Source organism: Prunus persica, chromosome G6 (assembly GCF_000346465.2).
Source record: "Prunus persica cultivar Lovell chromosome G6, Prunus_persica_NCBIv2, whole genome shotgun sequence".
In the NCBI taxonomy this organism is placed as follows: Eukaryota; Viridiplantae; Streptophyta; class Magnoliopsida; order Rosales; family Rosaceae; genus Prunus; species Prunus persica.
This window is the reverse complement of record NC_034014.1, coordinates 22,030,414-22,091,361: the sequence shown is the minus strand read 5'-3', so window position 1 is coordinate 22,091,361 and position 60,948 is coordinate 22,030,414. Positions and strand designations below refer to the sequence as shown.

At 36.4% G+C, this 60,948-nt stretch overlaps 6 protein-coding genes and 1 long non-coding RNA gene across 8 annotated transcripts; 2 read left to right on the top strand and 5 right to left on the bottom strand.

The window, feature by feature from the left end:
• Nucleotides 1,643-6,191, bottom strand: LOC18772407 (LRR receptor-like serine/threonine-protein kinase HSL2). Its single transcript, XM_020566004.1, has 2 exons — nucleotides 3,042-6,191; nucleotides 1,643-2,242 (listed from the first exon to the last, which is right to left on the bottom strand). Exons 1-2 carry the CDS (start codon nucleotides 5,617-5,619, stop codon nucleotides 1,845-1,847), a joined length of 2,976 nt encoding a protein of 991 aa, XP_020421593.1. The 5' UTR covers nucleotides 5,620-6,191; the 3' UTR covers nucleotides 1,643-1,844.
• On the bottom strand, nucleotides 12,240-13,298 carry LOC109949834. Its single transcript, XR_002272144.1, has 2 exons — nucleotides 12,726-13,298; nucleotides 12,240-12,617 (listed from the first exon to the last, which is right to left on the bottom strand). It is a non-coding gene; the product is annotated as an uncharacterized LOC109949834 (long non-coding RNA).
• On the top strand, nucleotides 16,057-19,166 carry LOC18773149 (malate dehydrogenase, glyoxysomal). The gene is made up of 8 exons (XM_007205365.2): nucleotides 16,057-16,657; nucleotides 16,755-17,069; nucleotides 17,158-17,247; nucleotides 17,336-17,419; nucleotides 18,196-18,231; nucleotides 18,355-18,444; nucleotides 18,553-18,647; nucleotides 18,747-19,166. Exons 1-8 carry the CDS (start codon nucleotides 16,364-16,366, stop codon nucleotides 18,817-18,819), a joined length of 1,077 nt encoding a protein of 358 aa, XP_007205427.1. The 5' UTR covers nucleotides 16,057-16,363; the 3' UTR covers nucleotides 18,820-19,166.
• LOC18775300 (cytochrome P450 CYP82D47) lies at nucleotides 19,269-23,539 on the top strand. Its single transcript, XM_007207846.2, has 2 exons — nucleotides 19,269-21,868; nucleotides 22,816-23,539. The coding sequence occupies exons 1-2, from the start codon at nucleotides 20,885-20,887 to the stop codon at nucleotides 23,452-23,454; spliced, it is 1,623 nt and encodes a 540-aa protein (XP_007207908.2). The 5' UTR covers nucleotides 19,269-20,884; the 3' UTR covers nucleotides 23,455-23,539.
• On the bottom strand, nucleotides 36,436-40,453 carry LOC18775636 (leucine-rich repeat receptor-like serine/threonine-protein kinase BAM1). Its single transcript, XM_007208359.2, has 2 exons — nucleotides 37,655-40,453; nucleotides 36,436-37,157 (listed from the first exon to the last, which is right to left on the bottom strand). Exons 1-2 carry the CDS (start codon nucleotides 40,233-40,235, stop codon nucleotides 36,685-36,687), a joined length of 3,054 nt encoding a protein of 1,017 aa, XP_007208421.1. The 5' UTR covers nucleotides 40,236-40,453; the 3' UTR covers nucleotides 36,436-36,684.
• On the bottom strand, nucleotides 47,608-50,478 carry LOC18773266 (probable hexokinase-like 2 protein). Its single transcript, XM_020565261.1, has 9 exons — nucleotides 50,201-50,478; nucleotides 49,936-50,086; nucleotides 49,388-49,564; nucleotides 49,161-49,235; nucleotides 48,904-49,062; nucleotides 48,730-48,828; nucleotides 48,523-48,653; nucleotides 48,188-48,269; nucleotides 47,608-48,072 (listed from the first exon to the last, which is right to left on the bottom strand). The coding sequence occupies exons 1-9, from the start codon at nucleotides 50,476-50,478 to the stop codon at nucleotides 47,665-47,667; spliced, it is 1,560 nt and encodes a 519-aa protein (XP_020420850.1). The 3' UTR covers nucleotides 47,608-47,664.
• LOC18772387 (transcription factor bHLH18) lies at nucleotides 55,075-57,717 on the bottom strand. Of its 2 annotated transcripts, XM_020565259.1 has the most exons (5): nucleotides 57,645-57,717; nucleotides 57,281-57,378; nucleotides 56,501-57,100; nucleotides 55,910-56,281; nucleotides 55,075-55,786 (listed from the first exon to the last, which is right to left on the bottom strand). In XM_020565259.1, the coding sequence occupies exons 2-5, from the start codon at nucleotides 57,317-57,319 to the stop codon at nucleotides 55,712-55,714; spliced, it is 1,086 nt and encodes a 361-aa protein (XP_020420848.1). In that variant the 5' UTR covers nucleotides 57,320-57,378; nucleotides 57,645-57,717; the 3' UTR covers nucleotides 55,075-55,711. The 2 variants fall into 2 exon arrangements, with proteins under 2 accessions (XP_020420848.1, XP_020420849.1); XM_020565260.1 differs by lacking the exon at nucleotides 57,645-57,717 and having other exon boundaries at nucleotides 57,281-57,587.

The window sequence follows — 60,948 nt, the reverse complement described above, 5'->3', positions numbered from 1 at the left end:
AGTAGTCTAGCTTATCTATTAGATAATTTGTCCCCTGTTTTGTAATAAATAGATGCAAGACCAAATTTCTGAATTTTTCATGCATCTCATTGTGCCAAATTTTATCTCATGGTCCTAATTTAATTTAATTTAATTTTTCCAACAATTGGATGTTTGAAGAATATATGCATTATTTTTGTCATCTCTAATGAAAAGAAAAACATATTATATTATTCGTTTAAGTGTAGAGTTCTATTTTATGAGACTTGAGATGTTTATGTGTACCTGCAGTCTCGAGAGATTTTCCCTTGTTTGGAGGTCAAAACAACTTGGGTTGGCAGCCATGCATAATTTCAGAGTTTAAGTTGATGGTGTAATCATAGTTGGTTAGCTTAGCTGCTTGCTTCAGTGTAAATGCCTTTTTTTTGTTGGATGCTGGAAGTGCCTCTTATAATTGGCTAAGTAGCAAGATGTGGTGTCATCAAATGCTCTGCAAAGAGGTTCGTCACATTACATTAGTCATATATGTGATATGAATCATACACTTTGTGCTTTTGAACATTCAAATTGAGATAGATTTTTCTGTATGTCTGCAATTGACGTTGACTTTTAAGCCTTACATGAGTTTGTTGATTTTGATTGTTTGATCTCTTACAATCCGGATTCAGGTATTTTTAGATGGAGTGGAAATCCAAACAAAATGCAGACCTCTCTGAAGATCAAAGCAATAAGAAGTAAAGTTTGATCTTGTTATGTTCAGTATTGAAGATCAGGTTGCTGAGAAACTTATGGCAATATGCCCAGTTAAAGTATTTGATATTGAAGATATTGGCAAAGGTAAAGGATTTTTCTTTAATGGCATTTGTTCTCCAACTGCTTTAGATACTAGACTGACAACAAAGAATTAGTCTAAAAATGATGCAATGCTGTAGGTTTGTCCCAATATCTGGGTTTCAAAAACTGTTGTTATATTTGCACTTGCACGATTTGTTTCCCTTGTTTGTCATTTTCTGGAGTGGCTTGATTGATGATTTCACTGGTTAGCAGGTAAAAAGAGGGCTACTATCGCTTGCACAATCTGTAGGGAATGCACAGAAGGGAAGGGATGGGAGAATGCAATATCATTGCAGAGTAAGAAGGATCATTTCATTTGCAAGTAATTTCCTCTGTAATCAAAGTTGGAATTATAAATTTCTCGTAGTTTCTCATTATTGTGAGTGTCCCAGAAATGTAGCGCAAGTAATCACTAATGTATGAAATTTGTGTTTCAATTCTTTTATTTGTAAAAATCGCTTGCTCAGGAGTGAAAAAAGGTGTCAATTTTTATTTTTTTTTCCTACTATAGAAGTCAATAGGCACTGGTCTTCAGTGCCTAGGGAATGCATTAGGCACGGCTGTATTTCATTAACAGAATACTTTAACATGTATTGCGTATTACAAAAATGTGTGACTCATTGCAAAAATTAGGCACGGAGATTTATAATCAGTGACATAATATCAATAAAAAACCCCTTTAAAAGACATTGATATACATCAGTCCTTAATACTACAATAGGCACTGTTTTCAGTCCCTAAAAAAGGCAAAATAGACTGATAACCCTCGAGTCTCTTTTGAGCCCTTTTTTAGTAGTGTATGTTGGATAAGGAAAGGTGAACCAATATGTAAGCTGTAAGCACGCTTTATACTTTATAGCTCTTACGAAAACAGTAGAAAAAAATATGACACAAAGCTTGATAAATACGTAACCTTTCTTTCTTTTAGACCTTATATTATTACTGCAAAAGGAACAAGAGTCTAAACCAAGGTAGCAACACCAATCTGTCTTTACAAAATCCCATAGACCAAGCCATGCAACAAAATTGTATTAAATTTGGGCCATCATTTTGAATGATCGAGATTGGTTCCGATCGTTGAGCATTTCGACCACCTTTCGCATGGAGGGCCTGTTAATTGGGAACGCTGAGGTACATAGAAGAGCCACCATCAAAACCTTCTCAATCTCATCGTAATCGCATGTCGACAGGTTCATCCTTGGATCAACAATCTGGCTGAGATCCGCGTTGAAACAACCATTGCCGTCACCTCCGTTTTCTTCTCCTCGTTCAGGAGAACCTACGGCGGCCTCGCTAACCCACTTCACCAAGTCCTGGTTCTCACCAAAGGACAAGTCATTTGGCCTCTTGCCTGTAATCAGTTCTAGCAGCACCACGCCAAAGCTGTACACATCACTCTTCTCCGTAACCTTGAGTGTGTATGCGTACTCTGCCAGCATGATAAACAGCACAAGTGAATAAGTTAAAACACCCCTTTAATGAACCTCAATAATAAAAAGTAAAGGTAATGTTATAGTTGTCACACGCGTACGTACGTGGGTGACCGACAATGATTAATGTAAGACATACATATCAACAGTTTACACAAGCAGATTGTCGATAAGATTTGTTTTGAATAATGCATATTATTTAACAGGGTACCACCTAGTGATGTAGAATAAAATAGCGATGCATATTATTTTATGGGTTGAATATTGATGTTTTTCTTGATTAGTTCTTGAGGTTTTTATTTTTATTTTTTGTCAAGTAGGTTTAATTTTGGTTAGTTACTGTTAGTTTGAATAAACTAAGGGTTTTTAATATAAAAAAATATAAAAATCTATTTTGTATAAAAAAATTTTAACCTTTTAGACATTGACCTCTGAAAGAAAAATTTCTGAATCCATCCTTGAACCCATGTTGGCAGAGAGCGTTTGTTGCTCTCCAAGGAGCTTAGCCACTTGTGCCAACAGTTGGCAGACAACAACATTTGACAATAATAAATATCAACAAATAAGACCAGACACTAAGCAAAACCAAGGCCATAAGAAGTTGATTGCATGATATTTAAATTCAGCCAATCTAATCTGTGCACCATATGGTTTCTAATTTCAATTTAACCTAAAATGAAAACAACAGTGGGTCCCAAAGTTGCCATCACATGAGCCAGAGAATCTAATTACAAACCTAAAAAAGCAAAAGTTAGCAACCAACCAGAAAACCCCAACAAAAGAATAAAAACGACTCACCAGGAGCAATGTAGCCGTAGGACCCAGCAATCCTTGACATGGCACCACAGCCAGCCGCCACGTCCTTTTGCAAAGTCTTGGCCAGTCCAAAATCAGCCAACCGTGGGGTCCAGTCCTCATCCAAAAGTATGTTGTTGCTCTTCACATCCCGGTGCACGATAGCAGGAACACAATCGTGGTGCAGATATGCCAGCCCATGGGCCGACCCGACCGCAATTTCGAATCTCTTGGCCCAATCCTCCAACGCCCCGACCTTCTCTCCGTGCAGGCAATCGCCCAAGCTCCCATTCTCCATGTACTCGTAACCCAAGATTCTACTATCCTCACCGCTACAACAAAACATCAATTTTACGATATTGCCATGGCGAATCCGACCCAACGTCTCCACTTCGGATCGGAAAACGCCCTCAGTTTCGGGTTCCCTTGACCCGCCCCACAGCTTCTTAACCGCCACAGTTTGGCCCGTTTTCAGCTTCACCCTATAAACATGACCCGATCCGCCCGTCGCAATTTGATTCTCTTTCGTTAAAGACGACATCACCTCCTCTTCGTTAAACCCGACCCGCTGGAATGTGGTGACCCGGTAAAGCCTCTTGGTTTTACCGCCAAATGCTTTGGATCTGAGTTTCAAATACCAAGCGAGAGACCCGACTAGCAATAAAACGCAGACGGATAAAATGACTATCAGAAATGGGGCAGCGGATTTGGGTTTGGAGCAGGTTGGCATGGGCTTGAGATCCGGACTGCATAGATTCGGGTTGCCCATTAGACCCGAGACATAGAGTTCGTAATTGAACCCGGAAGGAATCTTTCCGTACAGTTTGTTGTTTGAAACGTTGAACTGGTTGAGCTTGAGCTTAGTTAACTCCACCGGAATCTCGCCCGTGAGAAAATTTTCAGAGAGATCCAAGTAATTCAGCACCGGCAAGTCCCCGAGCTCGGGTGGGATCCAACCCGAGAGCTGGTTACTGGCTAGGTTCAACTCGATCAATTCGGTCCACGAACTCACTTGACTCGGAATCTGTCCAGAGAACATGTTTTCTTGCATCTTAAGCTTCTGCAACTTCTTCAACTCCGTTATGCAAAGCGGCAAGTCGCCGGAGAACTGGTTTTTACTGAGGTCGAGCTTCGCGAGATCAGAAAGCTTGCACATCTCCGGCGGAATACCGCCGGAAAACTGGTTGCCGGAAATTAGAAGCGTCGTGAGACCATTGGCAGCGGAAATCGAAGGCGAAAAGGTGCCGTTGAACCTGTTGTTGTTGATTTGAAGAAAAGTAAGCAGAGGCAGACCCCAAAACTTGTCAGAAACGACGCCGCTGAATTCGTTGTGTTCGATTCGAACGTAGCCGAGAGAATCGCACTCGCTTAATGTATCAGGCAAGTTACCAGAGAACTGGTTACTGAATGCGACGAGTCTCGTGAGTTTTTTCTTGTAGCAGAGGTACTTGGGCAACTCGCCGGTAAATTTATTAGTGGAGACATCCAAATCGTCCAAATCTGAATATCGGCCGAGATTTTCCGGTAGCGAACCGGAAAAGCTGTTGTTGAAGAGCTTGAGCTGCCGAAGTATCGGGTTGGAGCCTAAGATTTGAGGAACTTCGCCTTGGAGAAAATTGTCGTTGAGATTCAAAGAAACTAAACGCATCCCTGCAATTTTCTCAGACAATTTGCCAGTGAAAGCGTTCAGCGACAAATCCAAGTATCGTAGAGAACTCAAGTTTGCGATGCTCTCAGGCAATTCGCCGAACAGGTGATTTGTAAACAGCTCGATCTCAAACGCGCTTCTCAGCCTTCCAATGCTCTCAGGCAACACGCCAGTTAGAGAATTTTGAGACAGGTCGAGGCTCTTGAGAGAGACTAAGTTCCCGATCGAGTCTGGTATTTGGCCCTTGACGTTGGATTGGGGGATGAAGAGGGTCTCGAGCTTTGTTAAGTTTCCGATCTCTGAAGGTAACACAGCGTGCTTGAAGGGATTGTAAGCCAGTGCCAAGCGAGTCAACTCGGTCAGATTGCACAAGAAACTCGGAATTGAACCGTTGAGCAAGTTCTGGGAGAGGAGTAGAACCTTGAGCGAGGGAAGCCGGCCGAAACTCGCCGGAATATCGCCGGAGAAGTTGTTGCTTTGGAGGTCCAGGACCTGTAAATCGGTGAAGTCCGGCGAGAACTCCGGCAACTCTCCGACGATGTAGTTAGATTCCAGTTCCAGAACTTGAAGGTGCGAGCAGAGGGAGAGGGTCTGGGTTTGGAGAGAGCCGTTGATGGAGTTAAAAGACACAGAGAGGTTTCGGAGGGTCCGAATATGACAAAACCCGTATGGAAACCCGCCGGCAATACCCAGCCCGGAAATGTTCACAGCAAGCACAGTGTGGGTGTTTGGTTCACACGTAATCCCCGTCCAATTGCAGGGATTGTGGTCGCTGTTGGGAACCCAATCGTCGAGTTTTCCATCCGGGTCGGAAAGTTTAGCCTTGACCCGAATCAAGGTCTGGGTATCTCCGGCCAAAGAGGCCATCACCGATGATACGCATAGGTGTACGGCAAACAGCACTAAAAGAGATTTTAGAGGTAAATGTCTCATCTTTAGTTAAAAGAAACAAAAAAAATGGAGAACCAAATTAAGGTTTGATCAGAGACAGCGAAGAAGGAAGCATATGTTTATAGGTTGAAGCATAACGGTTGGGTTTGGGTTTTAGAGGTGGGGGGTTACTGTGTTTGTGCATGGAGGAAGATGGTGACATGTTGTAGGAGGAGGCAATGAGAGAGACCGAGATAGGGATTTAAATGGAGGGAGGGAGGGATAATTTAGAAGGGCTTCAATTTTCAAAGGGCTCACATGGAAGGTGCTTTATTGTTTCATCTTTTTGGATTTTGTGAGAGAAGAAGAGGGACTGAAATTGTGAAAAGGGCAGAAGAAGAGATTATGGAGGGAAGATATTATTACTATGTGAGCAAATGAAACGTGATTCGGTTTTGGCTTTTTAGTAGAAAGCGGCAATATAATTAGTAGTAAGTTGGAACTTAGCACAAAAGCAAAACAACAATTTCTGGGTCAAATTTTCTTTTGTTATTGATTATTGTTGCCAACTAGGGCCATTGTATTTTTTCTAGAAGGTGGGAAAGGGTGAAGATTCATTTACTACTATGGTTTTTTGGTGTCTTTTTTTTTTTTTTTTTTTTTTTGGGACATTGGAATAAGGACATGTTCTATTGGAGGTTGGGAATTGATGTTTATCTTGCAAATTGATGCAAACAATGTGATGTTTGGAAAGGATGGGAATTTGGGATGGTGTTGCTAATTGATGCCAGCTTGAGGAGCAAGGATTGGAAAAAGTTTGGTTGGGGTCAATTTAAGAATCAACAGGGGTTAGTTTAGTGATAAAGGACATTGACGTGCAGATAAGATGTCTCATATTCGAATTCTCATGGCATATTAATTTTGTTTGTGTATGAGAAATCTCATTTTCATATATAATTTAGACTATCACTAGTACTTAAAAAAAACTCAACACTAGTTTTTTTTTTCTTTTCTTTTTATACATGATGATTAGATGACCATATAATCTGGTGAATTGAATTGCTTGTAAATTTTTAGATACACATGCATGGATGAGAAAAAGAATTAGAACCCAATGAGACATTTGTGTGGGATTGAGATAGAGGAGGATCTTCTTAGAAGAATAACCTTTTGTTGGATTGCAGTTGTGAATTTATTTTATTCAATTCCTAAAACAGGTGGCGTGGAGCTTAATGGTATAGAATATAGATTGCAAAAATAATATTGTATACTATATATATTGTGGAAAACGACAACAAATAGTAATTGGTATGATTTTATAGTAAAGATATAACAACTGTGTGATTACGTTTATTTTACTTACGATTTATGATCAAAATGATAACTACTGGACATTAATGATATGGGTCTGGATTTACTTAACAAGGGACGTTAAGTAATTAATAATTCGATATTGGAATGTTTCATAACAAGGGACGTTAAAATTGTGTTGTCGGGCTATCAATAAATAAGATTATGTATTTAAATATGAGTGATTATTGGTTAAGCTCTACGATGAGTGATCTTGATCCATGCCAAATTATTTAGTGAGAAATTAGGCAGCATTGGTTCCAACTACACTGTCATGGATCTAATAAACACATTATGGTTCCAACCATTTACTTTTCAGGGAGCATACCCCCATAGCTGATGAGGCAACATTGGATATCCCCCGTCTAGGAAGTTGAACAAAGCAGCCATGCATGATGCAGGTAAAAAACAAGCTCTGAAACGTCGCCGTGAAGACTCAGTTGTTTGGGGTTCGAAGCTGTCGAAACTCTCATGTTTCCCAAGTTGACTTATTAAAAAATGAAACCCTAGAATGTGCCTACACTTGTGCAAATGTGTCCTTTAGGTTAAACCTGAGTGAGCATGAAGCCATCTGCTACAGCATGCCTCAAATGCACATAAGCATACCCATATGCTTAAAGGTAGATGCTCTTGACTTGACCCACCAACATGGACCCAATTGGATTTTGAAACTTAGCTTTTACTTTAACCCAATGGCTTAATAGTACTTAAGTAATCATGATAATAAATTCGTTCCCTTACACTCAAATTTGAATTTCACTTCACTTTAAAAAAACAAAAGAGTGGCGTTTACCAGAATGGAATTGAATGTAAAATACATTGAACATTATGTGTGTTGTTTAACATAGTTGGACTACCTTTTGTTGGTTGATCTGTATAATTTTATCCGAGCGTTTATAATGTGCGATCACTTTCTAGTGGGTCCTGGATTGTTGGTGATAAAGCCAAGGTAGGTGAGCTAACGCACCCATTTGGGTCTCTATCCATTTCATTGTTTCAGAGGTCAAGTTTTCAAACCCACTACCCCATCACAGCACAGTAGCTTCTTCACCCAATTATTTTTAATTGAAATGACATGTTTTATTACAAATGGTAATTAGGGTACTGCTGCTTCGAGCTACTAACAAAGAGTTGGACTCTCCAGTCAACCAGTCCAAATTGAAGTGTCGGGCGACTAATTGACTTGTGGACACACTACTTTCGGCAAATCATGTTTTATTTTATTTATGTCATGATAAAAACTTAAAAAGCATATTTGACTGGTGATTTGGGCAGATATGAGGTGTGCATGGTTACAGATGAGATAAGATCATTTTTCATATTTTGTAATTTGTTCTTGTCCTCGTGTGCAGTTTTTTGACACTTCCATAGTGATAATTTTTATGCTAATTAAGGTATCAATCCTTAAGTAATATAGTTTCGGGGTTCGAGTAATTTACAAATTGTTCTTTTTACCAACTAGCTAATTTGGCGATAATTTTCTTATTAATGTTGAAAGAATTCTCATGTTCAAATTTGTTAACAGAAATAGCGAGTTTAAATCCAAACATATAAGATATTAGTTCAATTGACTCATTCAACTTTAAGTTAATATCTGCATAAGAGGGAAATTTAATAAATGCATTTCAAATTCAAAAAATGCATTGCATCTAGTGCTTTTATAATTCTGTCTTAACTAATCTAGAGTCATTTGAGGTTCAGTGTTTGAATTCCTCCTCTTTTAATATCGTTTGTATGAAAAAAATAGTTACATTCAGAAATTCAAAATTAAGTATTAATTAAAGGTGACAGTCTAATGGAAAAGGACTTTAACTTGCAAACTAGTTGTCTCATGTTCGAATCTCATAGTATCACAGTAGTGTATGTGTAAAAAACCTACTCTTTCTCTAGTTTAGACTATCGCTTATATTTAAATAATTTTTTTTTAAAAAAAAAAGTGGCAGTCCCTATCTCATATTTAATGAGCACAGAAACTATTAACCAAGGATTGTCAAAAAGTTTCGACCAAAAAAAAATAGGACTAGTCAAAAAGTTGGCCTCTGAGATACAAAGGGCGCCACCGGGAACCTAATAAAACACAAACAAAAGTCTCAATTTGGGCCCTCCCTAACACACAAAGTCTTCAACTAATCTTAGCCTCAAGACTTTGATGGACTCAAAAGCATCACAAGTCTTCTTCGAAGTCTCCCTTAGAGAAGAATCTTCAGAAACTGCAAACACCAATCAAATGAATGGAAGAATAATGTTACTTTTATCACATTTATTTATCACATCTTTATACCATCTTATGTGGCAGTTGAGGTGGACAGTCACATTAATTAAAATAATTTTATATATATATTTTTTTTTTATGATTTATTCTAGTGTTTGTTTTTCTAATTGTTTTAATTAAAATACACTTCATTGATTTAATTGATACTAGTCTTTCTGCACGCGCTTCCGTGCATGCGAGAGGTTTTTTTTTAAAAAAAAATTAAATTTATTTTAGAATTAAAAAAGATAATGGATATTTGTGTTCCATAAAAATAGAACCCATTATCTGAATTTTCTTTTAATTTTAATTTTTTTAATACGAAAAATTGTGAATTTACCATATTATCCTCATTTAATTAATAATTTCAATTCTTAATGTTTGCATTAACCAAGGGCATTTTTTGGTATTTTGAATGTTTCACCATTCTCTGCCTTTTACTTTATATATATAGATGACATATAACATGAACATGCCACATCATGTAATATAGAAATGTAGAATAGAATTGCAGTATAGTGGGTGGCTATGTGAAGGAATTGTTGAATATTGAGAACCAGACATTTTCAATTAAAATTCCACTTTAAAGCCCATTCTAGCATAAGATGAGGGCTGGCTCATGGGCCCAACAGTAATTGAACGGTGATTGTGCAAAACCACTCAAATCATTTGAATTGGTTTAGCTTACGAAAATTGGGACGTTCATGACACGTTTGGTGGGGCTCGTTATAACCATTTACCATAGCATAATTGAGACAAGCCCCTTTCACGTGCGTGTGTGCCAATTGGATTTTTTTTTTTTTTTTTTTGGTTCTTATTTTAATTTTCTATCTTTTATAATTTTAATATATATCTGAAATGCTTGATTGTCTCCTAATGTTATGGGCAGCTGCAGATGATGTTGTTTTACATTCTTTTACTTTTTATTTAATTTAATTCAAACCGATTATAATTTGTAATGATTGTAATGTACTAATTTATTCTTATTTAATAAAACGTTTTTGTGTTTTAACATTTTCATTAATCAAGGTTAATACGGAAATTTTGAACGTTTAACTTTTAAGGCATTCTGGCTTGAGCACACCCTCAATCCTCATCAAACTGATTTACATATTTATCGAAACAAGAAATTTTATGTGCACATATGCTACTCTTGTCATATTTGTAAACTACATTCTCATACCATTTTATGTGGCAGATGAAGTGGATAGTCACATCTGTTCAACTTATGTGTCACATAAGATGGTATGAGAATATGGTATACAAATATGGTAAGAGTAGCATGACTTTTAAAAAGCTTATTAAATGAATGAGTTTTGCATACTTTTAAGGCTAATTGTTAATAGTAAAAGTCTTGCCAATTTACTATTGACTTTTATTAATTTTATGAAAGTATTTAAGAATTAATCAACTCTATGAAAATCACTCATTTTAAAAAAGTCCTTATAAGTATGACTTGGATACACCCCCTAAATTTATATAATCCATGATAATGAAACTAGAAACAAGAGAAAATTTTAGGTGTAATTAAATGTATATAAATTTGTGTTTATTTCTTATAACGTGATTTGTCAAAGAATGAAAATATAGGTCTTAAATGTAATACAAATCTTTTATCTTTTCCCAAGTAATTTGTGAAAATAAAATAAAATATTAATAATCAATTACTAGTAGATGCTTCACAACAAAAGGATGCTCTACTCCAAATTACGTAATCAATTAATAACATATAATTGCACAATCTTTCTTTCTTTTTGGCTTTTTAAATCAAGAGGGTTGTAGGATGAATTTAAACTCTAATTCTAGTGGAAGGATAAATGTCCTTATTATACCAGTAAGTATATATGACTTTGTTTGGTGGCTCGATATGCATTGAACTATTTCAATTAAATTTGACAGTGTCATGATCGTTGTTTGGTGAACATATTGTGTCTTATAAGTTCCATTGAGATAAACAAGAGTCATAAGAACTTGCTTGAAATCAATTCGAACTTAGCGCTGATTGAGCCACCAAACAAGTCCATAGAACTATAATTAAGCTCCCACATTGCATATGCATGTTGAGCATCCTATGCAAAATGGTTCCTAATATCAACTGTAAATTAAAATTAGAAACTGCCGTAATTCTTGACCCCGCGGAATAGTAAACACCTAACATGAAAGAAAGATGCCAGACAGGAAAACATATACGCACTGCCCTAGAACCACACGGATTCAACAGAGCAAGCAAGCAACTACCAACACCCATCAATAATATTATAGTCCAGTACTCATCAAGGAAAATAATTATGCTAATGTTACACTAATTGTCTTCATTATCTACACGTGCGCAGTGAGCCAATTTCAAATGTCAAAAGGGTCAAATAAACAACAAAGTTCATGATCGGAAGTCGGAACGAAACTTTTTTAAAGGAGAACCAAGAAACCTTGAAACCCATGAAGGAAAAGCATGTACTGCAGAAATATTTGAACGAATGAAGAAGCTGGAAACTGCAGGGAAGCAACAATATTGTTGCTAACAGAAGCATTTACATATTTTACGCTTCATGGTTTATAAATTTACCTACTTTATTACAAAACAAAAACAAAAACAAACAAAAAAACTTGAATTCTGGAAATGCACACTTCTCCTTTGAGAGTAGCAATCCCAAAAAGTGTCGGTAGCTAGCAACAATGTTTGTTCTTTAAAAAGTAAAACTGCTCGTCCTATAAACAATGCAGACGAAAGTGCTAATGTAAAGTCTAAATGTGAATTTATACCTTATGTTTGTAGGAATCAATCTACAGTACTTAGTACATTCTCGATATTAAAAAGATTATCGGCCGAATATCTAGAATTTAATTTATCAGGTATTGTAATACCAAAACAATCTTTTCCCTAATTATCAATTCAGTTCTGAATTTTCTCGCCGGTAGAGGGCGAGAGAGGGGTTCAAGCGAACTTCCTGGGGAAAATCATAGACTGTAAAGTTGATCCTCAGGAGAAATCCATCTGATTATACATACTAAAACCTAACACGATGCCATATCTAAACGAAATCACACTGATCATCATACAATCATCTAGACAAATGCATTAACAAACACAATAAAATCATGTGATATATAATTGGATAGATGTAGCCATAAGTGCCTCAAATTCATTACATTCCAGCTATCATTACAAACAAATGAGTGAAATGAGATGGAGAAGCCAGAACAGATCGGTATAGAAGATCTAATTACGTATCTAAACAAATGAATCCCAAAGGAGAGCAGTAGAGAGAAAAAAAAATGCAGCAAATTAAAGCAGAAGCAGCTAGCATCTCATTACAAAGTGAAAAATTCAAGATCCCATTTAAATACATGAACCAAATTCTTCAGATCACTTCCATGTATATATACTTTCCCATGAACTTTTCACCCATGAAGACGATGACCCTCCACCACTTCAACCATCTTATTCCTTCTCCATGACCTCCTTTAGATTCATAAAAGTTAGAAGAGCCACAAACAAAAAAAGGGTAGTTGGTATATGAAAATCTTAGATTCTAGGAGTAAGAAAATATAGAATTACTGTGGAATTTACCAAAAAGAAGGTACATGAGAAAACTATAACTAGAATTGCCTGGCTCCATCCTGTCTGCCTCTAAAACGTTCTATCAAGGAATGGTGTTGAGTTGGTTTCTCTCTACACAAACCAAGAAGAGATGAGTTACATTAATTGATCTGCTACCACTCTTCATTCTTCTTGGGATTGTTTGACAGTGACCTCTGATTCCCCAATGGAATGTCTTCAACTGTAGGGTACCTCTTCATTTGTAGGGGCAGTTTGGCCAGTGCACTTGACATATTGGAAAATGGCAATGGAAATGAGTGGTTGAGAAACAAGTGCTTCTTGTCTTCAATGTCTTGAGCCATTTCTGATGACTTTGCTTGCCCAGCAGCTGGACCCCACCACTTATTCCTTCTCTTCCTTCCTTTCTTTTTCTCTTTTTCAGAGAGAGAGAGAGAGAGAGAGAGGAGGCTGTGAATGAATGAAAGAAGACGGAGAGAGAGAGATGGGGTTATATAGACTGGGCCCAGATAGAAGATGAAGCATTTGTCTTTGGCCAAGCGGCTAAATTTGGCAAGCCATTTGGATTTATGGACGTTTGGGTGGCCGGTGAAACGCCCTTTTCAACTTACCCTTTGGTCCGTTTTCTGGTAAGATAGGAAGTGTTCCCTTTCTTGGTATTTAATTATTCCCAAAGTCACACTATGCTGCCCCAACGATTCATGCATTTTCCATGCAACTTTAATTAAACTCATCAAGTTGCCAAAAAAGTAAGTCTTGAGGAGGGGAGATAATAATTGAACTTTTCACTTTAAAGGAGATGGATGTGAACATTCATTGAGTCATGTTTCACAATATTTGTTAGTATTATCTACAACTATTTTTTCACATGAAAAAACTTATCATCTTGAGATACATTGCTAATCATTTTTAACAATGGTGTAACCACTAATAACATGTGTATTGCATTTATCATGAAATGTTAACTATATGGTCTAAAATCAATACGCGTAACATGTTGAGAAGAAAGATAATGTTACACTATGGTCAAAAGTGATGAGTGAAGTTACTATCTTTACACATGTTTACCACAATTAGGGATTCCTAAGATTGTAGCTTCTAGATGTTCTTTGTGTTGAAACATTCATAGAGTTTTTCTTTTTACAATTCAAGAAAGTGAAATGACAGGAATCCAACTCTTACTTAACGTGTTATGATAAATATTCAACGAGTTAAATTTAAAGTCTAACAAGTCTAGAAAGAGCGAAAAACATCTTATAATGCATTTAGATGGCATAATTAATAAGTGAGACATTCTGAATTCACATTGGTGAAATAGTTAAGGAGAGACACATCCATTATATCAGCTTGATGATCATGATTCATGATTCATGACAATGAAAGGGTGGTGGTGTTGTGCCTTAAACGTCAATGATTCTCTACCAACATTTTCAAACAAACATCACAGCGTTCTCCACAATATAAGACACCTAAAGCGACGTCCTGCTGTTTTCTAGAAGCTCATTATTTTTTTAGTGCTTCTTAGTGCCTCCGACTCCTCCCCATTAAAACAAAAGGACCGACAAAATAGTTCACAGCCTTGTGCTCCCATTTAGTCCTTTACCATCGTAACTTTTTTTATTTATTATAGTATAAGTAATGGTTTAAACTATATAGGAGAGGAATTTTATACACACACATAAAATCATGATGTCGTGGAGATTCAAATATGAGACCTCTGGTCTTTTACCATTCATCTTAATTACATCTTAGGCTAGTCATTTTTATTTACTTGGGTACTTAAAAATTAAGGTAAAAAAGGATGGGCCATTGTCCTCTTTCTGATTCCTATCAAGGAGCACAGGAAGACAAATGCAAAAGATATATGCATATATAAGTATCTTTCAACTTCTTTCCTCTTTTTTATTTCTTTTCCGGGTCTTCCATTCATTTTGTTTTTCCGAGAAGCTAAACATTTGTCACCTGGCCAAAGGGGCCCAAGAAGAATAGTAAACTATTAACCTAATTGGCCTAAACTTATTAAAAGCCACCATAGGCTGGACTGGTCTGGTATGTCCACAACATTTCAAGAGTGAGTTTCATCCTTGGGTTGGTTGGCAATAAGGGCAGGCTTACTAAGGATAGGCCCCAACCTAAATGTGAGGCGTCTTCAGGGGTGTCTTATTTGTTGGGTTTAAGAAACTGGTAGATTCGCCTCTATCTGTGTCATATCTGTGATTAACCTCTATCTGTGATTTGGTGGCAAACGAAGTGACCAAGCGTGCTGTGCGATTCTCTTCAGCCTTTTGTGTTGTTTTTGCTTTCAACCCGTTTATGGTGTTGATCAATATCTCTTCTAGTTTTTACATGTAAGAGCCTCTAGTGCTTGATATACATTTTCTCCTCCTACCACTAGCGGCTATTTTTCGGCACCTTCCCTTCACCACCATCTTCAGCGCCTTGACCACACGAGGGTCTCCTCTCCTTGGTGACTTTTATGTAGTTGAGGTTGCTTTTAAAGTGCTAATGTCACTTATTGCTTGGATTATGGTAGTGCTTTTTGTAGCTTTGGTGGCTTGTCCACCACCATTTTCTGTCTCGAGCATTGGTTACTGGTTCCTCTCCGGTGGATGTGGGCTTGTGTTGATTATGCTGCTGTTTGGTTATGGGTGGTGTGGCATTTCCCTGTTCTATTTTCACTGCTTTTTGTGTGCACTTTGCTTTTCTGGGCTTTATGTCATCTTCAAGTTTTATGATGTAGTAGGTTTTATGCCTTCTTGTGCTACAATTCGTCGAATTTCTTTGTGGAGCTCACTTTGTTGTAACCGGCTTTTGTCTTCTATCTAATAAAATTTGATTCCGACCGAAAAAAAAATTGGTAGATTTGATTTTTCCATCTCTAATTTGATTCAATGGTTAAGAAATAGGGCATTTAAAGACCTTTTATAGAATGAATCCTCCAATATGACAATATGACATTGACAATATCGCTTTTAAAAAAAACAAATTGGACTACATTATAATAAAAAGCATTTTCTTTAACCTCAACAACGTTTGTTTCGCAATCTTATATCTTAAAGAAAGTAAAATAATTTGAAAGTTACCATTTTCAAAAGAGTATATTACACACTTAGATGCAACCCTTGAATTTAAAGAGGTACGTTTTCTTGGCCAAAGTCTAATCATCACCTCAAATTTGAACAAATGACAGATGAACACATAATTCGGTGTTTTTAACCTTACTCTTAATTAAACCTTGTACTTTCGAAGTTGGTACAAGTTCATTGGAATTTTGACAGTTTATTCTTAATTAAATGAGTCAAGTTAAATCGACACAAACTGCCACCATGAAATTCCTGTTTTCTGTGGCATATGATATGTGCAAAAAGAAAAGAGGAAATTGCCGCTTGTGCAAAAGAATTGTATATATTGCCTTCGTTCGTCCCTTGTGGAAACTTAGCATCAGAAAGTCAGAAAGTTCGGATCATCAAACATATTATTGGGTTTTGGGAACTTGGGATAAGATTAGTTTCCATTTTCCACACTTCCCAATTTCTCTGCGAAGCTTTTAACGTCATCATCATCAACCTCCCCATCTCTCTCTCTCTCTCTCTCTCTCTCCCTCTTTTCATTTATTTATCGCCGATCAGATCAAATTCTAAAAATACACGATGCAGCCTAGCTCGGGAGAAAACGTGAATCAACGGATTGCTAGAATCTCCGCTCATCTCGACCCTCCAAATCTCCACATGGAGAACACTGCCAGTGTCAGCCGCTTGAATTGCCGCGCCAAGGGCGCCGCCGCTGGTTTCAGAGTAGCCGTACTCGGAGCAGCAGGCGGCATAGGACAGCCTCTCGCCATGCTGATGAAGATGAACCCGTTGGTCTCCGTTCTCCATCTGTACGACGTCGTGAACACCCCTGGCGTCACCTCCGATATCAGCCACATGGACACCGGCGCCGTTGTAAGTTCCCAAATTTCAATTTCGTTGGTTCATTCATTACAATTCCCAAATTTCTGAATTTGTAAAAATTTCAAAGATTGTGTGATTGGATTTGTAGGTGCGTGGATTTTTGGGGCAGCAGCAGCTGGAGGAAGCGCTGACCGGAGTGGATTTGGTGATCATTCCCGCCGGCGTGCCCCGAAAACCAGGCATGACAAGGGACGATTTGTTCAACATCAATGCCGGAATCGTCAGGACGCTTAGTGAAGCAATCGCTAAGTGCTGTCCAAACGCCATTGTCAACGTGATTAGCAACCCTGTGAACTCCACTGTTCCCATTGCAGCTGAAGTTTTCAAAAAAGCTGGCACCTTTGATCCTAAGAAGCTATTGGGTGTCACCATGCTTGATGTTGTTAGAGCCAATACTTTTGTGGTATGCATTTGGTAAAATTTTCTCAGGTTTCATTACTACCCAATTGGTCATCTTGGTTATAATTCATGAGTTTGTGATTTTGTTGCAGGCAGAGGTTCTGGGGCTTGATCCTAGGGACGTTAATGTGCCTGTTGTTGGGGGTCATGCAGGGGTTACAATTTTGCCTCTTTTGTCTCAGGTTGAGGACAGCTTGTTTTTAGATTCTCAATCATGTGTGCGTTGGTATAGAGTTGAGTTAAATTCATTGTTGTTATTGTTTTATGCAGGTTAAGCCTCCATGCTCTTTCACCCCAAAAGAAGTTGATTACCTAACAGATCGCATTCAGAATGGTGGAACTGAGGTTGTTGAGGTGAGTAACCAGTGCTTGTTTTGTTGAGTTGTTGCTGCATATTGCACTCTTATTTGTTTATTAAATTGTTGTCTTTCTAAGAATTTCAAAGAATGGTTTGAAAGAAAATAATGTGAGAAATTAGTTATGATCTTGCACCAGACAGTGTGGAAAAAAATTTAAAGTTCTGTGCAGTACGCTGAAGGCTGATACAGCAAAAAAGTAGCTATATGAAAAAACCTTCCATTATTTATGTAGTTACCTTCCTGTTTGTTCAGATGCTATACAATTAATCAAATGAGCATTAGGTGCTGACTCTTTCTATGTCGAGTACCTTCTTGGTTTTATAATTATAGAAATGTGCAAATCAGGGTATGGAAGATAGATTATACAAATGACAGTGTAAGATAGGGGTGCTTGGTGTCACAGGCTTGCTCTTGTGAAGAGATTACTTCAAAATTAAAATTTTTGTAATGGTTGCAGGATATTGATTACTTTTGCTATTTCTTCAGAGTTTGTAGGCGTAGATTCCTGAAGTAGTCATTTGATATTAGGCAAGGAACGGGTTGTATAGTTTTTAGGCTTTTGGCAATCTCTTGGGCTTGATAGTAGCGCGGCACCCTGCTTTTTTGGCTTTAGGCTACCATCTCTGCTCAACACTGTAACCTTCTTTAACACTATGCTTAAGTTTGATGTGTCTTCTGTATCACGATTGAATCTTAGAAAGTTAGTTCAAAGAATAGTGCCTAGCTTCAAAACTCTTTGCCATCTTATGCTCCATCTTGACATTGTTTCAGGCCAAAGCTGGAGCTGGTTCTGCAACATTATCAATGGTTAGTCATAAAAGTTAGTTTTCATAAGTTCTATGTTTTTCCCATTATTTCTTCATAAATCCTTGTTTTCTAGCTGTTTTGACTTTCGACCTGCTTAAATCTTACAGTAAGTGAAAATTGCAGGCATATGCTGCTGTTAAATTTGCAGATGCATGCCTCCGTGGCTTGCGAGGAGATGCCAGCGTTGTCGAATGTGCATTCGTGGCTTCTCAGGCATGTTACTATCATCATTTCATTTGGCGTTGTCTGAACAAGTTTATCTAAAATCATAAACTGGTTTCTATTGTATTTGACCTAACAAGGCACACATGCGTGTTGTAGGTGACTGAACTTCCCTTCTTTGCATCCAAGGTACGGCTTGGCCGGACTGGAGTTGAGGAAATATACCCTCTTGGCCCCCTGAATGAGTACGAGAGGTCTGTAATTTTACCTGTTTTGAACCCTCCCTTGCAAATTGCCTTATCTTATTTCTCTACACGAGACAAGTTTGACATTTTTCCAAGTATACAAAACAGGGCTGGCTTGGAGAGGGCAAAGAAAGAATTAGAATCAAGCATTCAGAAGGGGGTTTCTTTCGTCAGAAAATGAAGAGGTGCTGGTGACAACTTTATGTTGGAGATAAAGCCATGTTAGATGGTCCATTAATTTCTCAGGATCACAGAGATTAAAAAAAATAAACGGTGGGTAACCAGATGCAAGCTGGGGCTCTTTACAACTCCTTGATGTAGGGCATGACACAAGGTTCTTGAGTTGTGTGGCATAGCTTGTATGGTTCTGGAATTTATTTTATTTTCATTTTAATTTACGTTTTATTTTTATTTTATGGCTGATCACTGATCATGTTTGGACGTTAGGCTGAGATTAATTACACATGGACTCTGTAAATAAGCTTGGGCATAGCTGAAGGTTCTATAACAATCAAAATTCTGGAATAAGATGGACAGTAAAAACGGAGGCCCAAATGAGATCAAAATCTCTATGTAAAAGAAGATGGATTAAAAATTGGAGGATCATTCCAATATCTCATTTGACTCTGCCATCAACAAAATGCCATCCACGGAGTTCTCCTTCATATCTCGCATCTTCTCCATCTATAATCTTCGCCTTTCTACTATTTTTCTTCTCCCTCCTATGCATATCTAAATATTACCACAATTACACCGCCAAGAAGCGAGGGCCGCCGGAAGCACCCGGTGCATGGGCCGCCGGAAGCACCCGGTGCATGGCCCCTAATCGGACACCTTCCTTATTTAGGAGGGCCGCGACCTCCCCGCAAAAGCTTGGGTAACATGGCTGAGAAGTACAGGCCAATCTTCACAGTCAAGCTGGGCATGCACGGAGCTCCAACGTTCATGCAATTGCATATAGTTATTTGATTATGTAAATTTCCATTTGTGTGTAAAATCTTTCGTTGTTTAGTTGAATTCTAGTCATTGGACTTTAGTTAAGAAAAAATAAGTTCAAAGGGGGAAAGCCAAATTCTCAATTAGGATTGAAAATGTACCCGTGAATATAGTAGAAAACGTATGAGTTTACAATATAAAATCATACTAATCACCGGCCTTTTACCTGCCCTTGTGTTTGCTTGCACTTAAAAAAAAAAAATCCTACTAATCCACTACAGAAATGACATCTTTTATAGTGAATATTATGAAGAAATGATTACACACCAAACCAAACTGCCATTTGAAAAGAGCAAGGAATACTAATGTTGTCCTCAACTTATCATACGATAGAGATTGATCATGAAAGCAATCGGAAGGGTTTTTTTTTTTTTTTTTTTGCTGCTATCTTTCTTCTTTCTCCATAAACTCCTACATGTTAGGAAAAACCAGTAAATAATTATGTTAAATGATCACTAAAATTAATGTAGTAACAAATCAAAACTGTTTAAATAAAATAACATAATAACATATATATATATATAAAACATCAGTATAAAAAATAAATAAAAACAAGGAAGTGTAAGTAGACAAAAGATAAGTGAAAAAATCAGCTCCCTTATATAACTAGAGTCTTACATGTTAGTAATGCCTTAAAGATAGAATTTTGCATATTTTCAATGCTTGAATTTCAATAGACGGATATGAAAAAGTGGGACAAAAAGCATTGCATTTGCTTTCAAACTCCAACACCACCTCCCCTTTTTCCTACGAAAAAAATATTTAAAAAAAAAAAAAAAAGTTTACCTAATGTATTGGCAAAGTCAAACGATGTACCAAAACTTCCATAATTAGTTACCAAATCCATTTATTAGCAAAGGCAGACAGTGGATCAAAACTTCCATTATCCTTTTGTTCGGTCCCTCCAAGAATAAATATTTGTTTCCATTGCCGCTCTGCTCTGCCCAAGAGATCTTGTGTATCTTTGTGCAAAACTTTAAACTCTTGATGCTTTCACGTTATAATTGTATAACATCAAATTATTAGAAACTTGGTGATAATTAATAGTTATGGTTTAATCATAGATGATCAATAATGTACCCCTCAAAAAGATATTCCAATAATACGAATACGATCGGGTGCGGGGCACGGCACTATTTCTTTCTCTTCTCTCTCTCTCCCCCTAGCATTTTCCATATAAATAACATACAGTTGTGCAAGGTTACTATTCCCATATCTCTTTTGACTCTGCCATCAAGAAACTGCCAGCCATGGAGTTCTCTCTTTCATATATCACATCTTCTTCTCCATCTATCATCTTTGCTTTTCTACTATTTCTCTTCTCTCTCCTATGCATATCTAAATATTACCAAACTAACATAGCCAAGAAGAGAGCACCTCCGGAAGCACCCGGCGCATGGCCCATAATCGGACACCTTCCCTATATAGGAGGGCCACGGCCTCCCCACATAAGCTTGGGCAACATGGCTGACAAGTACGGACCAATCTTCACAATCAAGCTAGGCGTGCACCGAGCTCTTGTTGTAAGCAACTGGGAAATAGCCAAAGAGTTCTTCACCACCAATGACAAAAACTTTGCCACCCGCCCTAAATTTTTGGCTGCAGAGATCATGGGCTATGACTATGCCATGTTTGGTTTTAGTCCCTACGGCCCTTATTGGCGGCAGATGCGCAAGATAGCAACCGTGGAGCTCCTCTCAAACCATCGGTTGGAGTTGCTCAAGCGCGTGCGTGAATATGAGATTCAAACTTGTACAAAACATATATATGATTTGTGGGAGGAAAACAAAGGTAGGTCAGAGAAAGTGTTGGTGGAGATGAATAGGTGGTTTGGAGACGTGACTTTGAACGTCATGTTCAGGATGGTTGTGGGGAAACGATTTCTTGGGGCAAAAACAAAGCAAGAGGAGGAAGAGAACGAGAGGTGTCGAAAGGGGTTGAGGGATTTTTTCAAATTGGGGGGTGAGTTTGTGATCTCGGATGCACTTCCGTTTCTTAGGTGGCTAGATTTGGGTGGGTTTGAGAAGGCCATGAAGAAGACGTCTAAAGATCTTGACGTTGCCCTTCAAGGATGGTTGGAAGAGCATAAGCAAAAAAGAAGTCATTGTGGGAATGCAAAGGCTGAGCATGACTTCATGGACATGATGCTTTCTGTTTTCGATGAGATAAATGCAAAGGACATTCCAGCTTCTACTAGTACATCTGCTGATACAATCAACAAAGCTACTTGTCTGGTATATACGGGGTTTCATTTATTTATTTATTTTAGTAAATTTGGCTTACACCTTTCAAATTCAACTTACCTTACCTACAATTCTTCACTTTTTGTTCCTATAAATAATACCCAATTTTTATAAGTATCCATGACTAGGATCCAACTCATCAAATGACCTTATTAATCTCAATTTTTGATTTATTATAGTTTTTTTATTGCAAAAATACCCATATTTATATTTCAAATTTATTGTGGTGATTCGGTCTAAAAATTTTGTCTACAATTAATTATCCGTTTTATTATTAAAATTCATCAATACAGTCAACAATGTGTTGGCCGAAAAAGGCAGTTTTCCTTATTGCCTTTTTGAAATTTTGTTCCATCTTTTCCTGATAATATACCTATATTTTATTTAAATAATATATCTATATATTTATATGTATATATTTATATGGGATATTTGTATAAATGTCACATGAACTTATACTTCAGTTTCAATTTGTCACCTTAAAAAAAAAATTAAGTGAAATGTCACCTAAGTTTTCAAAATTTATGATTTGTCACATGACTTTAACATCATCCAATTTTTCATCCATTTTGAAGGGTATTTTAGTCTTTCCAAGCAAAAGGGTTTACATAGCTTTATATTTAAATTATATAAAAAAGAGGGTTTACATATTGGAAAGACTAAAACGCCCCTTTAAAATGGATGGAAAATTGGATTATATTAAAGTCAGGTGACAAATCATGGATTTTGAAAACTTAAGGTGACATGTTGCTTAAATTTTTCTTTAAGGTGACAAATTGAAATTGATGTATAAGTTCAAGTGACATTTCTACAAAAATCCCTATTTATATTTATCTTTTTCATAGGTACATTATTGGATATGTAATTTACAGATTATTGGATATGTGCTGGGGTTAATATTGTTTAATTAATGTCATTGTCATGTGCTTAATTTGCAGGCTCTTATTTTAGGAGGAACAGACACCACAACAGTGACATTAACATGGGCTCTTTCTTTACTATTGAACAACCGTGAAGCCTTATGGAAGGCTCAACATGAATTAGACATGCATGTTGGTCGGGAAAGGCAAGTGAAGGAAACAGATGTACAAAACCTAGTTTATCTCCAAGCCATTGTCAAAGAGACCATGCGACTATATCCAGCTGCACCACTTTCTGTTCCACATGAATGCATGGAAGATTGTACCGTGGCGAGCAATCATGTAAAGGCCGGGACGCGCCTTCTAGTCAATCTTTCCAAGATTCAGCGAGATCCAAATGTTTGGGTCGACCCTGACCAATTCCAACCAGAAAGATTTCTTACAACTCACAAGGATTTTGATGTTCGAGGCCAGAATTTTGAGTTCATGCCATTTGGAAGTGGTAGGAGAATATGCCCCGGAATTTCTCTGGCTCTTCAAGTTGTACAACTTACGCTGGCTCATTTGTTACATGGGTTTGAAATTGCAACTCCATCAGGTTCAGATGAACCAATTGATATGGGTGAAACGCTTGGAATAACCAACATGAAGGCCACCCCAGTTGAGGTTCTTCTCACCCCACGCCTTCGTGCTCATCTTTATGAATGTGTCGATTAGAGATGATAGGGGAAATATATTGTAGGTTGGCTTTGTAATTTACTCAAGAATATTGGTTATTCCTTGCTTCGATATTTCTTCATTATCATTAATGCTATTCACTACTACAGTTTACTCTTTGTGCGACGAACAAAAAAACGTCGCGCAAAGGCTCATTTTGTCGCACTAACTTCAGCGCGACAAACAATTCGTCGCGCATTTTCCGTCGCGCGAAGATCGTGAAGAAAGCCTTTGCGCGACGAGGTATAACAATTCGTCGCGCAAAACTGTGCGACGGGTAAACCATCGTTGCACCAACGGTATGGAGACGAAACAACTGTTCGTCGCATAAAATTTACGCGATGATCAATTATTCGTCGCACATATATTTGCGCAACGACTAGAATTGCGCAACGAAAACAAATTCGTCGCGCAAAACGTGTTCAGGAGACGTAGATGTTCGCCGCAGAACCATTCGCGCAATGAGAAAGCCTTCGTCGCTCATATATTTGCGCGACGAAAATCTCTGTCGTCGCACCAGAGAAGATGCGCGACGAAACAGTTCGTCGCGCAAAACATGTTTGCGAGACGTATGCATTCGTCGCGCAAGAATTAGAAGTAATAAAAAAGTTGATTTTTATAATTTTTTTTGTTACATGTGGGTTTGCGCGACGAAATATTTACCGTCGCGCAAACATAATAGTACAATTTTTTTTTATATTTTATATATTTTTTATATTTTATTTTAAATAAAACTGGTTTTTTTTTATTGATTAAACAATGAAATTGCAATAAAAATAAATTAGAATAAAATTTTGTTATAAAATAAAATAGATGTATTACAAATAAAATAAATACACTAATCAAATAATGAATCAAAATCAACCGAGTCGTCGCCAGTATGCGGCTCGGAGGTCGGGGCGTTCACCGGGGCAGTGGTCTGGTGGGGATGCCCGGGATGGACGGGCTCATCTTGTAATTTTGTAATTTCCTCAAGAATATTGGTTATTCCTTGCTTCGATATTTCTTCATTATCATTAATGCTATTTAGACACACAAAATTGACTATTTAGTAATGCTATTTAGACACACAAAAATAACCATATTAAACTTACCAACGTACTTATGCAGTAGCTGATATAATCATAACATGTCAATTAATAAATATTGATGTGTGAGTTCTATATTTATTTTATTTATTTATTTCTCGAAGTAACCACTGCTTAAAACCAAACAATGAGTAGTACATTAAAACTCACACCAATGGACTGGTAGTTGGATTGGGACAATCTTTTGGTGTGCTTTTTAAATTCAAGTTCCTATGATATACGTGTGTGTGAATGACCCCTTCCTCTTCCTAACTTAACTTTTCTTGAAAAAAAACCCACTGACCATTGGTTCCTTGTAGGGGTGGGCACGGTTCGGTTTGGACCGATTTTTGCCTCAACTTAGAACCGATCCGATACTATTCATCCGGTTTGGTTCAGTTTAGTTTTAATAAAAAAAATTTCAAAAACTATCCGGTTCGGTTTGAACCAGTTTCGGTCCGGTTCCGATTCTGGTTTGGTTTTAAACCGGATTATAAAAATTATTTTTTAATACAATTCTCAACTGAAATATTATTTTTTTACTTGAAAATTAACAAATTATTCAATTTCATATAAAAAATAAATATTAAAGTGAGAAAAGAGAGATATTTTGACATCGAACTTGGATAAATATTAAGTTTTTTTTAGTGAAATTAAAAATATAGCATTAAATATAAATATATATTGAAATTATATATTTTTTTAGTTTTACCGGTTCGGTTTGGCCCGGTTCGATTTTTGAAGACATGGAATCGGATTCAAAACCGGTCCAAACCTGTCCGGTTCGATTTTTGACTTTTTAGTCAACTCGATTTTTTTCGGTTTGATTCGGCTCGAATTTCCGGTTCGCCGGTTTGAGTGCCCACCCCTAGTTCCTTGTTCTTTTGTTTTGTTTAGAACTTGGCTCATTAAAAAGATGAAAGCCCATCTACATAGGTCCAGTTTTTTCATATTAGTAGATGAGGCCCACAAAAAAGCTGAACTGGGTCATGTTGAAGGGAGCCCAGATCCGATAGGGCTGGCCTGGTTTTTCTGCTATGGGTCTGATCTTGGACTTGAATATTATAAAACAATACACTCAGATGAACAATCAAACACTGATTTCAAAATACAGAGAGAGACAGAGATGCTTGAATAAAATTAAACGAAACCTTTTTTTTTTCTTTTTCATTTAAAAAAGAAAAAAGCAAAGCATAGACATGGTGCAATCAGTGCGGACCCGACTTTTAACATGATATGATAGATATTAAACCCATTTGAACTACCCAAAAAAAAAAACACAATAAAAATATTATAGGCCAATAGACCCAGGCCTGGCTGTTGGGCAGGGCCGGTCCCAATTACTGCTGCTGGTCAATGCCAGATTTTCTGATTTTCATGAGGATCCAAATTTTGGACTTCATTTTTCAACACTGAACCAACTACTTCTTCTTAATTAAAGTACTTTATAAGTCATTCAACATGCTTAACCATGATTAACATATGAGATTGTATTTACAACAGAAACTTAACCATAATTAATACGTATAACACGTGAAATGGATGAGTTAAATGATAATCACGCGTCGTGGTTAAAGGTGGTGAGCAAAATTAAACTTTTCGGATAATCAAGTAATATGGAAGACTAACCACCACTAAAGTTTAATGGGATACAAATCCATGCCCTTTCAAGCAAAATTGATCAAAGAAGACAAAGGAACGTTAGTGGAAAGTGCGATGTTCTTGTTTTGTTGGTTGGTGGATTGCATAAAGAACATAATGAAATAGGATGCCATTACCATGCATCATGCATGTACTTGAAATCTTGAATTTTTGACCCCCCCGACTGATAGGGCAAAACCAGCGGTACATATATATCCAAAGATTGGTTGAACAATTATGAAGAATAAGGGCCCGTGAGGCAATTGCATTATTAAAGCAGGAACAACCCTTTTCTCAATTCTCAGTTTTGTGACCCTACCAAACCTTATATATGTCGGCATATCCTTGGAAAACATCTATCAAGTTGCGTATTTTTTTGACAATTCTCTTTTACTAGCTAATCACAACATTCTAACATGCACTGTGTATCAATCAAGTTCAAGCCCACGCCCGTTCTCAAATAATTTGATTCTAAATCGTAAAACGATAAACGCTAAATAGCTCATACTTTCGTAAACCTATGACATTTTGTGATAAAAACCCGAAATAAAATGCTTGTTATTAAAACTTAAAAGTTAAATCTCGTTCAATGAAGTGAAGAACATTATTGTCATTGGATAAAATCGTCGTCATCGCCACTGTTAATATAATATCGCATGTAGACTTTCTGCTAGAATAATTTAACAGCAACTTTATGGTAAAAATAAAACAAACCTAAAGGCCAGAAAATTTGCAGTGCCTTTTACAGCTTTGTTTTCTGCTGCGTAGATTGGATTTTTCAAATGTTATGGAGATGGAGTGCAGGACTGACGTCTGGACCCTTTTGCTTTTTACGACATCCATCAACCCTCGTGTCTCCATCATTTGCATTGATGCTAGGTTAAATAGTAAACTGGGTTCTGATATCCTATCATTGGTTACACGTGATTTCAATGCAATCACAAATTCTTGTTTGACTGGTCTAAAACCTAATGCTCTATTTATTTATTTATTTCGTTTGACAACAAGATCATTTTTCTTCTTGTAAGAGGACAACAAGAAGATCACGAAAAATAATTAATGCCTCTAAGATTTCTATGTCAAGTATGTTTTTAGTACTTTAAATAATTTTTTTAAGATTAAGGATGATATTTATCAACAAAAAAAGAAGATTAAGGATGAATAATAATTTCAATAGATTTATACACTTTTAAACTGTACATGCTTTAAGATTAGCCGTTATCAATATTTGAGATGAACACACAATGAAGCAATGCTTTTTTCTTTTCTTTTTTTTTTTTTTAAAAAAAATTCAGGAAAAAAATATGACATGGACACTTAGAATTGCAAACCTCTTGATTATGATTGCTACCTCTACGAGTAAAACTTCCAAGTGATTAACATGTTTCATATTTTTTTCTTTTTATCTATCTCATCACATAATTAGAGAGAAAAATGTATGAAACATGTGTTACATGACTCCTTTGCTTGTTTTAGAAGAAGAAGAAGAAGAAGAAACGTAAAGCTGAGCATATATATGGAAACTTAAACACATCTCAACGTTTTATGCAGTGGCACTGTGGCAAGTACTGTGTTCTTACAAACCACGGAAAACTAGGTCGACAGCTCAAAATTCAAATGAGTTCAGTACACAATCAAAAGAGGGTTGAAATTACCATCTAGTTCTATTTATTTAACAATTAACTTTAATTAAATTCTGTGAATTTTTAAGAATTCATTAGGTCATTGTGAAATAAGTCTCAAGTATAAGAGTAAATACTCTTTTTTTTTTGTGTAAAAATCACTTCATTAATATTGCACACCAAAAAAAATAATAAATAAATATTCTTAATCACTCGGAGTACAAACTCCTTGTGCGTCAAATTTACTTTGAGTAATTTTAAACTGTGACTTGCGCAGTAGAGCACCAAATGTCGTTTTAGGAATTTATCTTGAGGATTGAGAGATCTGTCAAGTTGACAATTGTAACAGCAAGAATTCACCTCAGAGCTGAGGACCATATAGATGACATTGAATGAAGTCAAAGAAGCAGATTGAGCGGGCAACATTAATAAATTAGAGATAGACACCATAGATGAAGGAATTGAACTATCTTACCTACATCGTGGACTTGCAGTTCCCTCCTTCTCAATTCAATTACTGCTTTTATTGCTCATACCAAATCCTCCGCCCAGATCAGATCAGCCCTGTCTTTGAAAACTGTATTTCCTATCCATCCACTCATAGAAATTGTTGTTAAAAGCAGAAATTTTTTAAATTTATTGTTGTCGTGTTTGCATGCAGTCAACCACTAATATCCCCTCCACTAACACAAACCAACCTTTAAGTCAACTAATTATGAATCTTAATTAATTGATCTTCATCTAGTTAATGCGATTGTGGCACTGCAGGGAGCACAGAAAATTCTCTTAATTAAATGGGGCCGTGCCATGCACACTCAATCAACAGAAATTCATGATGATTAAAACGCATCACCAAGACAACTCAAAAAATTTGATGTAAAGCTAATTGTTAAATTCTTTTCTCTCTCTTTTTTTCAAATGGAAGTAATTGTGAGGAGAGATGAGGGTCCATGAAATCATGCTTGAGAAAACAAGGAAAATGGGAGACAGACAGAGACAAATTAACTAATTCCATTTGCGTTGCATTTAATTACTCAATTTGTCTTAGCATTGCAAAAAGCTAGCAAAAGACAAATATATAGTGGAAGAAGCAGATTCGAATATGAGAATCTAAGACTAAATAAAGGATATTTTGTAGTTCTGGGTTTTTTTACAACAAGGAGACAGATTGATTTGCCTAGACATATTAAAGAAAAGGTAGGCCTTAGGTGGAGTCCCATGCTCAATAGATTTTTCTGCAAAGTTGTTTGTCAGTTTGGGGCCAAACTGTCTCTCCTCTCCCCCTCAACTTTAACTCTACCTGTTCTTCTGCATATATTTTTTGCCTACACTACACGTACGTTTGAAAATCCCACACGATTAAATGGTAGCTGGAAACCCATTAATTGATCTCCACAAGCTTGTTGTCCTCTATATTCGGTGTTTTCTGAATATAATTTTTCTGATATTTTTACAAATAAATCCTCAAAATTATCGTCAACAGCAACAGGAGGCTGTAATTTTCTTAGTTAGGCATTCCGAACGACCAGTCCATTTGTATTATATATATATATGCTTGAGTTGAGCTTGACAGTTGACACCAAACCCTTTTTTTTTTTAGTGTGTTTTGTTCAATTATTTTGGGCACTGAGATTCTGAGTACATATATTTATATGATGCGAGTGTGGGCAGGTGAAAGTGGATTAGGTTTGATCATTTAGGTCTTTCAGCTTTTAACCTACCAATTAATTATAAATCAATTACGTATCAACGGGTTAAACCCTAAACCCTATGATTAAGATCAGATCCCCAACAGATGTGTGGAAAAGTCTAGAAAATTAAAGATGTCTCTATCTGATTGTTCACTAAGCTAAATACTTAGACAAGACGGTACACATCCATGACCATGATCCATGATCCATGCATTAAAGTTCTAATATATAATTACATCCCAGTCAAAAAAGAAGTACCACAGTATATTCTAAACTGAAAACTAGATCCAAAGTCAAATGAATTAAATATTATATATATATATATATATATATTATCAGGTTTGAAACTATTGTCTTTTTTTCTTTTCTTTTCCTTAATCTATATGAGAATTAATTTTCAATCCTTCCATCTAACTATACATACTTTTAATTTATACATGCAAAAGATTTGCACTCACCACCACCACCGTACGTGATTTATGCCTATGATAGAGAGACGTGATCTATGATCTTGACTATAATAATTTCTTGAGACATCGTACGTCTTCATTAATATCATAGACATCTCAAAACCATATACAATTATTCATAATCAATGCATTATTTCTTCGTAATCAAAAGAAAAAAGAGTTGAAAGTGAAGTCTAATTTGATTGGTTAAATTAGTTTGAGTTTCAATAAGCCTACTGTAGACTGATTGATTTGCATCTGAACCGATGAATCATACTTGCAATATTTGCGGATATTAGTGGATAAATTCTTCCCAGGTAAAAAGAAATAGTTGCATTTGAAAGGTAAATTTATTTATTTTACTCGAGGTTCAAACTCTGGTAAAGATTGGACATGCCAGTGAGAAAGCACGCCGCATGCAAAATCAATCAAATCTTAATTACTGGGGTTCGTCAGTAAATTTTTAGAAAAGAAAAAGGAAAAAAAAATGTGTTTATTGAGTTGGATTGTCAAATCAAGAACAATACCGAGGTGGCATCTTTAGTTTGATTTGTACGTTATGAGAGACTATGAGATGAGGAAAAGAACAGATAATACAACGAAGTGCGCCAAATAAAACGTGAGCTTTTTTGTCACCTTCCTCAGAAAGAAAAGCAAAGAGCACAATCAATCACTCAAATTCATCACAATTTCGGCTTTAGATTATGTGAAATGATTCGAATATCAGAATTGAGATTAATTTTGTTGGAAAATTACTCGAGATATAAAACAAAACCATTGTTTAATAATATCTTTTTTTTGTTTGAAAGTTACATGATTGACCCATTTTAGGTTATTTGACCAACCAATCCCTATTTAAATAAATAATTCTCTTAAGTTTTTTTTTTAAAAAAATACAAAATTAGCATCTCTGCATGTGCTTCTGCACCTGTGAGTGACTTTTTTTTTTAAATTGTTAAATTTATTTTAGAATTAAAAAAGATAATGAGTAGTTGTGTTTCATAAAAATAGAATCTATTATCTGATTTTTCTTTTAATTTTTTTAATATAAAAAAATATGAATTTATCATATTATTCTCACTTAATTAATAATTTCAATTCTTAATATTTATATTAACTAAAAATAATTTCAAATATTTTAAATATTTTATTATTTTCTATCTTTTGCTTTTTATATATATATAGATCAACAAACTAACAAAAGGTATTCAAAATAATTCTCTTTAGTTGGTACCGAAAGTTATTCAAAATTTTGAATAAAGTGTTGAAGGATCACATGTCAACTGAGAAATTCTAAAATGACCGTACATAGCCATACTCGAAGTGACATATGATATGTGGAGTGAAGGTAGAGATTTTACATCAAATCAAATGACATAACAAAAAATAATTTTACATTTTATTTAGGTTTATTTACACTAATGCCCTTAAAATTACGATTAAATTTTATTTTGTTCTCCCAAATTTAAAGTGGTTCACTTACCTTGTTTGACCGTGGTTTGGTGATCCACTTTATTCTTTGTTATCAACTCCGTCTAAACATATGTTAAATATGATAACATGGCATAGGTGCTTTTGTAATTTCGTACTCATGAATCATTATTCACAATTAGGGGTGATGTGGCAAGTGGAGACCACTTCTACATAGATAAAAATATTATTAAAACTAGAAAATTAAGTAAAATAGTAATAAAATACCATTAAAAAAATACAAAATTAGTGAAATACCCATTCCTAGACATGAAACTATAAATATACCCTATACTATTTAAAGTATAGAAACACACCCAAAATAAACCCAAAAATCGACAGCTGTAGATTTTTTAAATTTAACAGCAATGTTGAATTATTGTTTTGCCCTTTTGCCCAAAATAAACCCAGCTCCAAGGCTCAATTAAGATAAACGGCGATTGCTCCTTCAAAATCTAGGAGCTGGTCTGTGAGAAATCGACGAGCTGCCGATTTCACTAACCTCCCCGTCGGAGCCGCATCTCTAATTTTCATTGCTTTCTAGATCTCTCACTTGCTTTCTCATAGATCTTGCAGCTATTTCCAAATCTCATAGCTCAATCTCTCGCATCTTAGTCATAGGCAAGGTCATTTTACAACTCAAGAAGTGGACTCGGGTCCTGATCTATGAGGCCGACTCTTTCCTCCACCGACAATGATGGGTTGCAGAGGCCTTTTCTCTGTTCGGTGAGATCATCGAATCGAAGATCATCAACGACCGTGAGATCGAGAGGTCCAGGGGCTTCGGCTTCGTCACTTTCAACCACGAGAAGGCCATAAGGGACGCGATCGAAGGCATAAACGGCTAGAACCTTGACGGCCGTAACTTAACCGTCAATGAGGCCCAATCTCGTGGAAGCGACGGTGGTGGTGGTGGTAACGGAGGTTATAGCCGCGGAGGATATGGCGGCGTTGGCTACTGAGGTGGCGGTCATCGTGAAGGCGTTGGGGATAGCGTCTCGATGACGATTCGGTTTAGGCCACTTAGGTAATTTGTATTTGATATTCATTTGAGTTTTGAATTGTGATTTTAATTTTTTGTTGTTTATAATTTGGATTGATTTTAGATTCAGTTTGGTTGTGAATTTAATCTTGTGTTTTGGTTTGAGCTGTGGTTAAAAATCTGTGATATTGAATTGGGTTTTCATATTAATTGAGGTACCCTTTTTGAGTTGAATCTGAGTATATTCGTGCTGGAGGGTTGGGTTAGTAGTTTGAATTTCTGAGTTGGATTAGGCTTAGCTTAGTTGAATTAAATATATTTTTTATTCAAGGATTTGAGTATATTCGTCCTTTTGCCTTTGCGATGATTTCTGGTGAAACTTTGGACAATTAGAGGTCGTTTCTGCACAGGATATCGGATGTATTACTGGGTTTTTTTTGAGTTTTTTTGTATGAAATGGTATTAACAATGTTTTCTATGAAATGGTAGTAACAATGTTTTCTATGAAATTGTATTAACAATGTACTTCTATGACATGATATTAACAATGTACGTCTATGACATGGTATTAACAATGTATTTCTATGAAATGGTATTAACAATGGTTTATTGTATGAAATGGTATTAACAATGTTCTATTTGTATGAAATGGTATTAACAATGTTCTATTTGTATGAAATGGTATTAACAATATCTTTTTGTAAGAAATGGTATTAAAAATATATATATTTTTTGGTATGAAATGGTATTAACAATGTTTTTGTATGAAATGGTATTAACAATGTTTTCCTATGAAATGGTATTAACAATGTACTTCTATGACATGGTTTGCAGAGGTTCGATGGAGAAGAAAGGGTCGTAGGGGCATGCCCTTGGTTTTCGTTTTTTTTATAAATAAAAAAAATAAAAATCTGGATTGGGCTTGTTTTAGGTTTTTTTTGGGTTTTTTGTATTGGGCTTCTTTTAAGTTAGTTAGTGGCAGTCATGTAATTTATAGAAATTCAACACTCATTTTGTATGTAGTAAATGATTTTTGGGTATGTTTCTAAAGTGTATTTCATGTAGGGTTTTTTTATAATTTCAGCCTCTATTTTGGGTATATCACTAAAGCTCTCTAAAAAAAAACTCTCCTCTCCCCACTTCCCACCCACCCATGAGCCACCCCTGTAAGCAAACCCAGCCACCTCCTCCGCCTTGTTCAACCCCAACCATGCACCACACCACAACCACCACCCACACCGATAAAACCATGAAATGCACCTTCAATTGTCATACTTTCTTCAATTCTTGCTACCTATGTCAACCACTCAAACTACGAACCAATGCTTTCCACCAACATTCAAAATCCACAACTCCAACCCAAAATCAAACACATCCAGATCTCGACCAAACAAATAACCAAAGACAAATTGAACAAAATTCTAAAATTAATTCCAATATTAATTCCTAAAGAAACTCCTCATTAGCTCGGAGTAGTCTCTTCTAGTTCTGGGAAATCTCGAGTTTGGCTTCATGATAGTTAATAGCCTGGTCTTCTTCGCTAGGTGAGGGCTCTCTACTTCTTCAATTGCAGTACTTTTAAAATTCGAGTTAATCTAAATCATTACCCAAATTTTTGAGTTTATACTATTAGGATGAGGGGGTTGACGAAGACGGGGAGAGAGAATAAGGGAAGAAGAGGAGAGAATGGGTCGGGGAGGGGTGGATTTGTGGGGTTTGGGTTGAGGTCAGGGTAGGTATATGGTTGGGTCGGCTGCGAATCTATAGTGGTTGGGTTCGAGGTCGGGGGGAGAGAGAGGGGGAGAGGGACATAGAGAGAGGGAGACAGGGAGAGAGTGGGTAGGGGAGTTGGGGTTGAGGGGTCTGTTAGGCACAAACACCCTTGCCACATCATCATAGTCAACTGACTTTTGGACGGAGTTGACCACAGGAGGCAAAGTGGGTCACCAAACCACAGTCAAACGGGGTAAGTGGGCCACTTTAAGTTTGGGAAGACAAAATGAGATTGGACTGTAGTTTCGGGGAACATTAGTGTAAATAAGCCTTTTATTTTGTAACATCTCATTTTGACCAACGGAGAAGTGGTGATGTGTTTTATATGTACATGCTCGCTTCCATCTAGCACGAAGCCTTTTGGGAGCTCATTGGCTTCGAAGTCATAGAAACTCCGAAGTTAAGCGAGTTTGAGTTAGAGCAATCCCAGGATGGGTGACTCATTGAGAAGTTGCTCGTGAGTTCCCAAAAACAAAACTGTGAGGGCAGAGGCCCAAAACGAACAATATCATGCTACAACGGAGTCGATTAGGGGATGTGACAATTTGGTATCAGAGCCACTCTGCCGTATGGTGCGAGTGTGCCAACGAGGATGTCGGGCCCCTAATGGGAGTGGATTGTAACATCCCATATAGACCAACAGAGAAGGGGTGATGTGCCTTATATGTACATGCCCGCCTCCATCTAGCAAGAGGCATTTTAGAAGCTTACTGGCTTCGAAGTCATGAGAACTCTGAAGTTAAGCGAGTTTAGGCTAGAGTAATCCCAAGATGGGTGACCTACTGGAAAGTTACTCGTGAGTTCCAAGAAACAAAACCGTGATGGCGGAGGCCCAAAGCGAACAATATCGTGCTACGGCGAAACTGATCCTAAGATGTGACATATTTATACATATACGACATCAATTATCATAATTAACTGTTAATTAACATATCATCTATCACATTACGCGAATTTAATCCATTTAAAATTACAAAGTGTTTTTTAATATACAAAAGTTATTGAGGAAGGGGAGAATCGAATCTAGAAGGTGCATGAATAAATATTCTAATGAAATGCATATTGCAGAGAAACATGGCAAGCAAACCTTGTTTTTGGGATGCAATTGAATATTGAGGCCACAACAACAAAATGCCGATTTCATTTCCACCTAAAACTAGGATTTGGAACCCTGTTGTATTTCCCTTTGGGAAAGTCCTGTTGGAGTCAAGTACAAGCTAGAATATACACTTTTAATTATTTCTTGTAGGAGCAAGACTAGCATATGTTGCAGAAAAATTTAGTTGTAATGGAGATAACACTATTTTGCTATTTTCGACTAATAATATTGTGTAACATTGAAGTGTTATCACGCGTGTTATGACGTTATTAATTTAAAATAACAAAATAGTATTATTCCCGTTTCACAAAAGTCTTTCTCACACATGTTGACCCATATGCTTCTTCTGCTCTGTTTAATTAGGAGAGAGGGTAATAACTTGGTAAGGGAGCCAAGATGTCTATCATTAAACTTCACCTATTCTTTTCCCATTTTTCTACCATGCAAAATTATGTAGAAAGATTCAAACTTGGGATGTCTTCAACATTAAAAAAATAATTACTTGTGCCAATAATTCTAAAAGTGGTACAAGCGGTCCACTATTTTTCTTATGTTTATTTCTTATTACACAAAAATCCTAGTACACTAGAACGGGCCTAAAATTTAAGTAACAAAAGCAATTAAAAAATAAATAAAAAAACAATCATCTCCATTTCATTTCATTCGTCCCATCCCATAATTTTTTTATTCCTAACTCTAGCAAATAAAACTTTTTCTTACTAAAAGTTGTACGATCTCAAATTATTTTATAAGAATATTTGATACCAAAATACTTTCTTCCTCATTACTTTAGTACTTAAACCAACCAAACCATTCTCTTTATAACAAACGCAATTTCTATTTACCAATTACTAGACAAATAAAAAAGCACTTTCACTTTTGAACTTTTAAATTTTAATTTCTTTTTATATTTTCTCCTGTTATTTGTTAAAAGGTATATAACAAAAAGAAACACATCTTTCTATACCCAAACCCGTTTGTGTCTTGAACCTTTCCCTCCTCTCACGACAAGTCGTCGGTAATAAAAAATAAAAACACTAGTTAAAAAGCACTTCCTTTCAAGATTCCACCCTTCCCTTTCACAAGTACTCAAATGAAACCACTCGATTTAAAAGTGCTTTTTTCGCCCCTCCATCTTTTTACAAGGCGATTGCTTCTGCCAGGCTTAAAACAGTAAAGCATACACATGCCATAAACAGTGAGCAGCATAAGGTGAAAGTGGAAATCAGCAGCCAGTGGTACTTACTACATGAAGATGAAGACAAACTTATAAGAAAATACCCCCCCAAATCCTACTGTACACCAAAAACTTCAAACTTAAAGTTAGAACAAACCAACCCCACCCCAAAGAAAATTAAAAGAACACATAATAAAAAGGCTAATACAATTCTTGGAATCTAGAACAAACACTCCAATATCCCCAGACAACTAAGACTTCATATGCTAAGAAGATCAGGCGGTGGTGATTGCGGTGGCGCCTGCTGTTGATGATCTTTTGTGTTACTCGTTGTAGTTGGAGACTCTGATGCACTAGTGCCAGATGGAGGGAAGGACTCTGTTATTGCCGAGTCTCCTCCTCCCTGTTTTGAGCCGGGCGCCTTTGGTAGCTCTGTTAGAATTTGAACCACTTCCCGCATTGTTGGACGCTCCACAGCTTGTTCTTCCACGCACAGCATTGCAACGTAAAACACGTGCATAACCTCATGGAGAGGGACTGAAGGGAGCCTGGGGTCAAGGATTTTCAAGACTCCTTCCTTGTTTGAGTCTGTCATTTTTCGAACCCATTGGACTATGTCTACCCCATCTCCAAATTCACCAACTGGTTTCCTGCCGCTAACAAGTTCTAACAGAACTACTCCGAAACTATAAACGTCACTCTTCTCATCCACCTTCAATGTGTAAGCATACTCTGCACACAAAAGAAACAATCATATTATTACAACCAGAAACCATCAAACCAAAACCCTTGTACGAATTTGAACTAGTCAACCCAGACTCAAGTTCAAGTTTCAATTACTTATGATTTGTTTTGTAGGGGTAATATTTTCAAAATTAAAAAGTCTCGGTCGATTGATGGGTAACAGTCAAAAATCATTAAATTCATGTACTTTCAATTCAAGGTATCCTGCCAACCACCATATCAAAATTTTCAACAGTTTAAATGTTTAATCAAGAGCATACATCCAACAATTAGAAGCCCAAAGTCAAATTTCACCAAATGACAAAGAAGGCTTCTGCAGAAATAAATGCAGGGCCTCACTCAATGTAAAACATATATATATATATATATATATGGTATTATAGGGTCAAAAGAAGTTCTAAATTAAGACTAAAATGAGGGAGTTAGTACATTTTCTACAGTAGTAAAAGTACCCAAAAATTCAAGGATTGAATGAATCATAATACCTGGAGCAATATATCCATAAGAACCAGCAATTGCAGACATGCACTCGGACGTGCCTGAATCCTGCAGGAACTTGGCAAGCCCAAAATCAGCAACATGAGCTTCAAAATTGGAGTCAAGAAGGATGTTATTCGACTTCACGTCTCTGTGGACGATCAACGGTGAGCAGTCATGGTGAAGATAGCAAAGCCCCTTTGCAGCCTCAATGGCGATTTTGTACCTTGTGTCCCAATGCAAGTGGCCCCCTTTCTTACCATGAAGAACTTCACCCAAGCTACCATTGGGCATGTACTCATAGACCAGAAGATTTGTTTCATGGTTTGAACAAAAACCCAATAATCTAACAATGTGCCGGTGTCGAATTCGACCCAGAGTTTGAATCTCGGCATTGAATCCATGGTCATGGGATGACCCTCTGCTCATTGCTGGTAGTCTTTTCACAGCCACATTGTCACCATTAGGCATGGCTCCTTTGTACACAATCCCAGCCCCTCCTTTCCCTATGATGTTGTCTTCCTTCAACGAATCCAATACATCATCAACTGTGAAGTCCAAGCGCTGGAAAGCAGTCAATTTCCAAGCCCGGGACTCGCTCGCTTTCTTCAAAGACCGGGCTTTGATGATTGCAGCAACAGCGAATATGATGGAGCACAAAAGCAAACCAATAACAAGCAATAGCTTCAGAGAAGCAGTAAGGGACCCTTTGACATGTGGTTGGTGGGTGCCATTGGCAACCCCATCTTTGCACGGAACCAAATAGGGACCGCAGAGATCAGGATTGCCCAGAAAGGAAGTGTAATTGAAGTAACTGAACTGACCAGTACCCGGAACCAAACCCGAAAGATTGTTATAGGAAAAGTCCACAGATGTCAAGCTCTGCATTGTGGATATGGACGAAGGGATGCTACCCACCAGATGGTTTCTCGAGAGGTTGAGGTAATTCAGTATCCGCATGCCTGTAATCTCCTTCGGAATCTCGCCAGCGAGCTCGTTTCGGCTGAGATCGACGAACGTCAGGAGCTTGCATTGGCTGATTTCGGGTGCGATCGGACCCAGAAACTTGTTGTGGCTAAAATCGATCTTGGATAGTTGCTGTAGTCTCCCAATCTCGGGTGGGATTCGACCCGAGAACTTGTTGCCATCGAGGAGGAGCTTCTGGACGCCGGAGAAGTTGCCGATGGTCGGCGGCAGAGACCCAGAAAGCCGGTTGTTTGAAAGACTAATCTGGCCGAGATTCACCGATATTGTATCGGTTTCGGGAAACGAACCGGCCAAGAGATTGTCCTGCAACTCTACTTGAGAGAGCTTGGGCAAGCCAAAGAGACCCTTCGGAATCGACCCATTGAGGAAGTTCTCACCCATCCGAATCCGACTCAGCGAGCCACACCTTCCGAGCGACTCGGGAATCGGCCCGAAAAGGAAGTTTCCGAGAGTGATGAGAGTCTGAAGATTATTTCCGAAACACATATCGGGAGGGAGAGTCCCAGTTAACTTGTTCGACGAAAGGTCCAAGGTTATAAGCTTTCCATTTTTGCCCAAGCCCTGAGGAATGCTACCAGTGAAGTTGTTTTCCCATAGCTGCAGAACCTGGAGCTCCGGCAAGTCGCCGATGAACTCGGGAATGGCGCCGTGGAGCTTGTTTCGGAAGAGATTCAAAAGGGTCAAGTTCTTGAGCTCCGAAAACGAGCCCGGAATCTCGCCCGAAAACATGTTGTTGGATAAGTCCATCGACTTCAAGCTCTTGAGGGAACCCAGCTCGGCAGTCAACGACCCAGAAAGGGCATTGACCTGAAGAAACAGAGTGTCCACATTTTGTAACCGACCCAGTTCCCGCGGGACCTCTCCGGTCAAGTTACAGTTGGCGGCGTCTAGCCGGACTAGCTGGGACAAGTTCCCGATCTCGGGCGGTATGCCGCCTTCGTAGATGTTGTAGTACCCGATATAGAGCTCTTTCAAACTGGTTAAATTTCCGATCTCGGGCGGTATCGAGCCGCCAAGCTCGTTCCCGGATATGGCCAAGTACTCGAGAAGCGGGAAGCGGCCGAACTCAGGCGGAATCCGACCCGAGAAGAAGTTGCCGCCCAAGTGCAAATGACGGAGGCTGGTCATGTGGGTGACGGACACGGGGAGGTCGCCGGTCAAGTTATTGTTGTAGAGGTCGAGGACGGCGAGGCGGGTGAGGTTGGAGAGCTGAGGAGGGAAGGTGGTGTTGAAGATGTTGTTGGAGAGGTTGAGGAGGCGGAGCCCAGAGAGGGCCGAGATCTCGGACGGGATGGGACCCGAGAACTGGTTGTCGGCGAGGGTGAGGTTGGAGAGGAAGCGGAGGTGGGCTATGTCAGAGGAGAGAGTGCCGACCAGGTCACTGCTGGAGAGGTCGAGGGAGGTCACGTGACGGCGGGAGTCGCACGTAACGCCGGTCCAGGTGCAGTGGCTGGTGGTGGGGGTCCAGGAGGAGAGAACGGAGTTTGGGTCGGAGGATATGGAGGATTTGAAGGAGAGGAGGGCGCGGTAATCGGACATTTCACGTGCGGCGAGGGAGTGGTGGAGATGGAGAAGCAGGAGGAGGAGAAGAAGGAGCCGCATTTTTTAATTTTGGTTTGTGGTTTTTTGGGTGGTGGAGGGTGGAGAGAAGAAGGGGTAGCTGAGTGAGTGTGAGACTTTGTTCACTTCTTCAGTAAGAAGAAGAAGAGAGAGGGTAGAGAGGCGGGTGAGCTTCGTGTGATTTTATTGTCTTCTTTTTTTTTAATTCAAAATTAAAAATAAATAAAAAGAGACGATGGTTTTCTTTTTATTTATTTATTTTAGGGGCATCCCCGAATTTGAATTATTTGATTGAATGTTTTGGACGCTTATTGTTCTTTCTTTCGCACCGGGAAAAATATTAAAAAGTTAAGAGAATTTTTAAGATAGAGAAAAACAGAGTGCTTTTTGGTTTTGAATCTTTTGGTCCAACGATGTTACTAATATACAGCTATACCCCATTTCTTTATTTATTTCTATAAAGTTTGATAAATAGTTGGCGTGCATTGTATCATGGATGTGTGTCCAATTTTCGATGTACTATGTGTTATACGATAAGGGGAATGCTATGTGTTACTTTTAGTTTCTTTTTTCTATTTATTTTCTCTCTCAACTATATCCCCTTTAGGTTTTATCTCTTTGTATTTTACACGGTGTTTGAGAGTTAAAAAAATAAAATTTAAGCGAGAAAGTTGAACGATGTCGAAACCTAAATGTGTGATGACAATATAAGAATGATAAGAGAATTTTATTTTATTTTCGTTCATAAGATTTAAAGTCAATACTTCTGTCAACATAACATAGACTAATGCTATTAGATCAAATGTCAAAGATAGCCTTACTACCTCACACAATTGATAAAATGGAAATGGATGTTAAAATTAAGTCTTAATCATATGAAGAAAAAAAAAAAACCTAAGCCTTTAATCATTTGAAGAAGAAAAAAAAAACCTAAGTCTTTATCATGTTTGTACAATTCGTCATTACATGTATTTAATTGGAGTTGTCGAATTACAACATTGTTGCCTTTGTTGGCTTTGATGATGTTAACTTCCAACTTGCTCAACATCCAATTTGCTATCCTTCTAACGTAAGATTGATTTCTTTCTTCTTCTTTTTTTTTTTTCTCTTTGATGACAAACGTAACAACTTGATATGCGCATTTTGTTTTTTGTCTCGTAGTAGTTCTGTGGCTTGCCAGCTGGTATTTTTAATTTCTCTCATTTTTCTTTCTCATTGTTTTTATAAAAAACAAAAACAAAATATACACAGTTAAGAATTAAAAATGGATAATGTATCCACTTCAAAACAATAATTTAAAGAATTTATTATATAATAATCGATCAAATACAATATCATACAATGATCCATCAAATACATTATTATACATTTAAACAAAATATATAATATTCAATTAAGCACTAAAATGGATTTCGTATAAAACACATAATAATTGTTTTACTAGACAAAATAGTTTAGGTTGGCTATAGTATATGTGCTCTCAACTCTGCACCCGAATTTGAATCGCCCTCTTCATAATTATCGCTTGAATAAAAAAAGTTACATAAAAATAGATATTTAAATTAAATATGAAAAATGTCCTTATATGAGCCCTAATTGTAGGTAATGCATATCAAATACTTTTGTTTAGGGTACCTTTATATTATATATCTCTGGTTGTTGAACAAGGTTTACAGACACAACAAAAAGGGCCCATGATTCCTTTTTTTTTCCCCCTTGGTTTATTTGCCTTTACTCTATTCTGACCTAACGTAGTTGGTTTGTCTATTTTTACATACCCAATTTCCTAATTCCTCAATAAACTAGTATATAGATTATACAACTACTTACGATTTCAAAATTGAAAGTATTAATATTATAATTTTTTTTTTCAAAAATTTTAGATGAAACATCAAGTAATCCATTATCAGTATAAATATTTAACATTTTATTGTAATTTAGATTATCGCTTGTATTAAAAAAAATATTTATAATTAAATATATTAATCCTGATTTTGTATATTATCAATATTCTATGGTCACATGAAATGTATGAATGGCTGGAATTAATATGTTTGTTGGGTTTAAATTACCAATTATGTTGTTATAATGAATGATAATTGTTGTGATGTGAAAAACGAATTAGCGTAAGTACCATTTTAACTACTTATGTGCCAAGTCCCCTAATGATAAAACAATCACCCAAATTACCCAAATGTCCTTAATTATGATTATAATCATGCCCATGAGCAATGTATTCAGCTGAACTGCTGGCTTGGCCGCTTAAGCATATATAAACACGACATTAGTGTCACTTCACAGCTTACGTTCTTCTTAATTTTGCCGGTGATCAGAACATCCTACTTTACTTGTTGACCAAAACTTTGACCAAGCAAAGCAACCACCATTTTGATGCAACATTAACTAATTTATAAGATTAAGTTCCTTCTAGAAAAAAAATAAAAATAAAATGTTGTAATAATAATACTTGCTTGGTAAGATATCCGATCTCTTAGAAACATTTAATTAATTGTGACACACAAGTATTAATTATTAATTTAGGGTTTAATCTATAAAAAAAAAAAAAGTATCGATGGTGATAGAATTCCTACATCCTTAAAAATATGAAACCAAATATCTTTTTCAAGTTCTCATTCATTGGAAAGCAAAGCGCTCAAATCTCCTTCAATGTGTTAAACGTAATGTTATCGTTCACATCTTACATGTAGGTTAGATTAAGTGACTATGACAATGAGCTTGCACTCAAATTCGAATTATTTTTTTCTATAAATTAAATTAATTTAGAATAATTAGAATTATCCTTATATAAAAAAGTTATTGCGCATCTTATTTTTGAGGTTTATTATAATGATGAAAAATGGGTGTTGATGGGGTTGCTTCCACGTACGGTCCAACTATAGCATAGCAAAAAACACTGTTGCAGATTGTAACATATGCTAGGGCTAAACGACAAACCCAGCAACGCTCTCCAGTCTCCATGCTCCACCTTCATCATATATGAATAGTACATTATTATCCCTTAGACCTAGGAACAGTTTCAACTTTCAACTTTATTGATTAATGATAATCAGGAGGGTGACACATGTACATATGTATATTCTTCATGGTAAATATATGGGGCCCACTTGTTGAATCAAAGGATATATACACAGTGGGGCATATGAACTGGATGATTAACTGGGGGGTCCCATAGGAGGATTTACCCAAGAGAAAGTGACCATAAAGGTTAAAAAAAAAAAAAAGTTAAGATAACACATTGGTTTAATGTAGGATTCAAATCAAGGATCTAGTTTTAAGCCTATCTAACAATGAACTAATTACTTCCTCAATCTTTTGGGACGATGACGAAAACTTTCACGACCTATTCAATCACTCATGGAGAGTAGACCGTTACAGTACATTATGAATAATTTGTATTTGAATATGTTGTATATTTAATGATTCGAACTTAAGATATCTAAAGTTACATATTGTTTTATACTATACTATTTGGATTAAGCTTTATTTATTTATTTATTTATAGATGGTTAGTACTTGTAATACCAAAAAGAGAAAATGAATTATTATGAGCAAAAAGATAAGAAAACAAACAAGAGAAAAGAAAGGGAAAATTAGTGACAATAATATGTAATTATTAAGCAGTAATAATTTTGTTGGGTTGGATAAAGCTGGTCAAACATGGTTGACTGACATGTTGGGACACGAGACGTGGTGTTTTCCTTGAACCCCATCTCCGTGTCTCTCTCGGCACATTTCTCATTATGACCAATAGGTCCCGTTTCATCTTCCTACATTTACCTTTCTACCCTTCCAGCCAGACCAAAATTACAGTCCTCTGATCCTCATCTCTTACAGTGGTCCCAAACCAGAAGAAATCAAAATGGTCCCGGAAGACTGTAGAGATAAAATGACCTTGCAGCCCTTCCACGCCAAAGAAAGGGACACAAAACAAAATTGTTATTTTTGTTATTATGTGACCATAATGCCCTTGATTTGGTGGGCAATTAATGGATTTAAAGCAAGTGTCTCTATCAAAAGAGAGGAGGGGGGGCTAGCAGCACAAAAACTGCCTCATGTGGTTGGAAGGCTTTTATGGTAATTTCAGTCAGAGGTTCCAGCTATCAGAGATTTGGACTGGCTCACTTCCCTTTCACCCCATTGTTCAGACTTAATGAAAAAGATTCAAAAGGCAATGATTTTGGCTCCTCTGATTTTATTAACAAACTTGTACTGAATTTGATGTTAAAGGCTGTGATCACTGAGACCATATCCTCCTTTGATTCAAACAAGGGTTCAAAATCACATAGTTCCTCTCTTTAATGTCACAATTCTAGCAAATTTTCTGGTTTGTGTTCTTATTTTAGCAAAGTTCTACACATAGAGGGTCAAATTTTTGTGGCCTCTCTCTCCTTTTTCTACCTTGTTTCTTTTCTGTAAAAATTTCTTTGTTTTATTAGAAGAAAAATGAGCTTCAACCCAAAATAGAGAGCATAATCAAGAATCACAGTGCCCAAAATTAGCCTTAAATCTGTCATCAAATGGTCAAAATTTGAACAAAAAGCCCCACACCCACATGTGGTTGTTGAGTCTATTGTGTGAGACTTGGTGTAGAATTTGGTGGAACCAAGCATAACATGAAAGGTTGGTTTTTTTTCTTTTTCGGGTGCTGATTTTTTTATTTTTCTTTTGTTCGCTTATATTTTTTTATATTTTTTTATATATTTGTAAAGATATTGGGAGCGCAGTTGGAGGAGGGTGTGGGTGGAGAAGGGAAGAGAAGGAAGAGATTCGGTAGCTTTATCCAAATCCTTTTTTGTCAAACTGTTTCACTTAGAACTAGAAAGAAAACTTTGGGCTAAGTTAAAAAGCCCTGAGCCCAAAGATTTTTCATCCCAGAAAACACGTTGTATCAAATTACTAATTTATGCCTTGGACTGTGTGCCCTTTGTCCCTTCACCTTTGGAAATCTGGAATCCACCAAGTCCAAAATGCATAATTTTAATTTGGCATTGACAATCCTAAATCTTAATCTAATCTTTGTTCAGTTGTGTTATTTTTAATTTGGCCTTTGGTTAATGTGTAAGATCTAGTCTGTTGCAGTTGGTGCCTCAGTTTTTATAGAAATGTGTGTGTGTGTTTGTGCTGCTGAACAAGTTGCAAGCTGGTTTCTTAATTGTATCAAATTAAGATGGATGGCTTTTGGAGGTAGTGGGAAGTACTTATTATTAGAGAACATGGCATTGGCAAGTTGGCAACCAACAAACAAAAAGAAACACCAGAGTTCCATAAAAATTGTATGCCACTTTGCTTTGCTCATAAAACAAGTTTAATTGCATATGAGTCTTCAATGTTGTTCTGTTCTAGATTTGATTTGGAGGGGCCAGCATGAGCAAGAGACTCCAGAGAAAGAAGAAGAAGAAGAATAATAATTTGGGAAATGGATAATTACACGAAAGGATGATTACAAGCACTAAAGCATCTGACCCTTTACAATGTTTTCACACACAATACCAATATGAGACCACTGACGTACAAATTAATGTCTTTTTTCACAGAGCTAAGACGCGGTTTGCAGTTATAAATGTTAATTTGAATTCAATACCTTGGATCTCTTTGCCAACCCCACAAGCACCTCTTTTTCATCGATACCCAGTTACCCAGTGCCAAGGGCATGGAAGAGACACCCATAATTCTGATGAATATATTTTTTTTTAAAAAAAAAACTTAAATGAGTGCTGCTCCAACACAATTTGACAGAAAGTGACTGAACAATCGATTAGCATTCTTTTCTTTACAGAGCTTTTCAATTTCCCATCTCTGTTAAATTTATGTATTGTTTGTTTCCTTGTGGAATCAAATTTCCTTCGGTGTTTTCCTGACCAATAGAAGGATAAAGCTACAAGGTTCTGTTATCAAACACTGTCACCATTCCTTTTTTCCCTTAAAACAAGAACCTTTCCCAAATCCCATTCTTTACTATAATTAATTATATATCTTTTTTCATGTCAAGACAAAACTGATATTAGTTTTCAATATGAAATTGGATTACAGTTACTTTATGATATGGACATGTAGTGGAGAGAGTTTCTGGAAACCATAAGCAATGATGTGATTTCAATTTGTTTATGAGATGAGCATTTGTATGTACAACATTAATTAGTAGATGTGGAATGATTATATTTATATTTCATTGTCATGTAATTATCAAATGCTTAATTATATATGTCGACAACAAAAAAGCACATCAATAGCCTTTTTTTCTTTCATGATCAATTAATTGTAATGATAGAATGAGGGTTTTCAACGAGGTTTTGTGTTCGATTTCTTCCTTTCCAGTATCGTTTGTTTTAAAAAGAGAATATCATACTTAAGAGGAAAAACCGAGATGGGCTTCGATTAATGAGCTCCAATGGGAGAACTATAGGTGGTCCATGTACCTTTTACTCCCTTCCAATTTATCATTCAACTGGAGTGGGCTTCCATATCCAAAATGGACTTGTCATAATAATTCATAGTGAAGATACTTTGAAGAAAATCCCAAATGGAATGGAAGCCTGTTGGCAACCATCCATCCATATCCAGGTTTTTGAGAGGCATTTGTTTGTATGTGTGTCTTCATGTGTAGGAGCTTCCACTACAAATCTGACAGAATTCCTTCTGTTGCTTCTATGAATTGGACAGTTCTTATTTCTTGGCCTAATTGACAAAATAACAGGTTTACAAGATTCTTTTTGTTTATGAGTCACTTTCATTTTTTATTTATTGTCTTGCTTGTAATCGTTTCTAACAAGTGGGGGGCATTGGACCTTGTTTTTTTTTTTTTTTTTTTGGGTGTGCAATTCTAAATTGTAATACTGTCAAACTGCAGTTTACCATTTTGCTTGTAATGTTCTATGTTTCCTGTGTTCTGCAATTGGTATTTTTTGGGTCCAAGGAACACCTTGTACTCTGCAGAAATCTTTTTGAAAAGCTCAAACTAGTGTACTATTGTTATTTTTATTTTTATATTTCTGCTGAAGTATGGCTCTGGTTTGCTTCTCTGCAGTACCTAATATTTTGGTATGGCCAAGATGATTTTACAAGAATTGGCCTTCTAATTCCTGATAATCAAGCATCATTTGCATTTGGTAAGGAATTAGAAAGTACATATTTAAGCAATAATCCAGATGAATCAAAAGGCATAATCGGTGTTTTGAAGTTTCAAAAGCTGCATTCTTATTAGTAGAAACCAAAGCATACATCCAACTACTTCTGCAAGAGACAATGTGTTACAAAAACTGCAATCTTATTACCAAACTTGAACATGGCAAGCTGTTGAATACGTTTCCTTAAAAGCTTTTTGTACAGGTCTTCCGGAAGTGATCTAGAGCTAATCCGCGAATTAGACTCAATAAAGAAAAAGATTATAAGAATAAGCTGACAATAAAAGTTTGGCTGTTATATAATGCTAAAAATAAATGTAGCAATAAATTCAGGTATCAGCATCAGGATCCGGATCATGATCAGGATCATTATTATCCGAATCAGGATCAACGTTATCATTATCAAGGTCAGGATCATCATTTTGCATGTCCATTTGGGATGCAGCAAGAAATAGGGCTCCAGTTCCTGAACCACCATGAGAATGTTCAATAACAACGTTGTCTGATAGGTCATTCCCAAGCATTTCCCAGACACTGCTATTGAGGTAATTTCGGAAGACACGGTAGTGCTCATAAAGCCCGCCTTCCACGGTAACTACACTTTTCTTGTTTTCGATTCTCCCTAGCTTCTTTATTATCCCAAGAATTCCAGCTCCAGCAAGACGAGCTCCACGTTCTGCAATGATGTCACAAACCTCGGAAACAACCTCCCTCACCCTTGGAGAAGTACTAGTGATCTGATAGTGATGGAGAATAAGAGTTAAGTATTTTGCGTATCAGTAAGATTGAAGACTAGTTCAGGTAATTTCTACGCAGTTACTGTTTTAGTACTTCATTGTGAAGACACCTTACCCCAAAAACTTTCGTCAGTTTTTCACCAACAATTTCACGATCATCCGATGCATCTTGATGCATAGCCGCCATATCAGGTGAGCTAGATGAAATGACAAGTGACATATTAGTAGCAGCTGAAAATTATTCTCTTGGGTCCAATGTTGCCAAAATAAGTATAAATCTGCTGCAAATTTTAACCACAGTATTACACCATTTCTTTCACTATTTCTATTTGATTTAAACCAGCAGTTAGTCAAATTAAGATGCTAACTAAAATCAATGCATAATTTTTCGAACGGTCACAAATTCAACATGCTTCTAAAAGCACATGCACATTAGACTTTGTTCTGCACCTCAATTGGTAAGGAGTCATGAGTTTTGAAGGCACATGGTCTCCAAATAATGCTGTTTCCTGGGCCATCTTCAGTAATACTCTTCTCACAATTTCCCCCAGATACATTCCTGAAATCAGCTTCTCGAATCTCTGATACAAAACAGGATTAGAGAAGAAGCAGAGAAGTCATGTGTTTCAATAGATTGGAGTACAAGGGTTTCCTTACCCGCCGTCCAGGATTTGAGCTCTCAGCATCTAAACAAGTATCAAAGATGGTTATTGGAAGATGAGGAGAACTGAAATCTCCCCACTGTGTGCTAATTACCTGCAAAACTAAGCAGATAATTTAATTATTCTGTTTACTTCTATGCAATAAGCAACTACAATAGACACTAATTACCATCTCTCCTAACTTAGGTGATGGACCATGCCACTGGAGAGCTGCATCTGCTGGCTCTACATAAGCAGCATCTGTGCCCATTGCTAGAGTAACCGCAGCCACGCTTTCTTTGTTATAGTATCTACCTCCTGCCAAATTTCCTACTGTATCATCAACCTGCTCAAGAAGATACATAGCTGAATCAATTGCAAGGAATCACTTTGTTGTACTAGAATCAGGCAAAAATGGAAGTCACATTAACCAAGGGAGCCGCTTACTATTGCATAAACACGCAAGTTCACTCCATGTTCCTCAAGGGCTTGGTTGAAGTCACTCACCAACTTCTTTCCAACCTGATCACATTGTGGATATATTGGTGGTTAAAATCTCTGCAATTGCCATGATCAATTGCAATGGAAATGTTTACACAATTTTAAACTTGAGCAGTTATTTTTGATGATTCATTGAGTGTAAAATACCAAGAAATGGGTAAATAGAACTTAACTTTGCTATCAGCTGAAAAACTTTTCCATTTGATTGCAGTTTGATGGGAAACAACAGCTTGATCGACGGGACATGACACTATACAACCCAATTTGTTCTCCTCTGCTGAGTCCGCTTGACCGTCTGGATGTTCTGAAATAAACTTTCCTAGCTCCACAGCAACAAAATCAAACAGTTCCTGTTTAACCAGAAAACCTCAGATGCATCTCTTTCCACTACAGTCCATAAAACGCATTTTGATTTTGTTCAAGTTCTAAACTCTAAATGTAAAATAATTGTGACAATGCATGATCTTACTTGGTTGAACTTGAAACCAATGCATACATGTACATAAGTCATTAGCCACACACTCCCTCTTCTCCAAAAGAAGGTGTTCAGATCCTCTGCACATGTTTTGATGTTGATACCGCACTTATATAAAAAATTACGTTGTTTCCCCTAAGAGCTAAACCCTAAACTCTATACTTTAAAATGACATCGTAACAATTAAATTTTCCCCAAAAGAAGAAATGATCCTTGAAGCTGAAGCTGCTGCTGCAAAAAACTTACCTTAGAAGTAGCAGCCATGAGATTGGAGGGGATGGGAATCTCCTCCCTAAACAAATCTGAAATGGGTTTGTTCTTCCCTCCAAGTCTGGCACACAAGATCAAGAAGTTTGTTCCACGCAAATTCACTCCATAATAAAACCCTTCCTCATCTCTGCCACCACACCACAACACATCCGAGATCTCAAAATTCAACAAAAACCAGTACTTAACAATCCATGTGAGCAAATGAGGCTTGAATAAATGAAGTAAAAACTAGCTGGCCTACCCGGAGGGGAGGGAAGCAACATACGAAACGAGCATGTTGAGAGTTGTGATGGTTCCACTGGAAGCAAGGAAAGCTTTCATGTCAGAGTCTAAGGCATTTGACACCAGCCATAGCTTTGGCACTGGCGTGGCACAGTCCCTTGCAAATTTGCGTAGTATTTTTTGTGTTTCTCTCCATTGCCTCTGTTTCTTCCGCTTCCACTGTCTCAGTAATGCCGCTGCCACTACCACCGTGGCGGTTGCTGTCAATGCTGCCGCCACCACCACCTCCTTCCTCATTTTTATTGTCTCTCCGATACCAATATGAGTGCATCAATCACCAACTTGCAAAATAACATTGGCTTTGCTATACGTTTATTTTTCTCCTGGTGATATGTTGGTTCGGAATAACAGAAACCGTAATTTGTGCAGTGAGGAACGAGTATTATGGAGGGGAGGGAATAAGATGCATTGATTCAAGATATAACAGTTGAGATCTTCAAATGATATTGGAATTCTAAAGTCATTTCCTAACCTATGGTGTCACAGACTTCACCAAAAATCATAGTGCTAAAGACAACCACATATAAGCTAAAAAAATAAACTAAATAAACTTTATGATGCGTAATTAAGACAAAAAAAATCCTCCTCCATCACTATTATTGTAGAAAATAGTCTCATGATACTGATGATATCATCTCAATATGACGTCGATATTGTCCCATTATATCGAATGCAAATGGTTTCATACAATATTGATATGACATACATAAAATATCAATATTGTGTCGATGTAAACGATTTGCTAGAGTGATAATGTTATTTGAGAATATTGCTTTATTAATATTGTTATTAAAAAAAAATAACTTTAGTATTATTTGCGTCGTTACTCAATTTACTCTTTGAAATCGGGGTATGGTATAGTCCAATTAATTCAAGTCCATGGATTGTAAATTCTAAGCTGGCTGGACTGAGTCCTTCGTTTGCGCCCAAGCTATGTACCTTGCAATTGCAGTTGGGCATTCCGGTAACGGGTGGCCTAAATAAATTCAATTTGGGCTACTGGAAGGCCTAAAAGAGTTTGATATGTAACCAAGTCCAAATCGACTGTGAATAAAATGTGAAATTCTCTGCTTGTTTTGTTTTGTTTTTTTTCCTAAACAATATTGGGAAAGAAAAAATCGAACTTAGGATCTCATGTGTAGAGATAAATAATGGGAGATTCACTATAATACCCAATATGGGAACCTAAATTATAAAAAAAAACCTATATGAAATGGAATTTAGAAATACACCCAAAACTCATTTACAACATAACAAAAAGGTTTTTAACTTCTTTTAAATTACAAAACTGCCATTGATTTCTTAAAATAAACCCAACCCAAAAACCTCATAAAAAAGCCCAAAACACTCAATGAGGCATCAAAGTAATTTAATAATTAAAATTAAATTTAATAGGGTCAGCTATCATATTTTAGATTTTTTTTTTGGTTTGTTTATAAAAATTAAATGGTATAGAGTTTATTTATAATTTTAGTGCTAAAATTGAATATGACTAAACATCTCATAAATAATCTTAACCGTTTAAACTACAAGCCCGTCGCCTCGAATTATTTGTTAACAAGTCTTTGTTAGTCCTACTTGGGATATTAAAGGCCGTTCTCATAAACCCTTTACAACAACCTAAAGTTGATTTTTCAATTCGATCAAAAAAAGAGAGTTGATTTTTCAATAATATAATAATAACAATCTGACCATTGAAGCTGGAAAAACGGCCTGTCCATGAAACATACTTATTTCGATTTTCTACCAAGTTATTTGTTCGACAAGCTTTAGTGGTGTGAGCCCCAAAAATTAGAAATGTGTGTTTACATGGAACAACATAGTCGTGTACCAAAAGCTGCCACAAGTCAAAGTTTTTGTGCTAATCATCATGATGGTGATTCCTTTGTATCTTCGTAAAGGAAGTCTTGGACGATTTTACACTTTTGCTCTCACCTATATAATGTTAATCAATAAATATTATAATTTCTTTTGGGTTTTTATTTTTTTATTTTAATTATTTAATTATTAATTTTTTTTTTCTACTTTGACTCTAGCAAATGTTGTTTGGTTCGTTTCTAGATGAAAGGAAACTGAAAGAGAAACAATATTTTATTGAAGAACATCAAAATCAAGGAGAAGGGTCCTTCTCCTTCGGAGCCATCACCTTCAAGGTAAAAGAATATTGTATGGAAGATTTTTTCGTTGATTTAATTTATTCATTATATAATGATTTATGCAACAAATGATGTGCTACTTTGATTGAAAATTTATTTTATGAAATGTACAAGTAGTGATGATAGTTTGGTTTTAATGTGAAAGGATTGGAGTCATGAATTCTTTAATTTACAAAATAAAATAGGGTTGGGCGAAAAATTGGGTTAATCGATGAACCAGACGGTTTAGTTTGGATTGATTTGATGTTTTTAATTTTTATCTCTTTATATCATTCAGGTTGGACCAAACATGATTCAGATGTGGTTCGAAATTTGTCAGAGATCGAGAGAACTGAATCAAATTAGTCCTCATATAAAAGCCAAAATTTTCCATACATATTAAAATTCTATAATTGCATCAGCCACCCTTTCGCCATTCTCTTCTCTCATTTTCTCACGCTCTCGTCTTCCTGTCTTTCTTGTGTCTTTAACTGCGATGTAGTGCCTCTGCTCACCTTGATGATGTCTCAACCCTCCTCAATCTATAATTGTATCTAACTTGGATCTTGTTAAATGTGAGATATGCTCACAATTGGACTTGCTGCTTCGCTGACCTTGGCTCGTCACTACAACCTTAAAGGACTAGGGAGGGTCGAATTGACCCGTGCCCAACTCTATTACAAAGTGTGACAATTCGAAAAGACATGATTAAAAATGAATTAGATTAGTATTAAGTCGTTTTATGTGGTTAATTATGTATATATGTTAGATTAAAGTTGAATAACATTAGATATATAAGTCTTAAACAAAAATAACATGTTATGACTCAGATAGCACCAAATCAAAGATTGATGCTTTGTTAATCTTCTGTGTTTTTTTTAATGACAGTAGCTGTCATTTTACTCTTTATGACAATAGATGAACCACTACTCAAGTGTGAAATCTAAGAAAAAGTCATCGACGACAAAAAGACACTTTCCCGATTAATTATACCTAATTTTTGGGTGTGTGTGTTTTATTTTCTCTGGGCTGTAGACTGTAGACTGTAGACTGTAGACTGTAGACTGTATGTATGAGCCTTCAATAATTAAGGCTTCTTCTACTACCCTATAACTATAAGCTCACCGACTAATAGTGGGACCATTTGGGTCAGAAGTCCAACAAAGTCCGAGAACTTGGTTGGAGAAGAAGCTGATTGAATTTCAAAGCCTTTATCCAGTTCTACACGTATTGGCCTTTGACCATATACAAATCCTTGTTTTCCAATGCCGTACGTGGCAATTTGGTCGGTGTATTGGGTTGGCTTTGCTTCATCCCCATTGAAGGACATCAAAGTTTTTTGTTTGAAAATTAGGGCAGCATATTCTTCAGCTGGACTTTTGTTTTGTTTTTTTCCCCTTGTTCTTCATCATCTAGATGGCAGTGCAATCAATTGTCCTCATTTCTTACAATTCATACAAAGAGCTTCTGCTTAATGAAATTGATTAGCAGATAAGATGAAGAAAATAATTAACCGATAGTCAAACATGTTTTAAGCCTTTAAAGTTGAATCGTACATTTAAACATTAAAGTTTTATTAAAATGTGAGTTTTCAACTTAAATCCAATTATGAATGTGCAAATAGGCCCAAAATCATTTTAAGTAGTACTTATCCAAAACTTCAATTCTTCAATGTGACATATTCTCAATATTATTATCGACCAGGGAATGTTGTGGTGAACCTTAATAAAGAGGAGAACTTATTAATGATTCGATTGGAGTGCACTCTTGTGTCCTAATCGTTGCATCTCACTATCATGTTGGTTACTAAAAAAAGTAAAGCATCTTATAATTGTAACTTATATAAGATAATATTATAGATGATGATGCAAGTCTATCTTCTAGTTCCCATCTCCGGAGCCGAGCATATCAGATAGTTTACATCAACAAGTCAATAAATATTTGAAATTTGTTTCTTATTAGCATTTAGTGGCTCCCATCAAGTGTTCATTATTTGCTGAGCAGTTTGGAAGAGTCACCAACTTCACATCTGATCCGTCTCAGAATATGCAATCTGTCTATCAAATTAGAGGAGATGATATTATTCTAATTAATAAGCTATGCTTTATATTATTTATATCTAATTAGCAATTAAATTTCTGAAATACTTGAAGATCTTTGCATTTAATAAATCAAAGAGGTTTATGAATGAAATCTTATTCTTAAAAAATGAATCGAAGAGGTTTGAACCTAAAGACAGCGAGAATGTATCCAGAAGAAGACAAACTGGGCAGATCACATAATATCTGGTGGGACTAAGGTTGTCACCTACCTAAACAATAATTGATCGTATCATATTATTTAAATGGTCCCTGTGCGACCCTATAAAACGGGAGAGAGACAACATACATCTTCAATGGTAATTATGAATTCCTTTGCTGAAAACTCTACAAATTTCCCTACAATTTGAAGTTACATTTCTAAATTGACAGTCAATAATTTTTTGCAAGCTCTATCTACTTCTGACTTTTAGGCGGTTCCTTCCGTCTTTGTCTAACAAAGACAGTTTTGTTGTTTTTGGTTGGGGTGGTTTTACAATGACTTTTTGTAGTGATTCATTTAGAATAATATTAGGGTTATTGAAAACCTAAATATATTTTAATTCGACTAACTAGTCATTCGTCTAGTGATATTTACCTCAACTAAGTTGGAGGAGGTTTCAAGTTTTGGCTCACATTCATGACGATGACGATATATATATTTGTGATGAGTTCGATACTTTGTTGTGGCCAGCCTCACTGTAAGATGAAAACTAAAACTAAAATCCGATTGTTTTTGTCTTAATTTTCTTTTTGTTTGTTTGTTTTTTTTTTGGTCGACAAAGAAAACTTGTCAATAGAATATCAAAGTGAGATATGGGCCATGGAATGAAGAATATCCACCAAAGAGACAACAATCAATCATTAAGTCACAAAATACAAAGGAAGTTTACACAAAACCCCTAAGAAAAAAAAAGAAAAAAGAAAAAACCACAGCTAGGTTTTCATATATAACAGGAGGGTAAACTGAACGTGGTCAACGGGTCAACCACGCAAAAATCACAAAAAAAAAACCCTCCTGCAAAATAAAACCGCGCTGGCAACAAAAACAAAGCCATGGCAATGGCTAATATTTCATGCTTCACAGAGAGGCTTTGGTTCCTTCCAAAAGGTCATGAAAGCCAGAAAAAGAAAAAGACAAGCATAAGAAAACTGTCAATAAAATTAATTTATTCCTATATATATATATATATATCTTCCAGCTTAGAGATCGAAATCTAAAGCACAAAGCGAACTTCAAAACTTCCGATTTGCTGGTCACACAAACTTGAGCAATGACTGTCTCAGGTTTTTCACAAGATCCTTCACTGTCATGCTGAATTCAGCGTCCATCTGTAATTAGGAAATAGCAAGTTTCATTAATTAAGCCTTTACATAAAATCAAACATTAATTTCTTCTAGAAGAAATAATATCATGTTAATTTAAGTACTTAGTGAATAGGTGTTGAAATATACCTGAGCAATTACAGTGATATCAAGAGTTGAATTGCCAAAGGGCAAGACACTGCTGTTAACAATGGTGAGATCAAGGCTCTCTATTTCGCTTAGTATTTTTGCCAAACATCCTTTGGTTTTCTCACAATGGACTCGTATGAGAACCTCCTTGTCTGAAACCCTTGCTTCAATTTCGGGGAGTGGCTGGTCGGAGGAGCTCTCAAAGTTCTCATCCGATGAAGAGATATCATCATCTGCAGAGTACTGAGTCCTCTTCACAAACACCACTGCTTCTACTGTTTTCTTAACCGCTTTTTCCTCCAGCATCTTCGTACGTTCTTGAAGATGCTTCACGTACTTGATCGCATCTCCAAGGACTGAAGCTTTGTCCATCTGAAATTTTGCTTAAAGGGGTCATTGAGAAAGTTGGCTATACTTCAATAAACTTACTGGAATTGTTCTATTGCAAGACGTTACACCGTCAATCTGAACCGTTTAGTAGACAAAAGCGTACTTTATAATTCAGATTAACATTTTTACAACATAATATGTCAAACTATCTAACAAGGGAACATATTATGCATTGAACTACAGAAACAATTAATTATGTACCTTCTTTAAGCCTGGAACTAAGGCAGACAGAGCTATGAACCGCTGGCTGAGTTTTTCTCGGCGTTTTCTCTCAGCCAGAACATGATCTTGAGCATGTAAAGGGCTCCTAGTGACTGTAGCTGCCCTCTTGATCCCTTGTCCATGTTTCGGTGAACAAGTTTGGGGGTCATAGGAACCTTGGGAAATCAAAGTTGTAAGGTTCAATTTCCCATTGGAATATTCCACCTCATTCTTTGGCTTCATTGTGTTGTCTAGAGTACCATAGAACTGCTGAGAACTGGTTGGGGGTGATGAGTTGGAGTTATCAAAAGAAATCAGATGTGAGGAGGAAGAAGAAGCAGCCTTGGCCATAATTGTGTGGTCAGTGGTGCAAGGGTTCCAAGTAGTGTGGTTCTTAGGCTGTTTTGCTGGCCTTTCGTGAGTGCCGGCCTGTTGAGGAGTTTCGATGGATGCGTTGCTGAAGTTGTGTGTGGCTTTAGGGGTGAAATTCGGGTAAGACGAGTAGCTCTCAGAAGAAAAAGACTGGAAATTGAGATCATCAAGTGAGTAGTCCAGAGAGTTCATTTCATATTGATGGATAAAAGTAGGATCCTCCATCTCCTAAAAAAAAAAAAAAAAAAAAGAAGCATTAATATAGCTACCACGGATTATGAAGAACTTATTGCTAAAGTTTTATTTATTTATTTTGGTATTTTAAATTTCTTAGCGAAAGTCTCTCCATGTTAAGGGATATGAATTCAGATGTAAGTATAAATTTGCATAAATAGAAGCGAGACTTACCAAATCAGATACCCATTTTGCTGATGAAATCATGTCCATTTAAACACTTGCTTTCTTTCCTTGGAGTGGATCGGAGTTGGCAGCACCTTTGGATTAGACTAAACAAGACAGTAAAATCTTAGTTATACTTCTTCTTTCTTGATAAAAATAAAGGAATAAAGATATCATGGAAGGCTGATATGTAGACTAAACATTATATGCTTGATTAAATTAAGGAAGAAGAAACCCAAATCTGAAAAAACCAGCTTTTGTCAGAAAACCTTAAAAACAAGTGCAGGGAAGAAATTAAGGGTGGAAACCTCAAAGAAACTCCTTGGAATTTGGAAAACAACAGGAAAAGGAGAGTTGAAAGTTGAAAGCTCACCTTAATAAGACTTGAGAAGAGAGAAGACCCAAGGGTTGTTTTCCAATTCGCAGGAAAGACAAGTTTGCAGTGTTTTATAGGTGTACGAACGCGCTCCACTCCACACTGAGCAGATGACTAAAGAGAAAAGGGTAGCAAAGAAAAATTGTACGTAGCAGATCCAAATTAATTTACTATTAAGTTTAGTGGCACGTGTGAAAATGGTGTCCGCATTCTGATGAATGAACACTATTCATTTGGAGGCTTTCTTCTCTTGGTCAAAGTGTGAACACTACTCATTTCTAATAACTTATAAGGCTCTAATGTAAAAATTGGTCTGAGTGGTTGACCCATTCTGCTAATTTAGGGTCGTTTAATAACTATTTTATTTGTACTTTTTTTTTGAAAATTAAAAATTGAAAATATACCTAGTAACATATTTTGTTTTGTGTTTTCAAAAAGGTGAAAACTAGTTTTTAAAATCACCTTTATATTTTTCAAAACAACTTGAAAGTGTTTTTAATTTTCGTTTTTATTTTGTTTACCCTCCTTTCTCATTTACCAAGTTTAAATTATCACACATACATTGCACTCAAGTTACCAAAGCTCAATATTTGGGACATCCCAACTTGGACCCGACTACTCGACTCTTGTGTTGGACCCTATTATGAGCTTTAGGACTTTCAGGTTTGAAATTCACCAAACATTCCGGACTCCAAAAAATTAATGCTACGAACTCTTTGTAACATGAACTTTCATTTTATGATCTCAAATTCATAAATTGACCTAAAAAAGAATTTAATTTTCAAGTTCCCCATAAACAAAATGAAACTGAAATCAGTCACCAAATAAGTTTTTAACATATTACGAACTAGGGGTGGTCATCGGGATCGAAAAACCGGAACATCGAACCAGACCGGTGAAAAAAAAGGGAAAAAAATCAGTTGACAAAAAAAGTCAACAAATCGAACCGAACCAGTTCTAACCGATTTTGATTTCAGTTTTATACCGCACCAAACCGGACCGGTTGTATTATTTTATTTCAATATTTTAAAATCCAATGCTATATTTTAAAATTTTTAATTAATATTTTTCCAAATTCAACTTAAAAAATTTTCTCATTGTATGAATTGGGTCATTTGTTAAATTTTAAGCCAAAAAATAACTTATTTATTATAATATATATTTAATTTTTTTTGAAATAAAATAAAATAATAATAATTCAGTTCAAAACCAGACTAGTACTGATCAGAATCGAACCGGCCAATTTTTTTTTTAAAATTACTTAAACCGGACTGAATTGAACATGTTAAATAGTACTGGTTTCAGTTTTGGTTTGAGGTGAGAACCAAATCAAACTGGACCGAACCAGACCGTGCTCACCCCTATTACGAACTCTTTGTGACATGCACTTTCATTCTATGATCTCAAATTCACAATTTGACCTAAAAAAGAATTTCATTTTCAAGTTCCCCAAAAAACAGAATGAAACTGAAATCAGTTACCAAACAAGTTCTAAACATTTTTTAGTATGAAACTTTTATATTAGTTTTTGTTAAAATGGTTACCAAAAAAGATTCTGTTTTCATTCAAAAAAAAAGAAAAAGAAAAAAAAAAATTGAAATGGTTATCAAACTATCCTTTAGTATGAGTGTTTTCAATGTGGCCCATTAAATTTTTGTGGTTTACCCAGTCATCCAATCCTGTCTATTTTGTTAAATTACTATTAAAAAATATTCTTTAGAAGTTTTAAAAATTAATGAGAAAAACTCTAATTGTTTAAGGAAATTATAATAAGAATATAAAAAAAGAAAAAGAAAAAGAAAAACTAGAAACCCACCAGCCTCATACACCCTGCCCTCCCTCTCAACCCGCCAGGACCACCCCAACTAGTATGAGCCAACTGAGCTACCACCCCATTCTCTCAACCAGTGACAGTTCCAGGATTCAAATGTCGATTGGGCAAAACTTACATACTAAATTTGACGGTTTGAGTGAATTTCATTAATAAATATAAAAAGATACACCTAATTAGGGACGTAATGAGCTTTACCTTCAAATGCATCTCTATCTGTAAATAAAAGTTAAACAAATACAAAAACTAAAACTAGATGACGTAATCCTAAATCACGTTAAAAAAATAAACTAATTATCATAATATCATCGATGCATTTAATCAAATATCTCAACAATACCAAAAACAAATCAAACATCTCAACCGAATATCTAAAATCAAAGCCCTAATTTAATTTCAACAAAATTTCCAAATTATAATTCATTCATAATTAAACCTAGGATACTCAATTTCAAATTAAAAGAAAAAAAAAAAATTCCTCGTGTTACCCGTGTATGTGAGTTTCCCCTTTCCCTTCCTAACTTTGGTAAAAGAAAAAAAATTCTCGATGAGTAAAATTGTTGGCATTTAAGCCTTACTTATTATTATATTAGTTTTGTTTAGGCACGTGAGAAAATGGGGTGAAAGTTTGAAAGCTGGCTGAGGTTTCACTATAGGCACTAGGCAGCTTTTGGCGGCGATCGACACGCTTGGTTCTAATTCCACACGAGCTCGATTGTAGCCATTTCCATATTTTCACCCTTTCATAAAATAATTGTTTTTGGGTCAAACCATTCCATTTCCTCTTCCAATAATCTTGCTCATGATGGTCATCAATCACATCATGCTCACGTACTTAATGACTCTTTAACACATAGAAAAACAAACAAAAGGGTAGATAGATAATCCAATGGTACCTTGGAACTTATTATATATATATATAACAAACAAAGTAATTAAGGATAGTGGTTTTAATTAAAAGGGTATATGGAAAACCCAAAAAAAAAAAGGGATATATTCTAAGGTGTACGATCTGATTGAAAGATTTAGCAGTTTTAACTTAAAGCTTAGGATCAAACCAAATAATTGAGCAACACTTTGAAGCAATCACTTGCAGATTTCCTTAATTTCTTCATATATGGCTGTTTTGGCTGTATTTAACAACCGAGGTGATGACTTGACCCATGCACGTCTAAGCCTTAAGCATCATGCTATTAGAAAAATTTAAAACTTCAGCACTCGTAGTGATTGATTTTGAACCTATAAACATAGATTAGCGTTGCTATTAATCAAGTGTAAGAGCTTTCGAGCTACATCATTAGCATTAACTGTAGATAAACTCGTGAGATGCTTCTAGAATGACTACTTTTTATGTTAGTTGTATCTTTTATATATGTATGGAAGAAGAAATATATATGGGAAAATAAGAAAAAAACTTGCAGTACGAAAATACTGACTAATTTGGTCGGTGGACACGCACGTATAAACACA

What these genes read in the sequence shown, in the direction of transcription:
- LOC18773266 (XM_020565261.1), bottom strand. Translation starts at nt 50,478, where the DNA reads ATGAGGAAGGAGGTGGTGGTGGCGGCAGCATTGACAGCAACCGCCACG. An exon ending in TCATGGCTGCTACTTCTAAG is followed by an intron (nt 49,565 to 49,935) that starts GTAAGTTTTTTG and finishes CTGGTTAAACAG; the next exon opens with GAACTGTTTGATTTTGTTGC. An exon ending in AACTGACGAAAGTTTTTGGG is followed by an intron (nt 48,073 to 48,187) that starts GTAAGGTGTCTT and finishes CATCACTATCAG; the next exon opens with ATCACTAGTACTTCTCCAAG.
- LOC18775636 (XM_007208359.2), bottom strand. Translation starts at nt 40,235, where the DNA reads ATGCGGCTCCTTCTTCTCCTCCTCCTGCTTCTCCATCTCCACCACTCC. An exon ending in TTATGGATATATTGCTCCAG is followed by an intron (nt 37,158 to 37,654) that starts GTATTATGATTC and finishes TTTTGTGTGCAG; the next exon opens with AGTATGCTTACACATTGAAG.
- LOC18772407 (XM_020566004.1), bottom strand. Translation starts at nt 5,619, where the DNA reads ATGAGACATTTACCTCTAAAATCTCTTTTAGTGCTGTTTGCCGTACAC. An exon ending in CTACGGCTACATTGCTCCTG is followed by an intron (nt 2,243 to 3,041) that starts GTGAGTCGTTTT and finishes TCATGCTGGCAG; the next exon opens with AGTACGCATACACACTCAAG.
- LOC18775300 (XM_007207846.2), top strand. Translation starts at nt 20,885, where the DNA reads ATGGAGTTCTCTCTTTCATATATCACATCTTCTTCTCCATCTATCATC. An exon ending in TCAACAAAGCTACTTGTCTG is followed by an intron (nt 21,869 to 22,815) that starts GTATATACGGGG and finishes CTTAATTTGCAG; the next exon opens with GCTCTTATTTTAGGAGGAAC.
- LOC18772387 (XM_020565259.1), bottom strand. Translation starts at nt 57,319, where the DNA reads ATGGACATGATTTCATCAGCAAAATGGGTATCTGATTTG. An exon ending in CAAAATGGGTATCTGATTTG is followed by an intron (nt 57,101 to 57,280) that starts GTAAGTCTCGCT and finishes TTTTTTTTTTAG; the next exon opens with GAGATGGAGGATCCTACTTT. An exon ending in TAGTTCCAGGCTTAAAGAAG is followed by an intron (nt 56,282 to 56,500) that starts GTACATAATTAA and finishes GCAAAATTTCAG; the next exon opens with ATGGACAAAGCTTCAGTCCT.
- LOC18773149 (XM_007205365.2), top strand. Translation starts at nt 16,364, where the DNA reads ATGCAGCCTAGCTCGGGAGAAAACGTGAATCAACGGATTGCTAGAATC. An exon ending in TTAGAGCCAATACTTTTGTG is followed by an intron (nt 17,070 to 17,157) that starts GTATGCATTTGG and finishes ATTTTGTTGCAG; the next exon opens with GCAGAGGTTCTGGGGCTTGA. An exon ending in CCCCTGAATGAGTACGAGAG is followed by an intron (nt 18,648 to 18,746) that starts GTCTGTAATTTT and finishes TATACAAAACAG; the next exon opens with GGCTGGCTTGGAGAGGGCAA.